At 47.0% G+C, this 71631-nt stretch overlaps 1 protein-coding gene and 1 long non-coding RNA gene across 3 annotated transcripts; one reads left to right on the forward strand and one right to left on the reverse strand.

Annotated features, from left to right (window-relative positions):
* Positions 1-1122: 1122 nt before the first annotated feature.
* Positions 1123-21524, forward strand: LOC146341170 (uncharacterized). The gene is made up of 4 exons (XR_014784110.1): positions 1123-1188; positions 18136-18319; positions 20579-20703; positions 20938-21524. It is a non-coding gene; the product is annotated as an uncharacterized LOC146341170 (long non-coding RNA).
* Positions 21525-42176: 20652 nt separating this feature from the next.
* MEOX1 (mesenchyme homeobox 1) lies at positions 42177-56873 on the reverse strand. Of its 2 annotated transcripts, XM_084808288.1 has the most exons (4): positions 56410-56873; positions 47543-47562; positions 46439-46587; positions 42177-42299 (listed from the first exon to the last, which is right to left on the reverse strand). In XM_084808288.1, exons 1-4 carry the CDS (start codon positions 56871-56873, stop codon positions 42177-42179), a joined length of 756 nt encoding a protein of 251 aa, XP_084664414.1. The 2 variants fall into 2 exon arrangements, with proteins under 2 accessions (XP_084664414.1, XP_084664413.1); XM_084808287.1 differs by lacking the exon at positions 47543-47562 and having other exon boundaries at positions 46439-46638; positions 56414-56873.
* Positions 56874-71631: the final 14758 nt, after the last annotated feature.

Raw genomic sequence — 71631 nt, forward strand, 5'->3', positions numbered from 1 at the left:
CACCCCCATGGTTGTTGTAGTCCAACACATCTGGAGGGCACCAGGTTTGGAAAGGCTGGACTGAATGATCTCTAAAATCCCTTCCAACAGTGTGATTCTGTGCATGGTATCCAACAGTGTCATTCCACCAACTCAAATAGCGCTAGCAGAGCTCCACCGAATCTTTCCTTTGCACAAGCATCTGTGCTTTCCACTTGCAAGACCAGTTGTACAACAGATTATGCAACTGGTTGCACAACGGGTTGTGTGAGTGAAACCTGCAACCGGTTCCACAACAGGTTGCGCAAGCATAATGTGCAATGGGTTGCACAACAGGACTTGTACGAGCGTAATGCGCAACTGGTTGCAGAACTGGACTTGCGCAAGCATAATGCACAACTGGTTGCAGAACTGGACTTGCGCAAGCATAATGCATAACCGGTTGCAGAACTGGACTTATGCGAGCGTAATGCGCAACCGGTTGCAGAACTGGACTTGCACGAGTGTAATGTGCAACCGGTTGCAGAACTGGACAAGTGTAATGCAGGTGTAATGCACAACTGCTTGCAGAACTGTGCACAGGCATAATGCGTGAGCAGTTGCAGAACTGGACTTGTGCAAATGTAATTTTAGCTGGATTCCCCTCTTGCGCATAGTTAGGAACCTCATTGTTGTTTGCACTAGTGGAATGACGCAGTCGTATACTGCCCAGTGTTTCTAGTTGAGCAAAATAGTGAGATTTGGAGTGCACAAAGCAACCCCTGTGGTTGCTGTTAACTTTTCCACACACAGAAATACATATATACATAGAGTTCAGATCATGTCTCCTGCTGTTTCATCTAGTTTGGCCCCAAGTAGGGGTGTACAAAACCTACTTACCCATCCGCTGAAGGGGTCCACGGGGAGGGGGAGGCGATCCATCCGTCCCCCCGGAATCCTCCCTGGCCGACTCCGCTCTGTGGCTGTGATAGGTTACGTAAATATTTACGTAGCCTATCACGGCCAAGAGCAGGGACACAAATGGTGCAGCGGATGCCATTTGCGTCCCTGCTCTTGGCCGTGATAGGCTACGTAAATATTTACGTAGCCTATCACAGCCAAGGGCAGGGAAGCAAATGACGTCCACTATGCTGGATGCCATTTGAGTCCACAGCCCGGCAGCAGATGGCTGCGGAACGAAGATGACAGACTTGGACCAGCTACTGCCAGGTAGGGTCCATCCCGACTGGCCTTTGCAGGGTGGCGGGGGGGGGGGAGCAGTCCGTTCCGTCATTGGAGTCCGTGGTGGATTTCTCCGCCATCCCTATCCCCAAGCACTCCAGGTTTTAGCTGAGCATCACATTGAGAGAAGTGCCTCCCTTCAGAGCAATGTCTTCTATTGATTGCCATGAGGTGGCAGCATTGGAAGCAACAGGGAGCAGGCATGACGAAACCCTTTAAAACAAATGTGTGCCTCCCCAGGCATGCGATGCTTCCCCTCTAGGCCTGTTCACCTGCTCTGTTTGCCATCTTGAGATCCTCGCCATGCAGCAAGAGCAGCAGGGAGGCCTGCCAACAGGTCACTTGACCCAGAAGAGAACTGAGACTGGTGTGCTTTAGTGGACAGAGACATGAACTCGGGGTCCAGGGTCCCTGTTCTGCCTCTCCCCTGAACTCAACACGCTGCCTCAGCCTTAGTTCTCCAGCTGTGATATGGGAATAATTTCTGACCACTTGTTCAGAGACTGGGGGTGGACTGGTTTATTTATTTAAAATAGCTTTGGCCCCTGCCTTTCTAGCATCAGTACGGTGGCCATGTGTCCTACTTTATGGAGGGCAGTCCTGAATTTGAAGGTGTCCTCTATTTGAACCACTGTCCGGTTCAAGTCCAAGTAATCAGAAGGGAGAACAGGGGTCTTGAAGTGTCCCCCGCTCACACACACACACACACACACACAATTTCCTCGGAAAATAACACATTCATCCATGTGAGCTGGGATGAGAGTTCTCCTTTAATGCGAGATCTTGTGCGGTGTATACGAGTTTTTGCACACGTGCAGTATCACAGCACATCTTGGTGGCTGTAGTTTGGAATTGCACAATGGGGCATGAAGTCAAGTGTTGTCAGGTTATGTACCTCCTTCCTGGTTGGTGTGTGTGTGTGTGTGTGTGTGTGTGTGGCCTGCCTGTGTGATGTGATGGTTACTCGCCAACTGCCAGTATACAGAGGAGAGAAGAAGAGCAACCCGCCTCCTCATGGAGCCAGAGGTATGGCAGCAATGAGGAGGAGGGAAGCAGCGGCGGATCATTCAAGGGTTAAACCAACCAACTCAGCGCAAGTTCAGAAATGGCACTGTGTAGAAACAGACTGTGCATGTTCCAAAGTTTGCAGCCAATTCCAGAATTAATAGCGAATTCCTAATGCATCAGTCCAGGCTTGCTACAAAAGTGAGCATAATGAATGGATGGGTTTTCACGAAGGAGCCAACTAATGATGTAATTTGGCAGCATCACTCGTTATAAATACTCCAGACAAACAAGGATCCTTTACCTTAAGGTTTAAAGCAGTGATTGGGAATCTGTGGCCCTCCAGATGTTGTTAGACTCCAACTCCCATCAGCCCCAGCCATGTCCAATGGCCACAGGTTCCCCCACAGTTTAAAGCTTACATAGCTGGGCTTTTTTAGCTTAGAAAAACATATATGACCGAAAGGGAACATGATGGATATATTGAAAAGGATGAGGAAAGCGCTGTATTCTCATCTCTCAAAATACAAACACCCCAGACCATTTACAGAAGAAAACTGTATTATTATTATTATTATTATTTCTATTTCTATATCTCCCCATAGCTGAAGCTCTCTGGGCGGTTTACAAAGGTTAAAAACATTAAATATACAATATGCAAAATTTTAAAAACATTAAAAAAAAAACACAGACAGTATACACAAGACAACATGTATCTAAAAACAACTTTGAGCAATCAGACAAACCATAAAACAAATCCAGGATCAATTAAAACTCATCACATGCTGCCAAATGCCTGGGGAAAAAGAAAAGTCTTGACCTGGCGCCGAAAAGATGATGATGTTGGCACCAGGTGGGCCTCATTGGGGAGATCATTCCATAACTGGGGGGCCACCACTGAGAAAGCCCACTCCCTGGTTGAGACAACCAGGTTTCTTCACCCAGTACATCCTCAGTGTATGGAACTCCCTGCCCCAAGAGATAGTGGCTGTTACTGATATATTGCTTTCAAAGAAGGTTGGAGCTGCAGCCCCATCCACACTCACTTGGGCGCCAGTCCTGTTAGGCTGACGTCAAAGGAAATGTGTATCGCTGTCTCCCCCAGCCTGGTGTCCTCCAGAGTACAACTCTGTACTCAGACTACAACTCCTATCATCCCCAGCCAGCATGGCCACCACATCCGAAGGGTAGCAGGTTGGGGAAAGATGGATGTGTAGGAGTGAGCAGTGCATAAATCCATGGGAAGGGCAGGCCTCATCGGTGGCAGCTGGCCAAGAGAGTCCTGGCTTGGCTAGATGCCTGGGAAAAGGAGCCCAAAACCCAGCCTTCCCAACAGGTGTGTTGGACTACAACTCCCAGCATGCTCATCCCCATGCTCATAACACCCCTATCTTTATAGCTCAAATCCCACCCTGAAACCTTGCTGAAGGTTGGATTGGAAGATACTGTCACCCTGTTTGACCAGGCACATGCAAGGGAGCGGCCACCCAGCACACTGAGATGTTGGAGGGTGCATGAGTGCATGGGCCTTCTCTGCTGTAGCACCCTGGTTGTGGAATGGCTTCCCCTTGGAGGCCTGATTGACACATACATCGGTTTCATTTCGGCGCCAAGTAAAAACATGGCTTTTTACCAAAGCCTTTGAGGGCTAAACACATTCCCTAAAGTAGCAAACTGTCTTAACTGTTTTATTGTTTTAGATTTTAATTGGTATTAGCTTGTTTAATGGTTTAATATGCTTTTAGCTGTTTAAATTATTTATTGTTTTATACTGTTTAAATTTATTTTATCTGTACGCCACCCTGAGATCTTAATGATACAGGGCAGGATACAAATGTTTTAAATAAATGAACAAATGGGTGTGCTGGAGGGAGGTATTTTCCCCCCGAGGTTGGGCCGAAGGTACGAAGTGGGGCTCTGTTAAATATACGTAGGCACCGCCCTTCCCTGCCTGTCCCATCCCCACGACGTCTCTGGTTCCCTGGAGAGCACAACCAACATGATCGATGATCCCAGGGCACTGGAACCACTCGACAGCAGCTGAATAAATAAGGCTCTTGCCTGCTGGGCTGGGCCAGGTGGAATCGAAGGAGTTATGAAAACAGACCAGATGGACTAAGCAGCAGCAGTCCTGCAGGGTGCAGAGGTCTCCATGGTTGCAATCGGAGACTGATTATAGAAAAAGGTACAGTCCTGCCGATGTCGCTTCACTCCAAACTTCTGGACAGCCTAGCCTCCAATTACCATCGCTGAGCATTTATTGATTACTTATTTACTGAGAGCAGGGAAGGGGACCCTCTTTCAGCCCTTGGGCTGAATTCAGTTCCAGAGAAGCTCTCGGGGGCCGCATTCCAGTGGTGGGTGGGGCCAAAGGCAAAGGGCAGGGCATCCCAAAATACCAGCCTCTTGTAGCTTAAAGCTCTCATTGCCAGTAACTAAGCCTTAGGAGAGGCATTGCAACCTTTCAGAATGGCGAAAAACTGCGCAATAGCCAGGAAAGCACCAAACTATTGTGCAGCCAGCAGAACAGGGGTGGCCGTCTGGGGAACCCCTGAGGGCTGGATGGACCCGAGGAGAGTTGGATTGAGGCCCCAGGCCTGAGGTCCCTGACCCCTGAAATAGAGGATGCCTTCAAACAGGGGATTATCCTCTGACAGACCATCAAATAGAGGACTGTTCCCTGTAAAGCAGGACCACCCTTGTATCAATGCCACCACCACCCCGCCCGGCATCTGTGCCAGGATGTTATGTGCTAACTCTGGGCCTGGTCTCAGTAAGCAGAGCGAACAATTATTTATTTATTTATTTATTACATTTATATCCCGCCTTTTTTCCTCCAAGGAACTCAAGGTGGCGTACATAATCCTCCTCCTCCTCCATTTTATCCTCACAACAACAACCCTGTGAGGTGGGTTGGGCTGAGAGTCTGTGACTGGCCCAAAGTCACCCAGTGAGCTTCCATGGCCGAGTGGGGACTAGAACCCAGATCTCCCGACTCCCAGTCCAGCACGCAACCCAGGGGCTTTTCACTTAGGGCAGTGCGTCCTAGGAATGACGTCATCATTTTTAGGTGGGTGCCAACTCCCCCCCCCCTTCCATTAAAAAGGAAAGCCCTGCCTAGAGAGCAAGGTCTGTCTTTAAGTTGCGGGTGTCAGTCAATGAAACCTCAAGCCCTAATTTACAGCGATTCAGAGGAAGAGGGGCTGGCTGCCGTCGCCACGGCTCTGACGGCTGCCAAGAGCAGGCTCCAGCCAGGAAAATGTCAACCATCTGGAATCCGACAGGAAAGATGGGCCGTGGAGATTGGGGGGGGGGGCACGGGAAGCAGTTGGGATCCAGGCTGGGTGAAGGTGAAGGCAGGCCTCCTGTTGCACTTTTGGGAGCCAGCTCGCGTCTGCCGAGGGCCAGCCGAGGAGCGGTGCATGCTTTCTCCATCACATTCGCGTAGTGAAAGGCCTTCGCCTGGACTGCACGGGCTTGTGATGTGCGGTGCCTGATCATCCCAGTCTTGAAGGAGCTGTCAGCATGGCCAGCCGCTGGACACCGTCATGCTCCAGCACCTGAGACAGACCACCAAATTTGGGATCACAGAGGAATCCAGCTCACGCGCACACCACTGAGTTTGCGCCAGGGCGAGGAGTCCACTTCCTCCCTTCCTCCCCGCTTTGCCGCATGCCCTGGCAGCATTTGGCCTTGCTGACTTCCTTCAATCACGTGGGGTTACTGCTGCACATGTTTAAAAACTCTCCAGGGAAGAGCAACATGTTGCACCTTACTTTTCTAGGGAAAAACAGAGCTCGGCCTACCTTTCCATGCCAGGCTTTTGACGACGTGAGCCAAGCTCCTCCGCCCCCCACCACACACACACACCCCGTGATGACTTTGATACGTTTGGCAGTGATGGAGTGCTATGGTCGGCTGTTCCAAGCACCTGGAATGTGAGTCATGCCCACCCAGCCGCCTGGGTCCATGCTGACAGCTGAGACAGCTTGGCCTAGGTCGGAGCTGGTTTAGGATTTCAGGTAATAGGACTGACTTGCAAAAGCCACCTTGGGTCCGCGGGGGTCTGCTGGGGGGGGGAGGCGATCCGTCCCCACCCCACCCCCCGGAATCCTCTCCTGCCCCTGCCGGCTCCACTCTGTGGCGAGTCTGCGGAGCTGCCAGCCCGCTCTGGCTGCTAGCGGACTTCCGGCCGCTGGGACGCAAATGGCGTCTGCATAGCGGACGCCATTTGCATCCATGTTCTTCAAGTAATAGGCTATGTAAATCTTTAAGTAGCCGATTACTGCAAAGAATAGGGACGCAAATGGCGTCCACTATGCGGACGCCATTTGCGTCCCAGCGGCCGGAAGTCCGCCAGCAGAACCCCCCCCCCCCGGTCTGTGGAAAAATTGTCTTCCACGAGACCGGTCCCTGGTGCCAAAATGGTTGGGGACCGCTGCCCTAATGCCCTGAGCTGGCAGCTCGGTTTCTCCAAGGTTTGTTTTGGAAGGGACGGGAGCGACGCTTCAGCCCAACCATCTTGATGTTTCTTGAGCTGCTTGCCTTCGTTCCAAACAGCACCATATAACATGGGCAGGAGAGCTAGCGCCCTCTGGGCGTTGTGGACTACAACCCCCATCAGCCCCAGCTGGCCAGGCCCATTGGTGGGGATGATGGGGGTTGTAGTCCAGGATACCCCTATCTATAAACAGCGACAGGGGGTCCCATTTTACTGGACAAATAATTAAAGACGTTTGCAAAGCATTACGTATTCAACAATACACCTGGAGGGTGTCGGGTGGCCTACACCTGCTGAACAACGAAAGCCCTGCCAAGGCGACACTGCCCAGACCAAAGGCAAAAATAGAACATCAGGTTTCAAAGTGGGAGGGAAGAGCTAGCCAATCTCAGATCAGGGAGTAAGGTGGCTCTTAGGTATCGCCAAAAAAGAGGAATTGCATTTTTTTTAAAAAAAATTAAGGACAAAAAGAGAGCGCCAATTTGCAGTACATTTGCATATGCAAATGTTTCAATGCAAATTAAGGAATAATTCAGAAATGATAACTATCACTTTAATAGAAAGACAATTCATCTCATCACAGGTGCTCACTGTTGATGGGCAACTTCAAGGCCCATGCTGTTCTTCCTTTATTTTTAAGCCAGACTTTTTAAGCCCATCTAACAGAAGACACCTTCAAACAGAGGGCTGTCCTCTGTAAAATAGGACACCTGGCCTCCCTATGAAGGAAGGGACAAGAGCTCAGTGGAGGAGGGTGGGCTTTGCCTGCGGGAGGTTCCAGGTTCGATCCTGGCACCTCCAGCAGAAGAAGGAGCGGGTAGCAGGTCATATGAAAGCCCCTGAATGAGACCCTGGCGGACCACTCCCCATCAGAGCAGATCAGCCTTCCAACCTGGTGCCCCCCAGATGTTTTGAACTACAACCCCCAGGATTCCTGAACATCGGCCTTTCTGGCTGGGGCTGATGGGAGTTGAAGTCCACAATATCTGGAGGGCACCAGGTTGGGGAAGGCTGGAGTAGATAATACTGGGCTGAAGACTCCAAAGTCAGTGGGGCAATTAATCTGCTCCGGGTTTCAGTCAGAACCAGTCAAAACTCTAAAGGAGCTATCCCGCACCTTTAGAGTTCTGATTGGTTCTGACTGAAATCTGGAGCAGATTAACCACCCCACTGACATCAGAGCCACCAGCCCTCCCCTGACTGGGCTACATGGTCAAATAGTCTGACCAGGCCTAAAGTAGCTTCCTATGTTCCTATGAGTTCTGTCATGCTGAACAGACAGATATTCTGGAATGACATCTTCTTTCTTCTGGCCTTATTACCTGAGAAGAAAACAAGCTAATTTTGCTCCCTAGGAGTTTGCCTGATGAACTGACCCAGGCCGAGAAAGCGGTTCTCTCTTGCCAAGGTCCTGGTTTTACTCTGTGTCCAAAGCCAATGTTATAAACTTGGCATTGTTTTCCAAGAGCTGCATTACATCCTTTCTCACCTCCCTGGCATGTGTAAGAGATGGCAAAGCAACAAAAACACCCGTGAACATCTGGAGAAGTAGCCACCTTAGAGTCCAGGGTCTCTATCCAACCGATGTAGTTTCCCAGAGTATCCCCCATACTTCCTCCCTTCCATCTTCTATTTCTTTGTGTGACTAGTAGAGATTAGAACTTCCCATAACCTTATTTTAGTCCCTTTTTAACACAGGCAATTGTGAAGTCTTAATAGAGCGCCTCTGAACTACAGCTGAAGCAAAACATCCACACACATTCAAGACTTGGCAACATTGCAGAATTCGTCTTGTTTTCATTTTGAAATGTTTTACACTTGCTCTTGAAATTCAGAGTTTTGAGGGATGACTTTAAAAAAAAAAACCCTTAACCTTTCACAACTGTTAAGGAAATAACATGCTGTATCCACTTGCAAATCTCACTGGCTTGGATCCAGATTTAGCTATACTTAGAACAGACCCATTGAAACCAGTGGGACTTAAGTAATTCATGTCTAAATTAAATCCCTTCGTTTCTATTCTATGTGTCTATTCTAAGTGTGGCTAAATCTGGGCCCAACCCAATATGTTTACACCTTGTTTTCCTAAGGGCGCAATCCTATGCAGGTTTAGACAGAAAAAAGTCCTACAACTCCCAGCATTCACCAGGTGGCTGGGGACTTTTTTCTGTGTAAACTTGCATAGGATTGCGCCCTAAAGCTTCTAAATCCAAGAGCATACATGATTGAAACAGGAGAGCACACATTTTAATTTAAATCCAAGAGCATCCATAATTGAAATAGGAGCAAATAAATGTTAATTTTGCAAGCAAATTCAATAGGAGGTGGGTTGATGACATCAGTGGGAATGACTATGCCCACTGATGTCATCTGGTGAGGGGCAATTCGCTCCCCTTCTTAAAATAGGGTACCCTTTTATGAATCACCAAAAAAAAAAAAAAAAAAGAAATGCAACACCAAAAATGGGGACAAATAATGACACAGATATGCATATGATTTGCATATACTAATTCATATGTACAGGTGCAAACTGAGTAGGGATTCCCCCCCACCATAAAGCACTTATTTCTACATAAATTGCAGCCATAAAGTACTTACCTTTACATAAATTGTGGCCATAAGTGCTTTATGGCTGCAATTTACATAGAAATAAGGGCTTTATGGCAGCCGACCAGACCTGGGCAGTTTTTCCACAACAACGGAAGGAGAAGCTAATGGAGGAGTACCAGATTTTTTTTAAGGAATCAGCTTTGCTGTGAGCTGGGCTCCACAAGCAGATTCTCTGGACCAGTAAAAATCACTTCACAGAGCATACTTCCTGGTGGGGCTGGGGGTTGGAGTGAACGTCATCTGACTGGCAGGGGCTGCTCAACCAATAAGAGAGGCTTCCCCCCTCTCCCCTTTCCCCTGAAAGTCCAGATGCACCTGCATTTCAGGAGCAAGCCTCATTGAGCTCAGTGGGAGTTACTTCTGAGTAGACACACATATGCTTGTGCTAGGAAAGGGCGAGGAGAACATAAAGATGGAAACCAGCCCACATTTTAACCCGTAGCATCTCTATAACGAAGGGTTGGAGTAGTTTCTTCCTAAGGCAATAAACCAAACAAAGGAGAATTGGAGCCTTGAGATCATGCTGTGCCATGTCAGTTGAGGGGGATCTCTGTAATTTCTGTGGGCATTCAGAGGGCAAGCCTCATTCAGCACAATGGGAGGAAACACCCCGTGTTCGAGGTCACGGTGAAAGGCACACCCCTGGGCAAGGCTGGCATACCTAGGGATGTGCGAAAGTCACTTACCTTTTCGAGGGGGTGATTCGCGGTGGGGGCGAGATGCTCCGCACCTCCCCCTGAAATCCTAACCCAGCCAGCTCCGCTCCACAGGAACTCCGCGGAGCTGCCAGCTGGGTGCATTCGCAGGTGTATGGAGCCTGTGGACGCAAATGGCGGCTATGGTGGCCGCCATTTGCGTTCCTATTTTTTTGCCGTGATAGGCTACATAAATATTTACGTAGCCTATCACAGCAAAAAAACAGGGGCGCAAATGGCGGTGGCTATGGCAGCCGCCATTTGCATTCCCTTTTTTTCCCATGATAGGCTACGTAATATTTATGTAGCCTCTCACGGCCTCCGCAGGGACGCAAATGGCATAGCCTATCACGGCAAATATGGGGAAGCAAATGGCGGCTGCAGACAGAGACGCCATTCACAAAGCAGCGCAAACGACACCAGGTAAGTGCTCCGTTTCGCGTGCTTTTTGCGGGGTGGTGGGGCGGGGGGGCTTCGTTCCACCACGGATTTCAGGGAGCCAAATGCACTGGCATTCGGCCTCACTGAGATCCATGGTGGAATCCTCTGACATCCCTAAGCATACCTGAGGTCAATGCAGGGGTTGGGGCATACCAGAACTATCCCAGGGAGAACCCAACATAAGGAAAACAATCGGACTTTAAGCAGTCTCGGGAAATCCGTTTTTTCCCTGATTAGCTCCAGGGTGGCTGCTGGATGGCCACGACGTCATCTATCCCTAACGACCTCAACATGCATCCAGCTTGGAGTAAATCGCTGGTGGAAACACCCCCCAGCACCCAGACTGGAGTGAACCAAAGTCATCAGTTTCATCCAAGAATGCCTGCAGCTGGATTGCCACCACCCTTTCAATCACCTTGCTCAGAAATGGGGCATTTATTTGTGACCGGACAATAGTTCATATAAATCTCTGGATCCAGGGAAGTTTTTTTCAGGAGTGGCTGCACCACTGCCCCTTCCATAGCTACAGGAACCAGTCCATCACACAATGATGTATTCACCACTCCCAATTCATCTGGCCAATCTCCCATGGCTAGTTTGAAGAAGCCATGATGGTCAAGGGTCGAGAGAGCATGTAACTGGTCATACAGATGCAAGCACCTTCTCCACACCCTCAGGCTTTAAAACTGAAACGGATCCCACAAAACAGGGCAAGACAATGCATTGGAGACCTCAACAGACACTATATCAATAGAAGCATTCAAGTCAGCATGAAGGTGGGCGATTTTGTCTTTGAAGTGTTTTGCAAACTCATCACAGCGAAAGCTCAGCTGGATGGCTACTCGGGATGCGATGGAAGCGGCAAAGTAAGCCCACCACCTTCACAGTCATACAGTAGGCACGATTATGCCTTCCAGCTGAAATCCCAAGGACATGAAACAGAGCTTAATGGCATTTGTCACTTGTGTATAATCAGTATAAATGCATACCAAACAGACCTGTCTGGCTATAAAGACAAAGTAGGCAGCCAGAAATGGCCAGCTGTCCTCTTTTAGGATGGCCAGGTGCCCTACTTCACAGAGGATGCCCGGCAGACACCCTCTGTTGTGGAAAGCTCCGAGAGGACAGTCCTCTACTGGAAGGTGTCCTCTGTTTGATGGGCTGTCCAGTCTAAGCCTGGTTTAAAGATAAAGAACTGTAACAAGGGAGAGACAGGGGCCTTGAAGTTGCCCATCAACACTTAGATGGCAGACTAAGCAGGCACACAGGTCACCTACTCAGTATTTCTATTTAAATCATAGCAATTATTTCTAGATTTGCACTTACACATATTGTCAGGGTTCCCCTTATGACCTGGACCATAAGAGCAACTCCTTAAGCATCTCTTGCCTCCTTAAGGGTCCCACCTTCGTTCTTTTCCCTTCCCTTTCCAGTACCGTGGGGTTTAGGCTGTAGACGTGAGTGACTGACACTCTGGACACAGGGTTTAACCACAACAGTTTACTGATCAATTAAAACAAGCAATCACAACGAAAGGTATTTACACAATCGAGCTCAGTGATACAAAAGGCAGTGAGAAAATAAAATTTGCAAAAACACAAGTCCCTCTACCCTAGGCGCACTTAGACTTCTTCAGGGTGCTTCTTCCTGCTCCCTCTTCAGGTTCTGGTCTCCCCCCCACCCCCAACTCTGCTCTTACTGACTCTCTCACTCTCTTTATATACCCTCCTCCCTCAAAACTGAAAGTACTGCTTTAAACATGAAGAAATGAAACTTAACTGGGGAAATGGAACTACCCCTCTCAGGGATACCCCCTCCCAACACAAACTCCAGGCCTGATGGTTTTTCCCTTTGCCTCTGTAGGCAAAGCGAAAACACACATATACAACTGCATATGCAAATGTTATGCAAATTGGTATCCTCTTTTGTCCTCTTTTTTGGTGATGTGTTTCCTCTTTTTTGGCAATTAAGTGGCCATGCTACAACGTCAGGAGCTTAAATGAGAGGAGTAACTAAATTAGCTAAAGGACACCAAGCAAGGCAAGCCTCCAGTTTTTCAAAAGAAGCCCAGATTATTATGCCTGGACATGGGCTGCTGAGAGAGAGAGAGAGAGAGAGAGAGAGAGAGTTAGCTGGGGGAGGGAGGAGGGAAGAGGCCCCAACCTGACTCAAGGCTGCTTAAAGAAGAAAAAAATTCTTCTTTAGAGAAATTAAGACAGCGTGTCCCTGTGTGGGGAAAAGAAACCATGTGGCTTATCCTGCACCTGCCTGCATTCGGCCTTGCAATGGATACCCTGAACAGCTTCACCGTGCTTCAGACATCCCACCCGCAAACCAGCTGTCCGGCAGCAGGGAAGCGGGAGAGGGGATGCCTTCCCAGAATCCCTGGCAAGTTTGAGTCAGACAGAAGCCCCTCCACTGGTGGGGAACTGTGAAAACCAAGGACGAGAAAGGAATTTCCTGTCTCTTCCACAGGGCTACAGGGATCTCAGCCTGTGCTGCCTGGATCATGAAGGAAAATGTCTAATATTTCTCAGGAGGGTCTTATCTTCCCCCTCCAACCATCAACTGTGGTGCGCACAGCAAAACATTATTCCCAGTATGGTTTAGTGGTTGAGGCAATATCGTATTAGTGCAGGGGCAGGCAGGGGTGAAAGGGACGGAAAGCTCAGAGGGGCTGTCCCTGTGCAGCATATTTTTAAGGGTAGCGGAACATTCCATCACTTGCAAAGATGGGCAAGATCTTCCAGCCGCCTCCCCGCCCCAAGGTATCAGATTTAAAACAGGGGCATTCACAGGTCTCCAATGAGCTCATTCTGCTGAAACCGGGCCGCGCAAAGCATGTGCTACCTGTGCACAAGCAAGGGGATGTTTTGTTTCGTACAAAAACTGGGCCCGCTCACACACAGCAGAGGTGGGCAGTTGAGAGTTTTTCTACATGAAGCTCTTAATCCGCTGTATCTATGAGGCTCTGTATTAGCTGTTTCATTGCAGAATTGAGAACCGAGCTCTGCACAAAGAGCTTTCCTTTCCTGCTACATAACCTCTAGGTGGCGCTGTGATATAGAGAAATATCATAATGACACAATTAGAAACCACCTTTTCTTTCACTTTCAGAAATAATACCCCATTTTCCCTGTTCTAAAAACCCCTGGGAAAGTGCTCTTAAAAAACAGAAGCGAAACTTGAGAATCACGACTTTGTCTAAAAAAGCCATAAACAACCGTGAGTAAGGAATCACGAGCACACAATAAATGCCTCATGTAGAAAAGCTCTGAGTCTGCATGCAGGTGCACACTGGTTCTGTGACAAACACCCCCTCTTTATGGGCAGCCAACCCTTCCCTAACATAGCCATAACAGAGTCCATGTTTTATGGGCAGAGGTCCCAGGTCCAGTCCCCAGCCCATCCCTTTGTATCAGTGTAGGCAACCCAGTGCCCTCCCTCCAGATGTTTTGGGTGGCTCCCATAGTCTCTGTTCATTGGCCATGCTGGCTGAGGTTAATGGGAGTTGTATAGTATACTCTCTTTATCAGAAAAAGTGGTATATAATTAAAGTAGTACTAATATTTTTTCAGCCCTTGGATTTTATTGTAGATATTGAGTTGGATCCAGAAGTTAAGCTGCAATCTTATGCCAATTTACACATGGGGGTAAGCCCCACTGAACTCAATGGATTGAGTAGACACAGATGGATAGGACTGTGTTGTTAGTTCTCAATGAAATCAATGGGATTTGTTAAGTTATGATTAACTTTTCACCTTCATTTCAGTGGGACGCATGTGCAGCTAACAACGCAATTCTATTCATGGCTGCTCAAATGTAAGTCCCACTGAGTTCAGTGGGGCTTACTCCTAGGTAAGTGAGTACAGGATTGTAGCCTCACTTAGTCTGAACTGGATTCAACCCATTGTTTGATAAAGCCAAGTAGCTCGTGGGTGAGGAATTGCCTGTCATTTGGGAGTGTGGTGTCATTGATACCCTAATGGGCAGTAATAGGACTCACAGCCATTAAGGCTCTCAGGGTAGCTCTGCAATCTTGGGGTGCTCCGGGAGTCAGTTTTGTTGTTTAAAACACAGGTGGCAACTCAGCCACATCAGGTGATGAGTTACATCAGATACACCAGCTGTGTTCTTGCCAGGAAACAATGGATCTCACTGTTGTCACCTCCGGGATCAATTACTGTACATTAGAACATAAGAAGAGCCCCGCTGGATGAGGCCGAAGGTCTTTCTAGCCTAGCATCCTGTTTCCGACAGTGGTCAACCAGCTGCCAAGAAGCCCACAAGCAGGACATGATGTTGTAATGCATTCCATGTGGGACCAATCTTGAAGACACATCAGAAAGTTCAGTTGGTGCCAAATACCACAACCTACCCTCTAACAGGTGCGGGGAAGTGGGAACACATACAGCTGGTGTGGTGGCAGCCACATCAGCTTCTGGTTAGTTTCTGGGCCAACCCAAGGTGTTGGTTTGATTCTTTACAGCTCTGCGTATATGGCTAGCATCAAGAGTAGGCACAGCCGGGCCCCTGCCGAAGGCTCGCATAGCACAGGCCACTGACAAGGCCCCCTGGACTTGCTCCTCCTCTTCACATTGCAACCTGCTTGGTCTCGCTCGGGCTCAGACAACGGTGGTGGTGAGAAGGAGGAGCAGTAGGCAGGGCCAGCCCTACTATTAGGCATAGTGAGGCGGTCGCCTCAGGCAGCAAATACTGGGACACGGTAGCAAGGTGACGGAGGAGAGAATTGTGTGCCATGTGGCCTTTCCTATGCCCCCTAAGTTAGTGTGCTGCCTTCAGGTGTGGCGGAGGATGCTGTCCCATCCATCAGTGTTGAACAAAAATGTTCAGTCTTGAAGAAAGGCTTTTCTACGTGGAATGGGAGGGGTCACCATCTCGTTCTTCACCTCAGGCAGCAAAATATCTTGGGCTAGCCCTGGCAGCAGGTGCCACGGCCTCCTTGCTCACTGGCTCTTTGCCTGTCAAGCGAGCAAGTGGTAGCAATGCTGAGGAAGAGGAGAAGGATCAACAGCAGCTGGTGACAATGGTGGTGAGAAAGTAGACTCACCGAGGGAAGGGCCCCATTGAGGGTGTCTTGCCCAAGGGCCCTCAGAAATCTGGAGCCAGCATTGTCTACATAGACTGAAACCTGTGTATCTCTGAGAAACACCTCTCCCAACAGGGCTGGATCAAGGCCGTGATGGGCCATGGGGTTCGCAGTCTGTGGTGGGGCCCCTACTCTGCCCCCAATACTGAACTCACGTTGGCTAACTTTGCATACAATTGAGCTGTTAAAGAGATAAGGCACTGAGAGTAGGAGGAAGGAGGGATACCACAGACAGGCTAACTCCCAAGTTCCTCAAATATTGAATAATCAACATCACTGAATGCGAATCTGCAACAGGTTTTTCAGTTTCCAATCCAATTCTGGAGAACAGTGGGCTGGATGACTATCTGAAATCCCATTGATTTCAATGGGTCTTCTCCAAGTATGACTAAATCAGGATCCAGCCCATTAGTAGTAGGCACTCTGGACAGCTCAGTCCTATGTATGTTAACTCAGAAGCAAATGCCACTGATTTCAGCTGGGGTTATTCCCAGGTAAGTGGTGCATAGGATTGCAGCCTGAATTATACATTCAGAGACAGTGCAATTCCACACATGTTTACTCAGAAGTAAGTCCCACTGTGTTCAATGGGGCTTCTTCCCTAGCATGTCTAGAACTGAAAACTCTATCTTCTTAACCAGCTGCTTATATTTTGATGAAATACATGGGTGGTTTTGTTGAAAAATATATTTCCTTAGTTTAAAAAAAAAAAAAGACTTGCCTCTGCCTCAAATCCTAGACACAGGAATATATATATATGTGTATATATATATATAATGAACTACAAGTGTCAAGAGAGTACAGGTGTCTGACATCAAAATGCGCATAAGCCCACAATTTCACCAAACAAATCAAGCCCATATAACTATGTCGTTTGATACCTCAGTGGAGTGGCACCATCTGAGCAGGACTTCTGGGCCCCACTCAGCAGAAGGACAAGGAGGGCCCCAAACGCAACATGGCTGGCTTACCGCATGTTGAAGCAAGTGAAGCAATAGACATCACCAACTAAAGAGAAGGCTCCCATGAGACCATGAAGTCCAGAGTTTAAAACGACCTAACTGCACCACTACCTCAATTACAGATCAGCAGCACAAATGTGACATAAGTAAATAAAGTGGATTTGTCCATACCACATGCGAAAGTTTATAATGCAGGCAGAATTCAAAAGAACCAAGGCCGTCCCTACCATTAGGCAGAATGGGGCAGCTGCTTCAGGCAGCAGAAGCTGAGGGGCAGGCAGCAGTGGCAAGGTGTTGGAAGACAGAGCCAGGGGTGCCTTGCAGCCTACCTTGGACCCCCTAAGGTAGTCTGTTGCCCTCGCGGGTGGTCGAAGACACTGTCCCTTTGCCAGTGGTAAAGTCAGATTTAGCTACCAGTCTGGTCAGCTTCTGTATCTGGAATGGGGAGAGGCGACATTTTGTCTTTTGCCTCAGGCAGCAAATACCGAAATGTTTTTTTAAAAAACATCTCTCTGAGGAGGGAAGGAAGAGGGCTGATGTCATGATAGATAAGTGTATAATAGATGGGGCACAAATGGTCTTTGTGGTAGTCATCCCTTTTCAATCGTAGCAACCGCTTCCGCTTTTTCAAGTGAAGAACTAATATTTGCCCTGGACTTCGAGCCGCGTGTGCTTTGAGAGGATCAGTTCTCCCCAGAAATATGTGGGCACCTGTTGCACATTAACCTTTGCCCTCCTTAACTAAACATTAGCCTTTGACAGTCATACGACAAGACAGATTCGTATCTAGGGGGAGAGGGGGTGAATGGGCAGTTTCGTCTTTCCAGTGGCATCAAGTGAAACTGTGATTGCTAAAATGAACTCTCACTGGCGAAGTCTAACTTTGCACCTATACATGTAGATCAGCACATGCAATTTTTTTAACGCAAATCTCCCTCCTCTTTTGTCCTCTTGTTTATTTATTTTTGCGATGTCTTGCCTCCTTTTTGGCCATGCATATACGTGAGCATCCAAATTGTTCCTGTTAAGACACTTCCCCTGTTTTGCCCCTATTTTTGCCTTATTAAAATGTTGTTGGTGTATGCACAAGCACACCAAAGTTCTGCAGGCTACACATTATGATACATTTATTTATTTGTTACATTTATATCCCACCTTCTCCTTCAAGGAGCCCAAGGCGACATACAAGATCCTCCCCCTCTCCGTTTTATCCTCACAACAACCCTGTGAGGTAGGCCAGGCTGAGAGTCAGTGAATGGCCCAATATCACCCAGTGAGCTTCATGGCCCAGTGGAGATTTGAACCTGGATCTCCCGAGTCCCAGTCCAACCCTCTAAACCTAACCCCCCCACTGGATCTCTAATACACCTTTAAGGTACATTTACACTAGATGTTTTGTATACTGCAAACAGCCAATTTGGAGGCAAATAGCTGCAGGAGTGGCAGTTTTTGCAGGAAACCAGTGGGGAACCCCAACCGGATTAGAAGCATACTGCAGACCAGGGACCTATGGCTGCTTTTTCTTCAAAATAAGGGCAGCCACCTTAATCGGGCTTTTAAAAAAGCGTGTTTATCATAACCTGTGGTTTTGCTCTCATTTCCTTTCTACAGGTGTTTAGAAGTTGAATTGGTGTCAGGCCTGAACTGTAGGAACTAGGAACCAAGAGCCAGGATTTGTGCCAGGGAGTCAGAGCGATGGGATGAAGGGTGCTTCCTGACAGAGGGCTCCTAGCACTACTGATCAAAAGGCACTGTGCAGCGATTCCATCTTTTCCTCCTTAACAGATTGTTTCTGGTAAGAAAAAGGAGGGAAGAAGTGTCAGGAAAACTCAGGAGAGATACAAATGGAAGTCATTGTCTAGACCCCTGTAAAATCCTAGAAGCATCCAAGCCAGGAGTCACCACAAAAGCCAAACAAGCCAGGATCACCACTGTTGCCCAGTCAACATGCTGGCCCAAACAGGAAGGCTTTTATACCTCTTCCAGTCTAGGGCTGGATCTACACTTACCACCTTTTTTCGCTTCCAATGAGGTTTCACTGCCCGCCTTTCACACTACACAGTAGCCACCTCGGATTGGAACCGGAATTTCCCACTTCTGTGCTCCCGCTTTCAATACCCTAATATCCCAGTATTTCCTCTTAATGTGCTCTGATTTTCTGCCTTTGCTACGATATCCAATCGTAGTTCCCTCCCCCGCCTGTCCATATGCGGCGGTGTCTGTATTTCCCTCCTGTCCAATCACAGCTCCCGACGGCCCCATGTCTTCTTCCGGCTACGGATCGCATAGCTTCCTCAGCAGCCCCCATTTCCTCAGCAACAAGCAAAGGGCTGGATGTGCGTGCGCTTGTCTGATCTCGGAAGCTAAGTGGGGTCGGTCCCAGTCAGTGCTTGGATGGGAGACCGCCTGGGAATCAGACTTCCTACACTGAGCAGGGGGTTGTTCTATCCCTTCAGGTTTCACAACTTCGAAGCTTCGAAGATCATGCCTCAATTAGAAAAAAAAAAACATCACAGAGAAGCCCCGATTCTGCGAGGATAATGCCTTAATTTAAAAAAAACCATCCAGAGCGGGGGATAGGAGGGGGTAAAACTTAGTCTCATTTGAACGGATACAACAACCCCCTGCTCAGTGCAGGAAGCCTGATTCCCAGGCGGTCGCCCATCTAGGGATGGCGGAGAATTTCTCCACGAATCTCCGGGAGGCCGAATGCCAACGCATTCGGACCCCCGAAATTGGTGGTGAAATTCTTCGCAGGCCCCCCGCTCCCCCCCCCGGGATGGGACTTACCTCGTGCGAATGTCCCTCTTGGCGGCGGGTCCCGGCGGCAGTTCAGCGGCAGTTCGGTGGGGGCGGCAGCAGCGGCCGGTCTTCTGACCAGCTGCCGCCACCACCATTGCAAAATAAAAAAGTAAAGTAAAAAAAAAACCACACACCCGTGATAGGCTACGTGGCGATTTACATAGCCTATCACAGCTGACTTTGGAAATCTAGCCGTGATAGGCGACGTAAATCGTTACGTAGCCTATCACGGATGTGTTTTTTTTTTTTACTTTACTTTTTTTTTTTCGCTGCCGGGTAGAATTTGGCGGCAAGGGATGGGGGCCTCCCCCCCGGCATGAATTTCGGCCGGGCGAGGCGGGGCGCCTCCCCCCCTTCGCCTGAACTTCGGGGGGAGAAGCGAAGCGCCTCCCCCCCACCGCGAAGCAAGCTGCGGGACAAGGTAAGTCCCTTTCGTCCATCCCTACGCCCATCCAACTACTGACCGGGGCTGACCCCACTTAGCATCCGTGATCAGACAAGCACACGCAGGAAAACAGCACAGCACTCGAGTGTGAACCAAGTTTGCGCATTCGATGAAGCACTGCAACGGGGAAAATGGGTGAGTGTGAATAATCACGTTTTAACACGAGAGCGTTTAACCCGATGGGACATCGAATTCATTGCAATGGTGGGCGCAATGTAGATCGGCCCTAGGAGGGCCCAATGGGCAGCCTTGGTGGGCGGGGCTACTCAAGAGCCCGAGAACACTTCACTGTCCAGGAAGATGCCCTGAACTGCACTTCTGGTAGCTCACCACATAGGGCAACTGCACAGATTGCTGGCGATTCCTGGTTCTTTTGTCCTGGTAACTCCTAACAGTACCAGAGCTGAGACTGGATGCATCTTGTGTCTAGTGCAGAAGCTCATTCCCCAGGTGTTCACGCCCCCTTTTCCTGGCCCCTGGCCCCTTTCCCCCAGCCACCAATAAGTTTGTTGATGTCCTCGCTTTCGTGCAGTTCTTCACTCCCTCAATTCCAAAAGGCAGAAATACCTCTTCTATGTTTGCAGTAAGAGCTTTAAGCTAAAACACGCTGGCATTTTTGGCTCCACCCAGTTTGCCTTCCGCCCTGTCCACCACTGGAATGTGGCCCCCGAGAGTGTCTCTGTAATGGAATCTGGCCCTCATGTTGAAAGAGGTTTAGTACCCCTAGTCTAGTGCAAAGGCATGAAAACATGACAAAGTTTTCTTTCTACCATCTTCTCCCCACCCCCTTTCTGCCTATTTGGATAGTAAATATTGCTGTGAATGTGTTGGAGTTGCAACTTTTCTATAGTAACCCACTCCACTGCACAATGGAGGACCCTGAGATCATCTTCAAGTGGCCTTCTCCAGGAGTTCCTGCCAAAGGAAGTGAGGTGGGTGGCTATCAGGAAAAGGGCCTTTTCTGCTGTAGCACCCCAGCAGTGCAATGAGCTCCCTAGAGAGGTTTGCCTGGTGCCTATGTTGTGCTCTTTCTGATGCCAGGTAAAGACCTTTTTATTTTCCCAGCATTTTAGTGGGGGGGGGGAGTGGAGGGGAGACTAGAAGGAGAAGCTGCTTTATCTGGGCTACCTTCAGGTGTGTTTTTGCCTTGCCCCGCCCACCTACAGACTGTACATCTGACTGGAGCTCCCCAGAGGTTTCTTGTGGAGAGGACTAGAAGGAGAAGCTGCTTCACCTGGGCTGCCTTGAGGTGTGTGCTTGTCATGCTCCACCCACCTCCAGGCTATATATATGGCTAGAGCGCCTTTCTTAGCTGGAAGATCAAGGCCAGTGAGGGAAGCTGAAGAATTCATTGGACTTGGATATACCACTGGGGGGATTATCTGGTCTAGGTTCAACACTGTTATTGTGCTTTTAGTTTGCAATAGTTTGTATTGCTTTTATCCCCTCTCTTAGCAAAGGGTATTCTATTTTAACTTTAGCTTTTTAAAAACCTGTTTTTAAGTTTTCTGTTGCATTTTAGTGTTCTAGTCTTTTATCTTTGCTGTTTTAAATCTGTTACTGTACTTTAAATTACTGCATTGCTGCTAGTTTTTATTCTGGTTGTATTTTTTATATTGTAGTTTTAAGCTTTTGTATTTTATGTTGTTTTTATGCTGTACTTTGTGGTTTTAATTTCTGTGAACAGCCCAGACAGCTTCGGCTACTGGGAGATATAGAAATGTAATTAATTAATTAAACATTCTGAAGTTTAATAGAAAGGAATCACGGGTTACTAATTCACCCAGTTGCATCTTCAGAAGCCGGTGAAGGACAGGCTATGGCTGAGCAGAAAAGCCTTATATGATGTGTAGGGAGAGGGGTGGCATTGATCCATGGCACCAGAATAGATGTTACAAATATGTCCCTATTTTTTAGTTTCAAAAGAACTCAAAAAACATTTGCAGCCTATGCAGATCTAGTTTGCTGACCAAAGCCATCCAGATTGTGCTTTAGAAAAGAAAGAAAAAAAAACTCAGTGAATGCTGCTTTAATGGACAATCCAGAAGACAAGCACAGAGAAGAGAGCAAGTCAAGAAAATTATCGGATCATACTTCCCCCGTGGCCTCCTGCCTTGAGGTGGAAATGGAGCTGAAATCATTATTTTTCCGAAACAAGAGGTGGCATTGCGTCTCCCCTTCTTTGAATCGCTTGCCAAGTGGAGGTCGTACATTGCTTTTCTCAACCTCAGGATGTTCAACCACTGTTGAACAATTTCGTGAGACGGAGCGGGTTTGAGGTTGCATTGCAAAAACATTGCCTAATTTCCTCCCCCCCCCACCCCCTCCCTTCCTGGAACAGCTTTGAGTACCAGACCCAGATCCACCATTGCTCAAAAGAAGTATTGTCTGCCTCGGCATACTCTGGCATCCATTACTGTTTGGGGGAAAGGAAACCAGGAGGAAGAAGTAATTTAATGTTGTGTCATATGATTGTAGTTCATTCAGACATATTATGCTTGGTGAGTAGGGACTCGTTTCCCTGAGTCCCAAAAGGGCTACAAATTTAGCTGGATAAAGAGCAGCCATTTTGGCAGAGGTGATCTTAAGGATATGTGGCTTCTGGAACGTTCTGTCATGCTTGCTGCATTTTTTAGCACTGTGCTTTCCTCCTCCCTCACAATAGGCCCAGTGGGAGGATGAACAGAAGACATCAGAAGCTTTTTGGGGAGCAGGGAAGGGCAATTTAGCATCGTGAAGCCAAGTCAACCTCATCAAGGGCTTTGCCTCATGTTCCGTCAAGGAAAGGGAGAGGGTGGGTGGGGGCAGGGGGCAGAGAAATCAGCAGGTGGTTTAAACAAACTTTGCCATAGATGTGTCATAGGTTTTGAAAGCGAAACGGAACCCATTGCCTTTAATTTCTTACTGGCCCGACTCCCTGAGGAAATGCAGTCAGATCTACTTAAGTAATACCTCCTGGAAAAGGAAGCACCATGTTTTTATTGGACACCTTTATGAGTCAGAATTGGCCCGAACGGCATTCGCCGGCAGCAGGGATCCATTCCGGAGGCCTTTCACCAGGTTGTAATCCTGACCGCGATGCAAGGGCTGCTCTTTAAATTAGACCAGCAACAGACATTTCAGCAGCGAGAGCTGTGGGAGTGTGGAGATGAAGCCCCACATTTCTGCCTTTAGATTGGCTTAGCAGGAGCTGCTTCACATTCAGGTTTGCAAGCCACCATTCAAGGCCAACATCTCACCTCCCCCCGATCAGTTTCCTGATTGAAAACATCCTGTGCGTTTTGAGTGGGGATGCTGCCAAGCTTGACTGTGGGTGCGTGTGAAATTCTTGCACTAGGAAGCTGTCTTCTGCCAGGTCAGCTGATTTGTTCCCAGTGGAGGCTGGTGTCTCCGATGTCAGTGAGTGGGGTAGTGAATCCGCTCCGGGTTTCAGTCAGAAGCACTCAGAACTCTAAAGGAACTAGCTCCTTTAGAGTTCTGATGCTTCTGACTGAAACCCGGAGCGGATTCACTACCCCACTAACATTGGAGACACCAGCCTCCGCTCTTTGCCCATCTAGCCCTGTATTGTCTATTCTGAATGGCAGCGACTTTGCAGGGTCTCAGATGGAAATCCTGTTACCTGATCTTTTTAAATGGGGATGCCAGGGATCAAACCGGGGTCCTTTGGCATGAAAGTCTAGGCTGCTCTGCCACTGAGCAATGGCCTACCCCCTTGCACCGAAAAAGCCCTAGACTGTGTCTTGTCAATACTCTAAGTTAGTCAGTCTTGGGATTCTGTAGCTCAAGAGGCACATCAGTGTCTTTTTAGGCTCTACTACAGTAGGTAGCATTTCCAAGTTTAGTACTGAAAGTATAGTATCAGTCCATTTGATATTAGCAGTGAGACCTGCAATAAAATGTTGTAGTGTGGAGTTCTCCTGCTTGGTGTTCCAGGGCTTTTCTACATGAGGCTTTTAACCCACCACTTTACCAAGGCTTCTGCTTCTGGATTCTTTGTAGGATTAAGCTTGACCCCTTTACATGTGTTTTTTTCCTGGGGTTTTTCTTTCGCTACCTCTCTATATGTTCCATTACACAAGCTCTAGGTGGTGCTGTGGTATAGTGGAATTGCACAAATACACCAGGGTTTCATGACACCATTCACAAAAATGCCAGACTGTCTTCAATAGGAAAAGCAAATATTTACATAGGCTATTACGGCGGGGGGGGGGGGGAAGGGAACGCAAATGGCGTAGTGGGTGCCATTTCCGTTCCTTTTTTTTGCCGTAATAGCCTACGTAAATATTTACGTAGGCTAAAACGGCGAAAAAAAGGGAATGCAAATGGCGGCCGCCGTAGCTGCTACCATTTGCGTCTGCTGTTGTTGTTTTTTTTGCTTGTCGTGATAGGCTACGTAAATATTTACGTAGCCTATCACGGCAAAATACAGGGATGCAAATGGCAGCGGCTATGGCAGCCGCCATTTACGTCCCTGCAGGCTGCCCAGCGGCCGGATGTCCAGCTGCGGGCGGCCCTGGCCGGTGGCTCCGCAGAATCTCCATGGAATGGAGCTGGCCGGACAGAATTTCAGGGAGAGGGACAGAGCACCTCCCCCCCCACACCGCAAATGTCACCCTTCGAAAAGGTAAGTGACTTTTGTACATCCCTACCCGACTCTGAGGAAATGCAGTCAGATCTCCTTAAGTAATACTTCCTGGAAAAGGAAGCACCATGTTTTTATTGGACACCTTTATGAGTCAGACTGTCTTCAATAGGAAAAGCAAAGACAAAAACGCTATAATGGTTGCAAAGCACAAGAGAAGCCCTGGAGGATGACAACATCATATAAAGCACCCACAAACGTCCATGAGTGAGGAATCACAAGCACACAATAAATGCCTTGTGTAGAAAGGCTCCCAGTTCCCCGCTCCCACAATCAGTCAACATTCTGTGGCCATTGGGTATGCTCACTACACACTGAGCTGTTTTTAGTGTGTGGGGGGGTTGCCCCCCTAATTCCGCCCCCCCCAAAGATTTTTTGTACTTCTGTAAACCTTGGTGTTTCCCTGAGCCTGCTTATAATTTCCTCTTGTATGAAGACGGTATTGTTTTTGCTAAATAAGCAACACTCACCTCTGTACATCGGAAATAGTGGGAATGTTTATGTACAAGAAGGCTGTTGACAAGTTGGAAAAGATTCAGAGGAGAGGAGTGCTAAAGATTTAATTCATTCATTCATTTTCTTGCATTTATGTCCCACTTTTCTTCCATGGAATTCACAGTTGTGTGCATAGGTGGTCTCCCAGTCAGACTGGCTTATCTTCATCAAGGTTGCTGCATCAAGTAGATTAGGGGTAGGCATGCCTGTGCTCCCCAGATGTTTTGGATGAGAACAATTCCCATAAGCCCCAGCCAGCAGGGCCACTGGTCATGCATGATGGGAGTTGTAGTCTAAAACATCTGGAGAGCACCAGCTTGCCTACCTCTGATTAGATCAAGGGTCTCCTTTAGAAACCAAACCCAGCAAGAACAGTATGAAGGAACTGGGTATCTTTACGCCAGAGGACAAGGTAAGGGAGAAGGTTATCTAGGCTGGCCTGAAGCAAAAGAGGTCAGGGCTCCTGCAACTTTAATATTTTATTATTATCTATTTATTTAAAGCATTTTTATCTTGTTCCTCAGCCAAAAAGACTCCTTGGGCGGCTTACATACAATCAATAAAACAAGACAGTCCCTGCCCGTAGGCTTACAATCTAAACAGACATGACACAAAAGGAAAATGGGATGGGGAGGGAAGAGGAAAAATGGAAGCAGTTCCTTTTCAGCAGGACTGGTGGAATGGCCATGCCTCCCATCTCACCTCCCTCTGCCACAGCCTGCTGTTATGGCTGTTGCGGGAGGAGCCATTTATTTTGTAGGAGAGGGAGTTTCAGCCGATGTAGCTTGCATCCCGCTTCCACACAACCTTCTAAGGAGTGGGGCGGGGGGAGCCATCAACAGTGTTCCTATCGGAGGGGGAGATCTGATTTGGCAAGGAGACAGCGGTGGTGAGACAGGAAGAAGTCATGGAAGGTAACTGGTTTCAGAAGAAGTGGAAGTTCCAGAAAGAGGATGAAGAGGGGAGGAAGACAAAACTGTGCGGGGGGGGGGGGGCAAAGGGAGATGGGTTCCATCAAGCTAGAGACCAGTAGAAAAAGGCTGGGGGTATGAAGAGGGGCAAGATAGAACATAGCACTACTGAGCATGGAGAGAAAAAATGGAGAAGGTGAGCAGAGAAGTGGAAGTCTATGGCAGGGTGTTGAACCTCTTTTAGCCTGAGGGCTGAATTCAATTTCAGAGACACGCGGGTGGGAGGGGCATTCCTGTGGTGGGCAGAGCCAAAAGCAAAAGGGGTGGGGCCAAAATACAAAAAACTGCCAGCCTCTTTGAGCTTAAAGCTCTTACTGCCAGTAACCAAGCTTGAGGAGAAGCATTTCAACCTTTTAGAATGAGGGGGGAAAGCCACGCAAAAGTTTGGAAACTACCAAACAATCTGTGGTCAGGGCAAAGGGGTGTGGCCAGGGGAAGGGGGCATGGCCATCTGGGAAACTCGGGTCGGAGGCATTTTATGTTCTGTGTGAAATGGCGAGTTGAGGAGGCCTCAGAATATTATCTGAATGACCTCCCCCTAATAGTGCCTTTTTCACACCATTCCGCTCCTGTTCACATCACCTCATAGCCAGTATGATGACATCAGGGCACCATGTAGCCAGTCAGATTTGACAACCTGATGGCATCAACTAAGCCAAATCTGATGGATGGCAATGTTTCCTGCCCTCACTCTGTATGAGAGAACATTTTTGCCTCATGTGACAGGCCTCTCAAATTATCATCCAATGGGGAGGTATGTTTCGCAAGGGGCAATTCCCACCCCCAACAAAACACACAGCTCCTCTGTTTTGACTAACACAGATTTACAATTCTCTGTATGGACCAAGCTTAGGGGATCTGTCAGTCTGCAGCACCAGTGACATCACAACCTCCCGCCCCCTTCGCCCCATCCCTGGATCAGCTCTTTTAAAATGGGATATCCTTTTCCTTAAAAATAGGATTTTTAAACATAAGAAGAGATTAACACATATTTAAATGAATAAAGTTCATGCTGCATTTTATAAAATAGAATAAAAAGTCAGACGGCCTACCAAAAGACTGGGAAGGTTGGGAATAAATATAAATAAGATTCCCAAAGAACAGCTATAGGAAGAAATGGGCTATACCTGGAGAAAAAGAATGCAAGGGGATATCTGGGGATATGGCTAGCTAATAATTTGAACGATTTATACAAGTATATTTATTGGTTGATAACATTATTTCTACGTCACTTTTTGGCCCCAAAGAGCTCCCCAAGCGATTTACATTTGTGAACATTTAACTTTAAAACAGTAAAAATTTAACAAAACAAAAATGAAGTATTATAAAAGGTGAAATATTTTTAACAGAACAATGGGAAAAGTTAAATTTAGGAGCAATCCTAAAGCTGGTCGAAGAGTGTCTGAGGGGCTGTTAGAAGCAGCATAAGTACCACTCTGCTGGCAGAGAGGCCCAGAGCTAGTGTCAAGAGTAGGCATGGTCGGGCACCTGCCAAGGGCCCAAACCTCAGCAGGGGCCCACTAATAATAGCTCCCTGGAGTTACTCCTCCTCCTCACCATCTCAACCTGCTTGTTCACCTGCCTCTTGCTCTGGCTCAGACAATGGTGATGGTGAAAAGGAGGAGCAGTAGATGCCATGGCCTCCTTGCTCACTGGCTCTCTGCCTGTCAAGCAAGCAAATGGCGGCAATAATGAGAAAGAGGATGAGGAGCAACAGCAGCTGGTGACAGTGGCAGTGAGAAGGTAGACTCATTGAAGGAGGGGCCCACTGAGGGTATCTTGCCCAAGGGCCCTCAGAAACCTGGAAACAGCCCTGGGCGGGACGGCATTTACATGGTATTTCCCCACAAGGTTAGACGGTTCACCGGAGAAGAGGCCAAAATGCGGTCTGTCAGGGTGGCCAAAGATCTGCAACGTCGTAAGCACTCTCATTCCCCTGCCAACATGCCCCCAGAGTAGGACCTGACGTACAACAGGCCTGGAGGTGGTGAGGTTAATTCCCTCCCACTGACCGCAGTGGGAGGGGAAACACCTTCCACCCCTAAAAAGGAAATTTCAGCCATGGAAACAGTATGGATGCCGAAGCAAAACTTTAAGTCCCAGCTTTTTTACCTATTAAATTAAATGCTGATTGGCAGCGGTGATAGATGAAATTTATTTGGCAAGATAAAAAGAAAACCATGAATTAAATCAATTTGGGATGATAAAAGGAGAGGCCGCTTTTCATTTCCCAATATTAAACTATATTACCGTTTTAGTTATATTAATTGGATAATAGATTGGATTAACAATCCACAATTATCTGTGTGTGAAATTCAGTAAGCACGTCTTGGCTTCACTGTACTGGCAATATGGTGGGTAAATAACATTTGGAGTCTAAGAGTAGTAAAAAATTATATTTTTACATCACTGCATGCATGCATTGTATGAATAAAAAGGTAAAGGTGTCCCCAACCAGTCGTGTCCGACTCTAGGGTGCGGTGCTCATCCCCGTTTCTAAGCCGAAGAGCCAGCGCTGTCCGAAGATGCTTCCGTGGTCATGTGGCCGGCATGACTGAACACCGAGGTGCACGGAACGCTGTTACCTTTCCCGCTGAGGCGGTACCTATTTATCTACTTGCAATTTCTTGCTTTCTAACTGCTAGGTTGGCAGAAGCTGGGACTGAAGACGGGAGCGCACTCCGTCACGCAGCACTCGGGTCTCGAACTGCTGTCCTGCTGACCTTCTGGTCTGCAATTCAGCGACTTAACCACTAAGCCACCGCGGCTTATATATTTATATTTATATAGATGAATACATCTATAATAATAAAGGAAGGTGTGTGTGTGTGTGTGTGTGTGTCCATCCATCAGCAGTGTAGCGCCAAGGCTGTGAAATCTGAACACCTGAAACTTGTCATGCATGCTAGCGGGACACTAGGGGTGTGCACCTTGGGGTTATTTCATTTTTTAGATTCATTTATTCATTTTCCTGTGTCAGTGAGGTTGAAGCCTGCACTAATACCTTCAGCCACTAGGGGCAGACTTCCCTAGAAGACAGGGAGATTAGTAGGCCGAGGGACAGAGTTACATGCCTTCCCCCCTCCCCCTGCTGTGGGGAAGAACCCCCTGAGGGGGCCATAGGGGTGCACCATGGCAGGGCTAGGGATGTTAGAGAATTCCGCCACGGATTCCCTCAGAGTCCGTGGCGGAACGGACCACCCACCTCCGCCACCCCGCGAAGTTGCCCTGGAACTACCTGCCACCGGCTGGGTCCGGTCCGTCCGCTGCCATCCTGCGGAAGAAAATGGCATCCAGCATAGCAGATGCCATTTACGTCCCTTCTCTTTACCGTGATAGGCTATGTAAAGATTTACGTAGCCTATCACGGAAAAGAGCAGGGACGCAAATGACGTAGCAGACGCCATTTGCGTCCCTGTTCTTTGCAGTAATAGGCTACGTAAATCTTTATGTAGCCTATTAAGGCAAATATTTACGTAGCCTATTACGTAAAATATTTACGTAGCCTATTACGTAAAATCTTTACGTAGCCTATTACGTCCGCTACTCCATTTGCATCCCTGCTCTTTGCTGTGATAGGCTACGTAAAGATTTACATAGCCTAGCATGGCAAAGAGCAGGGACGCAAATGGTGTCCGCTATGCCGGATGCCATTTGCATCCCAGCGGCTGGACGTCCGCCAGCGGCCAGAGCCAGCCGGCAAGGATTCCGGGGGGGAGGGACGGATCGCCTCCCCCCCCCCGCAGACCCCCCGCGGACTCTAGGTAAGAGGGTTTCGTACATCCCTAGGCAGGGCCCATGCCTAGGGATGCCAGCAGCCCCGTTTGTATTCACATAAATGAAGGTGGCATTGTGTGAACTTCATAACTGCTATGTTGTGTGTATGTTTCTGCATTCCAATCACCTCACGGCCAGTTTGGAGGCAGCAGGAGCATGTATGGAACACCTGCTCCCTTGTCCTAGTGTTATAGGGAGGCTGGCTGTGGTTGCTCAGTGGCCTGGGGTGGAGGAGAAAAGGCACTCTACACATGTTCAGAGGTGCTCTTGACATCACCAATATGTGATCTTGGGTGTTTTCCTGGGAGGCGTGTACCCAAGGAACTTGCAATGAGGTTGCCTAAGGGGGTGGGGAAATCATTGCAGAAAAAGCCAGAATATAAATACAGATAGTCCAATGTGAATATAAATACAGACAGCAAATTGTGGAGTGGGGGGTGTCCAGGGGCCATTTTCACCCCCTTTCCCCCTGCACACCTCAGTCCACCAAGCGACCAGAAAAAAAGAGAAAGTTTACAAATGTAATGGAAAAAATGTTGCCTGGGGCATTATGGAGTGCCAGAAAAGTTAAATCTAGAATGTATGCAAGTTAAATTTGACCCTAACTCCTTTTTTTCCTAAAGAGCAAGAGAGAAAATGTTTAAAAAATTCAGGGTGCAGGGGGCAGTGGGCCACATGTCCCCCACCCCTGCCCTAATCATTGCCAGCTATCCCAGCACCTTTACACTCTTTGGTCAAGATAATGGAAGCTATGAACAACTTGATGCCTTAGGGCAGAGCTTTCCAAACTGTGTGCCGTGACACATTAGCGTGTCGGCAGCAGTGTGTAGGTGTGTCGCGCGAAATGCAGAAAATTGTGCGGAAGGGCATCGCAGAGCTCCCTTACTCGCGTTTGCTTCCCTTGGCCCCTTGCCCGGAACTTCCTGAAGCAGCTAATGTTAAAGCAGCTAAGCCTTAGCTGCTAAGGCTTAGCAGCTAAGGCTTAGCTGCTTTAACATTAGCTGCTTTAGGATCACGTGGCGTCTTGACATAGGACGCATGTGATTGGCGGTGTTGGAGTGGTACGGCGAGGAGTGTGGTAACGCTGGCCGCACGAGGAGTGTGGAGAATTCAAAGTTAGCGGAGCAATTAGTCGAGCAATTTGCAATCAGCTTGGGCGAGAGGATCCCTACATCCTCGGTGCGGCTGCAGGGAGGCGGGGGAGAACAACGGCCCGCTGGACGCCCCCGGAGCAGGGAGGGCTGCGCCGGGCAGGCAAGGAGCTTCGAGCCTGCGCTCCCCAGAAAGGTATAGGCGCGGGGTGAAGAGAGGGGAAGGGAGGCGTTGCCCTGGGAGCAGAGCTCGACTGACACCGGCGCGGAGAAGTGGCAGCGGCCACCAGCCCTGCGTGGTTTCGGGCGTGCCCTTTGCAGACTTCTGCACCACGCTGCCGCGTGGTCAGGCCAGAGTAACACGCGGGTGGAAATGCCGCCTGGGACTGGGACTGCACCGAACGGGCTGTCCGCCATCTTGGCCAGTCGGAACGGAGCTCAGTGGAGGCCAGAAGCCTCGGAATCGGCGTGCTCCCAAGCACCCGGGCGAGCGCAGCTGCAGGCTGTCACCCAGTCAACCCACCTGCTGCTGGCTGAAGGGAGGCCACCCTCCCAAACCCAATGTGGCAAACAGCAAGCCACCCACCACGTGGCACTTATGATTTGATTTCTGCCATTTATTTTTATTTTTACTCTGCTGTAATCGTGGATTAACCACCCACCGGCAGTGTACCACCGGAGAGTGCTGGAACTGGACTCTGGACATAGGCATTGCAAATATTTACAGCAGTATAGCTTTGTAGTGAGACATATATGTTTACACCGTTTTTGTTGGACTTTTGCTTCTCTACTTCATGTGTTTTTGCAGCTGAGCTCCTACCTGGACCTATGTGTCCTAATATGTATTGTAAATACTTTAGTTAATTTTGTTTATTTTTCACATTTTCTCCTGGTCCTAATTCCTATCTTTGTCTCACTTTATCACTGTGGGAGTGGAGCGCAGGTGCTGTTATTTTCATAAGAAAGAACAGAGAAAGATAAGCGCTAAAAACAGTCCTGTTATTTTCATATTTAGTTAATGCTAAAACCTAGAAATAAATTTGCATAGATTTATTCATTAAGTTGCAGTTGAGTTACCCGTAAAATGGATAACGTTTCTAATTAAGAAAAGGAAAGCTGGTGAAGATGACGTTTGCAATGAACAAAATGTAGCCACTATAGAGGAAACTACGCAAGAATCACCTGTTGAATGGTCTGTATTAGTACGTAAGAAGTGTAAAGGAAAAATTTCCAAGCCTCGTTTATACAGTAAAGATATGAAACTGGGGTTCACATTTTCTGGTAATGAAAAAAATCCTTGTCCCCAGTGTTTAGTTTGTGGGGATATACTTGCAAATGAAAATATGGTACCAAATAAATAAAAGAGTCATTTTACCTCAAAACACTCTCATTTGTCAGAAAAACCAGTAGAATACTTTATTGAGCTTTCAAAATCTATAAAGAAGCAGTCTGCATCATTCACAAAGAGAGTGAAGACATCAGAGAAAGCTCAAAAGGCAAGTTACTTGGTTGCTCAAATAATTGCCAAAAACAAGGACCCACATGCTATTGCCAAAACCACCATAAAGGAATCTTGCTGTGCTATTGTTCGAACAATGTTTGGGCCAGAATTTGAGATAGAAGTTAATAAAATCCCTTTGGCAGATAACACGATTGGAAGACGTATTCAAGACATGTCTGATGACATTAAGCAGCAAATGAAGGATATTTTTCAAGACGATAATATGATATTTACATTGCAATTAGATGAAGCAACAGATGTCAGTGGGTTAGCACAATTATTGGTTTTTATCCGTTTCATTCATACTGACAGAATTATTGAGCAATTCTTGTGTTGTCTAGAACTTCCAATGAGAACTAGAGGTGAAGATATATTTAAAACTTTTGATTGCTTCATGAAGGAAAATAATTTGCAATGGTTACATTGTGTAGGAATATGCACAGATGGCGCACCCTCAATGGATGGTTCAACAAAAGCTTTTATAGCTTTAGCAAAGAAAGAGAATGAAAATATTATAATTACTCATTGCTTTTTACATCGTGAAGCACTAGTTGCGCAAACCATTGGAAATAAATTAAGAAAAGTTTTGGACAAAGTGGTTCAAATGGTCAACTACATTAAAAGTAGACCTCTTCAATCAAGACTATTTGCTCATATTTGTGAAGACATGGGGGCAAGGTTTAAAAAGCTTCTACTACACACAGAAGTTCATTGGCTCTCAAGAGGTCCAGTGCTTTGTTGTGTATATGAATTGAGGGAAATGATACTTAAACTTTTTGAGGAAAATCAGCAAAATGAATTATGCGATCTAATTCAGAGCAAACTTTGGTGCACAAAATTGGCATATCTTGCTGACATATTTGAACATTTGAATAAAATAAACACCAGTATGCAAGGAAAAGGAGAAAATATCTTAACAACGGTAGATAAAATTTGTGCTATGAGAGACAAAATAGCAATTTGGAAAAGGAAAGTGAAAGAAGGAAATTTTGAAATGTTTTCCAAAACTGCTGAGTGCCAGCTAAAATGCTATATCAGCTCGCTAATTGTTGACCATTTAACATTGCTTGGAGAGAAAGTTCATCATTACTTCCCAAATGTTGAAATCCAAGACTATGATTGGATCAGAAATCCATTTCTTTCAACTGCAGTGAGGAACTTTTCACTTAATGAAGAAGAATAATTAGCTGACATAAAAAATGATTGAAATCTGTTAATGATGCATGAACAGGGTGACTTAGACAGCTTTTGGATTCGCATTTCAAAAATGCATCCAAACATAGCTAAAAAAGTGTTAAAAATTCTTCTGCAGTTTTCTACTACATACATTTGTGAAGTATCCTTTTCAACGATGGCAAACTTAAAGTCACTGAAATGTGGAAGCTTAAAGATGCTCGATGATGAAATGCGAGTGTCTTTATCTAATATTCCACCAAATATTGAAAGGCTGTGTTCATCCCATCAACCTCATACATCCCATTAAAATGGTAAGTAGTTATTGGTGTTATTCAACTATTAAATTCTTGCACATATTTACATACTGTTACTCATAAATGACAACAATGTATGTTATTATCTTACAAATCATATATTTTTAAAAATATAAATGAAAGGTTTTCATGAGATATGTTGTATCCCCACAGATTTCGTTATGACAATTTATGTATGTGTCTGTATCTCTTATAACGGGTTAGTTTAACCTCCGGTTTGCTAGTAAAACTGAATTACCATGTCACGAAATGATGCATGTCTAAAAAGTGTGTCACCAACATGAAAAGTTTGGAAAGCTCTGCCTTAGGGTTTGTTATGTATTCGGGGGGGGGACGACGACTGAGTTAGTTATTGTTTTGAACCTTGGCAGCTCCTGTAGAGTTGGTAGCAGCAGCCGTGGCTGGAGCTTCTGCTAAGTTCTGCAGTTCTGTGTGTGATAAATAAAGAACAGTTGTGTTTGAGGCCTGCTGAGTCTGACAGTCATTCCCTCTATCTATACAACATGCTTCTTCACACAGAGCTTTTATCCTGCTGTTGTGATTGGTTATTCACGGACATTTACAGGTCCTTTAGATGACGCTGTCAACCTCCAGGGCATCTCCTGCACACATGAACTTTATTCCATTTTTTTTAAAAGATCGGAAATAATGAGCTATAGAACTACTGCACTTCAGTTCCGCTTGAGTTTTCTCCTGAAAAGAAGAAAACACACAATAAGAGGATCTTGACCACAGCGCCATCTAGCAGCTGTATAATGAAACATATTGAAGACTCAGATAAGAGGGGGGAAGGAGGGGGGAAAGGGGTGGGGGAAAAGGAAGTATGTGTCAAGGGAGTCCGTAGTGATCCTGCATTTAAAACAGAAGGAGAAAGACCCATTTTAAATGTAGGATTTTAGGCTGGTGTAGAGATGCTGTTAGTGAACAATGGGGCAGAATAATGCCTGCCTGCTTTTTCCTTGAATCTCCATCCATAAAACTGCTAAGACATCCTTGTTTAACTTGAAGATGAAAATTCAGGGAGGGAACCTGGAATATCCCCAAAGGGGTATGTGTGCAAACACACACAAACACACACACGGCTACAGCCAGACCTCTTGAACTTCATTTGTATTTTAAAAACTAAAATACAGGAGCTCAAGACACAACCAGACTTCTACAAATGCACGGCTCCAGGTCTTGGAGGGCCCTTGGGCAAGACACCCTCAATGGGCCCCCTCCCTCAGTTCGTCTACCTTTTCACCGCCATTGTCATCAGCTGCTAATGCTCCTCATCCTCTTTCTTGTCATTGCCACCACTTGCTTGCTTTCCAGGCAGAGAGCCAGGGAGCAAGGAGGCAGTGACTGTCAGGACCAGAGCAAGAGGCAGGTAAATAAGCAAGTTGCCATGGTGAAGAGGAAGAGCAATTCCATTGGGGCGTTGTCATTGGCCCCTGCTGGGGTGCGGGCCCTCAGCAAGTGCTTGACCATGCCTACCGTTGACGCTGGCCTTGTAGCACAGTGTACATGTTCAGAAGCTAAAATACGAAGAACAAAGAGTAAGGAGGGGGGGGAAGCTTTCTGTGAAACGTTTAGGTCAACTGTCCAAAGAATCAAAGAAACTTGGCAGTCAGTGGTCTGGTGTCGTATTGTCCAATTGGCAATAATTTGACTTAAGGGCGGGCGGGGGGAGTTCCCAGGGCTCAGCCCCAGCCTGAAAATAGAAGATGGGGCTCCAGTCCAGTAAACCCTGCTGGATCAAATAAAGCCCTCTCATTTTCCCACTTCCTCTGGAGCTTCCTCTGTGGCTGTTGCAACTGGAGACGGGTTGGGCAGCATGGAAAGACACCCTGTTACATTTTCCCCCCTTTGGATGACTAGGCTGGCTCATCCTGCTCCAGGACTGCATTCTCTTGTGGTCAGGAGGGGGGTGTCACCCCCCCCCCTGCCCCAGGTTAAACTGCCAAGGATCCTGGGGTTTTATTGGCTTCCTGATCCTGACTTGTTTGCATGAGTCATCTCTCCATTTGCCTAGTTAGCACTTTCCTGTAGACACTACAGTGTGTAGCGCATCAGCTCTCCATTCCACCTGTGGCATGCACCAGCTACATTTGCGGCAATGGCGCACATGTTTGCAGGGGACAGTTCAGGCTTTCTAATCCCATTCAAGCATCAGAACAAGCTATAGATTCCACACCTGGAGTGTTGGCACCTCTTTCAGGCCAAGGGCCCAATTCCAAGGAGAAGCCTTTAGGGGGCGCATTGCAGTGGTGGGCGGAGCCAAAGGCAAAAAGGGCGGAGCAAAATGCCAGCATATATTCGCTTAAAGCACTTACTGCCAGTAACTAAGCTTTAGGGGAGCCATTTCAACCTTTTAGAATGGGGGAGGGGGAGCTGCACAAAAGACAAGAAACCACCAAATGATTGGTGGTTGGGGGAAAGGGGTGGGGCCAGGGGAAGTGGGTGTGGCCATCTGTGGAACTCCAGGATGGCCAGATTTGGCCCGCAGGCCTGAGGTTCTACACCCCCATTCTACACCCTCCAGTGGTTCCTCTCTTGTCGTAACAGCCACCTCACCACCCAGAACAGATTTGTGTTGGGCTGTGATTCTACTGATATGATGGAGTTGACATCATGACATCATGGTGGGGCAGGGCCCCACCCTTGACATCAGCCATGAGCCACCTTGCCAGCTTGGTCTGGGAGGGGTCATCCAACCCCTGGACCAAAGGAAGCCACTTGGCCCTGCTGCACGTAAATCCAAATATTACACATGTCTGCATTGTTCTCCCCACCAAAGGAAACCAACCCCAGGCTATGCCAGCCCAAGAGATTTTTCTGCCTGAGGCAAAGGACAAAATGGCACCTCTCCCCATTCCAGGTACAGAAGCTGACCAGACTGGGGGCTTCTTCACATGGAGCTTTTATCCTGCTATTAAGATTGGTCATTCACGGATGTGTGTGGGTCCTTTAGATGACGCTGTCAACCTCCAGGGTGTCTCCTGTACTAAATGACCTTTATTCCGTTTTTTAAAAGTTTGGAAATAATGAGCTATCAAATTACTGCGCTTGAGTTCCGCTTGAGTTCCCTCCACGAAAAGAGGAAAACTTGTAATAAAAGGAGTTAGACACAGCGCCATCTAGTGGCTGTATAATGAAACATATGGAAGACTCAGATAAGGGGAGAAAAGGGAGGGTGGAAGAAAGCGTGTGTAAAGGAAGGCCATCATGATCTTGCATTTAAAACGGAAGAAGAAAGCCCCGTTTTAAATGCGGGATTTTAGGCTGGTGTAGAGATGCTCTGATAGCTAAATCTAACTTCAACACCAGCAAAGGGACAGTGTCTTTGACCACATTCGATGGTAACAGACTAGCTTAAGGGGTCCAGGGCAGGCTGCATGGCATCCACACCTCTGTCTTCAAACACCTTACCACTGCTGCCTGTCCCTCGGCTTCTCCTGCCTGAAGCAGCTGCCTCATTCTGCCTAGTGGTAGGGCTGGATCTGCCAAGCTAAGTGATGTCCTTGGCATATCATCCTGCTTTGAGGAGTGGGGAGCATGTAACAATATTGTTATAAGTGGGTTATTGTTTTTACTGTAAATGGCCTTTCTGTGAGTCTGTGCTAGAATGGGTCAAACCAGTTGGACATGTTTTGCCTTGCACGTTTCCCCTACTGTTATGGAGATTAGCTGAGTGGTGACTGTCCTCAGAGATGGCCATAGGCAGATCTTTCCCTCCCCAAATCCTAAGGAATGTACTACTACAGAGGTCTGTGAGAACAATAGAAGCAAACTGAGTTTGTAGTTTTGGCAGCCTGCGCTGGAATTGGGCCTGAAAAGGAGGCAGAGAGCTAGAGGAAATCCTATGGTATTACAGGTTCCCCTAGAAATCTGATGTGGAACAGGAATCTGTTGGAGGGTTAATGCTGTGAACTCCCATCTTATGTTCAACCTCAATATGTTGTAAAAAAAAAAAAGTATATCACAGAAATTCCAGTGATCTACATCTAAACCAACTGAACCCTGGGTGTGTGCTGGAATCCCTGAAACATCTCACTGCTAGAGAAGGGGGAGAATTTTATTCAGTTCATAATTTGATAAGAACTTACCAAAAATCCACACATTTTTTCATAAACAGGACAGAAAGAACTTGAGATTTTAAACAATTGAATGTCGGAGAATGTGAAACTGGAAGATTTGTCCATCCAGGCAGAGGACTTTGAATGCACAAAAGGATGGTAGAACATAGTCAATGTTTTCAGCTGCCAACGTATGGAGACAACAACAACAACAACAACAATAATAATAATAATAATGGGTTTACTTTTTAAAAAAACAGTTATAGAATATTCCCCAAAGAGGCCAAATTTATGATAGAAACAGTGAGAACAAATTCTTTCCTTCTGCTTAAACTGTCTGAATGGATTACAAGTTACAGACAAAATTCATTGACATGACAAAGCCTCTAAACAAAACAAAAAGAACTACACTGGCCAACTTGTAGAAGAATCAGAAGTGGGCACAAACATGTAGGGGACCTCCCCGCTTTATAATTTATCAGTACAGTGTTATTCCAGTTCCCATATGTAGACATCTGTTCTACACTAGGAGAAAGAAAGGCTTGGACCACCAAACAGAAAAAGAATTAAAATGTTCAGGCTCAGAAATGTGAAGAATTGTTTTACAGCAGGGGAGAGCAACCTCTGGCCCGTGGGCCTAATCCACCCCATGGAGGTTGCTTGCCTGACCTGCAGAGGCTTGGGCTCCCTCTGTGAGCCGCACCTCCTACTCTCCCAAAGCCCCCCCTCCCCTCCCCAAGCCCTGCCCTGTGGCTTGGAGGCTACTGTGGGTTTTAGGAGGAAGCAGGAAGCAGAATCCTGTTATCTGAGATTGGAGATAACAAAGGGATTCCCTCACATCCAATGGAGGGCAAGTGGCATCCAGGGAATCCCCTTGTTATCTCCAAACACAGATCAGAGATAGCAAGGGGATTTGGAGAGCAGCTTGTCTGCTGCTTGCAGGAGCTCCTGCAAGCAGTGGAAGAGTAAGCTTTGCTCATGCTTTAACCTCCGAGGGATGTGTGAAGCTGGGCTGAGTAGTTTCGCTTGCCCCATGTCGAAGGAAGGGCCATGGCTCAGTGTGACAGAGCACCTGCTTTGTATGCCGAAGGTCCCAGGTTCAATCCCCAGCATCTCCAGGTAGGGCTGGAAAAATTCCTGCCTGAAAATCTGGAGAGCTGCTGCCAGTCAGTGTCAACAATACAGGGCTAGATGGACCAAAGGTCTGACTCAGTATAAGGCAGATTCCTGTGTTCCTGTGCCTGCTGTCCCCATCTGCAGCAAAGCTGGTTCCCGGTGAACGCACCTGGTGGAACATCCACCCAGAGCACCTGCTGGGGATCAAATGGCATCAGGTGGTGTGACCTCACCTCTGATGTCATGCCTCCACCTAATCCTGGTTGCCTGCCCCTGTTTTACAAAATGGTGGCTGCCCCATGCTTACCGAGAGAGCTCTGAGATCTAAAAGTGTTTTGCAATGAAACCTCAGTCCATTCACAACACACTCTTCAAAAAACACCAAAGCAACCCATTATTTATAGGCAGAAGAGTAGCAAATCTTGACATATTGAAGGCATGCAGATTTCATTATTCCAGTTCTTATCCGGAATGCATCGATTTATTACTGTTAATGGTACAAAGGGATCATTTACTTCTAGTGGTGATCTACTTCTTTGCAGTGGTCACTGAAACTGCCTAAGGCTGCAGTCCTGTGTACACTTACCTGGGAGTAAGCCCTACTGAATGCAATGGGACTTAGTTCTGAGAAAACACATATAGGATTGTGGCACACAACATTACCAGCCATTTGGAAAAGCTTTGCACAGCCTAGAGTGCTTAATTAAAGCGGAGCTCCTTGCAAGTATTTGGCTCCTCTGCACATTGTAATGAAGCTAGGGATGTCAGAGAATTTCGCCAGCGCCTCCGCCCCCCCGGGCAGAATTTTTTGGGGGAGGGATGGAGCGCCTCCCCCCCCAGCCAGAATTTCGGGAGGGAGGGACGGAGCACCTCCCCCCCCGGCCAGAATTTCGGGGGGAGGGACGGAGCGCCTCCCCCCACCTCGAATCAAATTTCGTTAAAAGGTAAGTGACTTTCGTACATCCCTAAAAGTGAACTGAGGTTGAAGACAGATATTTTAAAACCTGGTTATGCGAGTTCTCAGTGTGATCCAGTAAGAACTAGGGAAACTTGTCTGTGCCAAATGCCTATTGGCTATTACCTGTGACATCGCCAACAGCCTTCCCCTTCCCAATTTTTTTTTTTGCATTTTTATATAAGGAGAAGGGTGATTGAATTTTATATAGAGAGAATATAGATCTGAACGAAAACTAGGGCTCAGTTGCTTCCTCAAGGGCTTCACCTGAAACTGCCTTGACTACAGGTGGGAAGGTTAAAGTCACAGAGGGAGCAATCCTATGGCCGCTAGACAGCAGCTAGACAGCCATAGGATATCTAGGATATCCATAGGATATCCTTGGAGGCAGTGCAGAACAGCCCTGTGCTCCGCACTCGCAAGAGGACTGCAGAGAGGCCGAAAAGGGGTGTGTCTGGGGGTGTTCCGGGGCAGGGAGGGCAGAAATGCCTGCATGACACATCCAATGTGTTGTACAGCAGCCTCCTCCCCTGCTCCGCCCTCCCGTGGCTAGACAGCCGAAATCAGCTGTCTAGCCGAAAATGCAGGGCAGGAGAAGCACAGAGGGAACGATCCCCCTCCGTGCTTCCCTTGCCCTGCATTGGATAGGCGTCCGCTTCCGGGTTTGGAGGCAGCCGCCTATCTGAACAGGATTGCGCTCTAAGAGGGTTTTTTGTATGTCTGCAAACTCAGGGTCCCTCTGAGCCTACTGATTCCTCCCTCTTGTGCTGTTTTGGCTACCTAAGATTCCACTTGCAGTGAATGAGTGCGCTATTAATATATGTGGCAGTTCTGGGAGGGGAAGGGTTCCATTACTGGTTTTTGATCTGGAATGAAGCCAGATTGAGCCCTTTGTGGAAATGTGCAGGAGGAGGGGTGAAGCAACATTTCTAAGCAGAAAGCTCTTCAGTGTTTATTCCAGGGCTCCCTCCCAGCACTGAGAGTTCCCAGGCAGTTGATTTGCCCCAGAATAATTATGTTTGCCAGGATCTCAAGCCCAGGGGGCAAATTTAGCCCTTAGGGCAAAGACAGACGTAGTACAAAAAGAGTTTGCAGAGAAATCTTCAGTTGCTTACTTCCTGTGCAAGGCTGGGCTGTCCACCTTTCGGTTTTGCCTTTAAAGTGGGGATGGAGAACCTGTGGCTGTCCAGATGTTGTTGGACTCCAGTTCCCATCCACCCCAGCCAGCATGGCCAACAGTCAGGAATAATGAGAGTTGGAGTGAGGCCAACAATATCTGGAGGGCCACAGGTTCCCCTCCCCTTCTGTAAAGCACTGCATGGATCATGCATTTATCATTCAATTCATCACCCAATTATTTTTTTTTAAGAAAGCTTTTGTTTTAAGTGCAAAACTGCTCCAGTGATTGGTCATGTAAAACTTTCTTAGTGACATCACAGGGGGCTAGCCAATCAGCACCGTGGATAGCCGGCATCTGCTTCGGACTTGCAGTACTATTGTTGCTGCTGCTGTTGTTTTCAGAATTTGAGCTTGGAGAGGACACAGCTTCCAAGTGGGAGGCATTGCTCCAAAAAATTGATTGATTGATTGATTGATTGATTGTATTTTTATCTGCTCCTCAGCCAAAAAAGGCTCCCGGAGCAGCTTACAATCAATGAACAAAGGAGACAGTTATGTCTTCTTCACCCTAGAATCCTTGGGAATCCACCTCTGCACATTTTTGTTCCATTTTCCCTTTTGGTCACATGAAAACACACACAAAGTAACTCAGTCCCAGAAAAGAGAGAGTCCAGATGCAAGGCCAGCTCCTGGTTTCTGAGGACCCTTGGGCAAGACACCCTCAATGCACTCCCTCCCTCTGTGAGTCCACCTTCTCACCACATTGCCATCAGCTGCTATTGCTCCTCTTCTTCCTTCTCATTCTTGCCATCACTTGTTTGCTTGACAGGCAGAGAGCCAGTGAGCAAGGAGGCCGTGGCATCTCCTGCTCCTCCTGCTCACCACCGTCGTTGTCAGGGCCAGAGCGAGAGGCAGGTGGACAAACAGATTGCAATAGTGAAGAGGAGGAGCAAATCCAGGGGGCTCTTGCCAAGGACGTGGGACCTTGACAGGTGCCCAACCATGCTTACCCTTGGCGCCAGCCCTATCCAGATGTAAAGCAAAGCCAGGTCTTTTTTGAAACTGCTCTTTCCACCTTCCTCGGTCAAAGTCACATTCTAAAGTCCCAGGGGGAGAAAATATGACCTGGGCTGACAGTGGTACACCAAAAGCTTGGTCCAGACCTTCTGAGTCACCCCAGAAGAGAGCTATTCTGAGCTTGGGGAGGCAGCAGAGTCCACGTCCTCCATGATATGGTCCTGGGGTGACGCTGGCTGTCCACCCTTCACACGCTTCCATTTCATCCTGCGATTCTGAAACCAGACTTTGACCTGCACGAAAAGAGGGAAGAGGCTTACGCTGAGCTTACATACGATCCACAGGAAAGCTGATATTTCTGTGGATAGTTACCCGGAGTCACGCTAGGTATGACCAAACTGAGGGAGCCACAGTGGATGGCTGTGAGGTTTGCTCTGTTCTGCTCTGAGATCAGTGGCCTCAACCTGTGAGAAGGGACCATTTGAATTTGTATTGTGGTTTTAAAGTTGTTTTGTATTGTTTTATTGATGTGTTCGTACCTCGCCCTGGGACTGTCAGGTGAAAGGCATGCTATGAATCGAAAGAATAATTAATTAATTAATTAATTATTAATCTAATTGATTAATTAATCTAAAGAATAATTGGTGAATTGATTAACTGACTGATTGATTGATTGATTGGGCTTCCTTTATGGCTGGAGATATGGCTGGCAGGAGGAGACTCGATGAGAAGCAAAATCTCTTCACTTTGGCAAGGAAAACGGAAAGACCTCATGGATAGATGACAGGATTGGCTCCAGGTTTGAGAGGGACCCTCACCCCTGCCCAGCCCTGACAGTCAGCCCTGTCAGTCTTACCTGTTTATGGTAGCAGCACTCTGAGCACCACCAGGTAGCTCCTCCTTGAAATTCCCAGGATGCCCCCAGATCAACACTAGGTTGGGAGCATTGTGGGAAATGAAAAGGGTGGTTAGATGCTCAGAGTGCCAGGACTGAAAAATGGAGCAGCCAATTCATCGTCGCCAAAAAAGAGGAAATGCACCCACAAAAACAGAGGACAGAGATATGCATATCATTACCATGTGCTAATTTATATACATAGGCACACATTTAGAAAGAATGGCTATAATTTAACTAGAAATACAATTCATCTCTCCCTAGTGGGGAAGACTGTGACCAGGTGACCTGTTTGCCTACTCAGCCTGCTGTCCAGGGGCTAAGTATTGAGGGACAACTTCAGGGCTCTCTCTTCTCATGGTTCTTTATCTTTAAACTGGACTGGGACAGCCTTTCAAATAGAGGATGCCTTCAAAACAGAGGACCGTTCTCTGTGAAGTAGGACAGATGGCTATCTTACCCCAAACACAAAAGTAAGGTGGGGTCAGCAGTGGGCCCAGCGAGGGCACTGGAGCCAGGCGGCTGCCCAAGGATATCAGGCGCTGGCCCTGTTAGATCATTCCAGAACCAGCTTGGCTTTCCCCTGCCAGGCATTAGGCTGCTCAGGGAAGAAGGCTTGAGCTGTGTCCATCCGGTGCACTGAACTCCTGACCAATCATACGGGAAGAAAGGGTTAAACACCCTCTCCCCCAGCACTGCTCTGCCCCCAATCAACCTGTGAGAAGGGACCATTTGAATTTTTATCATGGTTTTAAAGTTGTTTTGTATTGTTTTATTGATATGTCGTACCTCGCCAATCAAAATTGGAGATGCAGCCCCTGCCTGGTTTATACACACACGCGTGCACACATGCGTGTGCGCACACACACATGCACACACATATATCCAGTCACAGATTCCCCACCTCACGTCATGCATTGGTCCTGGGTGAAGGAAGAGGTGGCTGTCTTTGAAAAGATCCAGCTGTTTCTACACAGAAGGCCTGAGCAGTAGCCTCAAGCTGTGCCAGAACCATTTATATGCTGTTTCTTTCTACCGTCCCATGACAGCAGCAGCAGCAGCAGCAGCAGCCGCAGCAAAATGAATATTGCTTTTTCTAGCAGTAATGTAACACCAAAGGCTTAAACTTTAAACCCTGCAGTGGAATGTTACAGCAACAGCCAGCGCTAAACTTCCGGTGTGCTTGCACCTGAGGAAAGGGCAGGCACCTGTTCTGAAGAGTGCTGAAGGTGCGCACTTCCTTGAGCGTAGCTTGAGTGCATCCAGCACACTTTTGTTGCATCTGTTCTGGTGCATTCGTTTCCAGGGCAGAGAATTTCTGTTCACTTCCATCACACTTAGGGTCAAACTACACGTTATGTTAATCACATTGCATGTAGGTGAGGAGCGAGAGCATGGGAGAGAGAGAATGCGGCGGGTGTCTGTACATTAAGGAGAAAAGGCGCACCCTTACCAGGCTTTCTTCTGGAGTCTTTCTGTGTTCACTAAGGGCTTCTTTGATGGCGACCAACGGCAACCCCATGATTTAGGATTGAAAACTTCTCCTCTTGGCAGTGCTCCATAAGGTTCAATGAAACAGCATCATCTAGTGGCTGTATTATAGCGCAACACTGACTTTGCACACTGGGGATATCCCACGATATCCCACGATAATTTAAAATAGTGCATTATCTCTGATCTTTTAAAAAGTGAGATTACAGGGGGAAGGCGCGGGAGACATCCTGGAAGTTGACGTCGTCATGTAAAGGACCCACAAACTTCCATGAGTAGCCAATCACAAGAGTGCAATAAATCCCTTGTGTGGAGAAGCCCATGGATGATAAATAGATCGATATTTTACTCTAGAGTAAGCGGACGTGGCCCTGATTAGGATCAGGACCACCACACCACTGGGAGGGGATGATAAAATCTTCCCCTCATTCCCAGTGCTGGAGTTAAATAAAGAAAAACAGTCTCCATTACCATCAATGGAGGCTTACCCTCCTTTTTTTTAACACTCCCCCCTCAAGAGAGGGGATTTGGGGGGAGGGATGGGGGGACAAGTTTCATCCTCCCCTCCTAGTGCACAGTAGTGGACCAAACACTCTTATTAGACTAGAAAACAAAAAGGTGGTCCTTAGCAACATGCTACACAATTAACGTAATGTGTCGTTTGAGACTTGGAACGTTCTGTGTGCCTTCAGCCCTAGTTTCGCCTAGCTCTCAGGGGCAGGAAAAGCAGGCGGGACTGTATGGCTCAGTGGCAGAGCACAGGCTTTGCAAGCGGAAGGTCACCAGTTCTAACCCTCGCTTCTCCAGCTCAAAGGATCAGTAGCAGAAGATGGGAAAGACCCTGCCTGGGACCAGGGGGAGCGGCTGCCAGTTAGAGTAGACTATGTTGGGCTAGAGGGACAAAGGGTGTGACCTGATATAAATGACTTAGATGTCATACAGGAGCAGTTTTTCCATGTGTTTTTGTGTTTTTACTGAAATGTGTGTGATGGGGGGGAGGGGCTGCCGATTTAATTGGAAAAGCAGCAGAGATGGAAGAGGAGTTGCTTAAGCCTTCCCCCCAACAGACCATTTTTCTGGTCAAATTCACCCTCCCCAACAGTTTTTTCCTTCATACACAAAACCAATGATCCCATCTCATATAGGAACATAAGAAGCTGCCTTACACTTAGGAATGTCGGAGAAATCTGCAATGGATTGAAATGAGTTTGGATTCCTATAAATCCGACCTGCAGAGTCCACAGTAGAGTGGCTTTTCCAGAGTCGTGCGGATTCCTCAGACTTGCGGACTGGCTTTTTGCTTTTGGGGGGGATTTGAGCAATTTCATTCGTTTGCAAATGCATACTTGCACTAATGCGTACTTGCCCTAATGCCCACTTACAGAACTACGCATTAGCACAAGTGTGCATTTGCAAACAAATGAAATTTTAGTAAAAAAAAAAATAAATCCGATTCCATCAATGAGTAGACGACAGACCAACAGACGCTCGACAATCCACAGACTGCAGACGGAACGGATTTAACTAAGTCCGTACATCCCTACTTATACCAGGCCAAACCATTGGTCCATCTGTTTCAGATTGTCCACACCAGGGGTGGGGAACGTGTGGCCCACCAGACATTGTTTGATTCCAAATCCCATCAGCCCCAGCCAGAACAGCCAATAGCCAGGGATGATGGGAGTTGTAGTCTGACAACACCTTCAGAGTGATACATTTCCCCACTCCTGTTCTACACATTGGCTGGCAGTGGCAGCAGCTCTCAGGGCTTCCCAGTCCTACCTGGAGATGCCAGGGATTGAACCTGGGACCTTGTGCATGCAAAGCAAGGGAGATGTGGGACTTTTTTCTGTCTAAACATGCATAGGATTGTGCCCTAAGTAAAGTCATGCACCTGAACATCTAAGGGAGGAGGTGGAGGCCCTATAAGACCGTGAAGTCCAGAGTCTAAAATTACCTAACTGCACCACTGTGTCTAGGCATTGTGGCCCAAGCAGACGGGGGCATGGCACAGCCGGAGGGGCTGCGAGTGGGCAGAAGCTTCACCTGTCTTTCCGTCAAGTCAAGGTTGACCGCAATCTCGTATCTCCGGAGCCGCGTCAGGTAGTTGTGGTGTGCAAATTCTGCCTCCAGCTCCCGCAGCTGGTCCTTGGTGAACGCGGTGCGCTCTTTCCGCGCTTTGGCGCTGTTGGCATCTGCTTTCGTGGCGGCAGAGGTGGAGCTGCTGCCGCCTGCGTCCTGGCTCTCTGCAAGAGGAGGAGAGCACAAACGTTGCTTATGCAAGCAAAGCAAACCCATCAGGAGAAGGGAATAACTGGGCACGGCTCAAAAATGGAAAGATCCAGCAATCCCTCACGTTAGGCATTCAGCAGGGCCTAACATTTTTGTAGTTGGCTGGTTTAGCAACTGACTAGAATTTATTTTAGACCATGACTCCCTGTCCGCACATAATGACAAGACAGGAATCAGGCACAGTGAAAGTGAATGCTGGTTTATTCTTTCTCCCAGCTGCATGGGAGGAAGAGGTGGGAGGGGAGCATGTGAGCTGCTTGGGATCCTTTCTGCTCCTGCACGTAACCTTAAACCATGGTTTAGCATTACATGCAAACCATCCCACTTTTTCCTATATGGAGATTATCTTCATATAGGATAAGCATCTTGTGTGAAATGCCTTTAATAGACGAATCCTTAAATATGACATTTGATACCAGAACAGCACTTGCTGGAATCTCAACAAAAATCCATGATCTGTATCAGGATAATTACCAAAAAAAAAAAGCCAAATGAAATACCATGAGTGGCTGGTAATAACACATTGAGGGTTGAATCCAGATTTAGTCATACTCAGAGTAGACCCACTGAAATCAATGGGACTTCAGTTAGTCATGACTAATTTAAGTCCTATTCATTTTAATGGGACTAATCTGATTATGGCTAAATCTGGATCCAACCCTGAAAGTTTTATGCTAGAGAAACCTTATAGTTCCATGAACTTTAAAACAAATAGACATGGAATGCTGAGAAAGGCATTAACTACCAGCTGACATCAGCTGAGTTTATCTGGGCCTGATGTATTTTTAAAGGTTGATGGTTCTGTTTAAAAAGGGCTTTAAAAAACTCTTCTATTAACTCTTAAAAAAAAATCACTGCCTTTGGCTCGGTTTTTTTGGCTCCAGATTGTATCCAGAAAAGAATCTGAAGACTACTTAATACAGATTAGAGTAATTTCATACATGCCACTTGAAATGCTTTTGAGCCTCTCTCCTGCTGTTGGATGGCCATGATGTATGAAAGACAGAAATGCCATTTTAAAGGCATGTATAAGGGTTTTTTAATCAGTCAATGGCCATGTAAAAAGGTCAATTTCAAACTGCTTTCAATATTCCTGTGTTTTTTGTGTCACCTGTGAATAGATGCCTTCGGCCTGGAGTGCATTTCAAGTCCTCCAAAAGTTATACACATTTGGGAAAGGCTCTTTTCACATTTTAACTTCTCTCTCTATGTGAAGCGTCCCTTTCGTCATTATTAACATCCTTTACCCAATTTCTCTTCCTTTTCTGTTATCATGGGCATCTAGGGCATGGGGGAGGGGAGGAAACTGCATTATTTATTTATTTACTTTATATCCTACCTTCCAAAAATGGCACTCAGGGTGGCTAACCATAAAATCCTTATCGAAAACAAAATCTTAATTAAAGCATAACAAACAAAGAAATGAAAAACACAATTAAAAACATAACAATAAAATAAATAAACGCCATCAACCAATTAAAAACCGCTACAGTAACAGACCAGCTTATATGCAAAAGGCCAGCCTGAATAAAAATGTCTTTGCCTGACAACGAAAGGACAACAGAGAGGGAATCAACCCAACCTCACTCTACAGGGAGTTTCAGAGCCTGGGAGCAGCCACCAAGAAGGCCCTGAGCTCTTTGCAGAAAGGGTGAGATAAAAATGTAATAAATCATAGGGCATGCAAATGCATGTCCCTTTGTAGGTACCCCCTTCCCTAAAATAAACCAGCCTTTATCTCTTCAATCTTGTCAGTTTCACTTGAGATCAAAGATGATGATTGGTGAAGGAACCTTTCTCAGGCTGGTGTCCTCCAGATGATTTGAAGTACAATTCCCAGCATCCCTGGCCATTGGCCACTCTGGATGGCCAGATGGGAGGCACCACTCTGTTCATCATCAGTACAGTATCTCACATATTCCAGGATTGAGGCCCAGCATCCAGAAAAACAGGATCTGACTCATATTAAGCCCTGATCGTGGGAGAGGTTGCTCCTGCCTCCGCAGAACGCAACTCTAACATAAGACAGGGCCTGGATGCGAGCCGGGATTCCTGCCTAAAGGAAATTGTCGACTCAGCCTCAAATGTTTTAGGCCTCACACGGGGGCTCGTTGGCTGCAGTTTCCTGGCCTGGGATACAAGTCTGGATTAAATGATCCAACTGTTCCTGCTATCTAGCCTTCAAACACCCCGAAAATGACTGCATGCATTTCAGTCCAGGAAAAAGAATGGAACTTTGGAAGAAACAAAAGAAGCTGCTGTACACCATGTCTAACCCAAGGACAGCACATGAGGAGAGGGAGGTTCCATCAGAGTGCTCTCCAGGGGCGGGGCAGGGGGCACATTCCATTGCTGGGCAGGGCCAATGTCAAAAAGGGGTGGAGCCAAGACACCAATGCTACCAGCATATTGTAGCTTAAAGCTCTGACTTCCAATAAGGAAGCCTCAGTAGGGTCAGTGTGGTGTAGTGGTTAGAGTGTTGGACTGGGACTCAGGAGACCCGGGTTCTCGTCCCCACTCGGCCATGAACCTCACTAGGTAATTCTGGGCCAGACACTGCCTCTCAGCCTAGCGGGGTTGTTGTGAGGGTAAAATGGAGAGGAAGAGGACTATGTGAGCTGCTTGGGCTTCCTCAGAAGAGGAAAAAAAGGCAGGACAAAAATGTAATAAGTAAATAAAAGTGTCATCTTTTAAAATGTGGAAAACCTGTGCCAAAGCCAAGAAGTCACCAGATGGTTGGATTTGGCCCCTGGGACTGAGCTTCTGCACTCCTGTGCTATCCAAACTGTTTGTTTATTTATTTATTTACAAGACTGACATCCGGTAAAATTCCTGAGCAGCAAACCATAAAAAGGAAGAAAAAAGAACCAAAGTACAGAACTAAAACCTTGAAAATCAAATTATGCCAAGAAAACCATGGCTGGTTAGTCAGAAAAGGCTTGTTAAATCAAACTGTCTTACGCAGGTGTTGACCGCAAAACGAGGTCGGTGCCTGCCTGGCATCAGGAGGGAGGGACTTCCACAGAGCGGGAGCAAATTTACTGAAGGCTTTGCAAGGCCAGCCCAAGATATTTTGTTGCCTGAGGCAAAGAACAAGATGGTGCCGCCGCCCATTCCATGTACAAAAGCTGACTGGACTTTATATTAAAGCTTTCTTCATCACTGGTGATGGAACAGCATCCTCTGCCACACCTGAAGGCAGCAGGCTAGCTTGGGGGGGCACAGGGCAGGCTGTGTGGCACACACAACTCTCTCCTCCGACACCTTGCTGCCATCTCTCAGCATCTGCCACCAGAAGCAATGACCTCACTCTGCCTAATGGTAGGGCCGGCCCTGAGGCTTTGCTAAAAGCGGACTCCAAACAGACCGCGGGTCAATGCGGAAACACCAGGAGTGCCTCTTCTGATGACGTCAGTGACCGGGCAGCCTGGTAAGGGAGAAGGCGCTTTCTCAGAAATACTGGTCCCAAATTGTTGAAGGCTTTATACACCAATAACAAAACCTGAAACTGCCACTTCCGGACCAGCCTTAAGGGCAGCCCCACATACAGCATGTTGCGGTAATCCGGAGGTTCCACACCGCTGCGCTGCCCAAACCATTGAACTGGACAAGCCACAGACTGAACCTGGGACCTTCTTTATGCCAAGCAGATGCCCTCCCACTGAACAGGGGCTCCCCCACTAACGTCGGCTGTGCCCTGCCCTAGCGCAGAAGAGCTCTTAAGGCACCCAGAGCGGAAAACCAAAGCCACATGGTAAAGGGCCTTCCCTGGATGCCAGCAGAGGAGCTGATGGTTTTCGACTCTGAAAAGAATGAGGTGCTTTGCTTATTTATGATGAACATCTATTTTTTTATTTTTTTATTTATTTACAATATTTATATAGCACTCCATATCCAGAACAGATTTCAGAGCGGTGAACACAAAAAAATAAAACAGTGAGGGTGCAATCCTGTGCGTGTTTAGGCAGAAAAAAGTTCTACAACTCCCAGAATTTCCCAGCCAGCATAGCTGGGAGTTGTGGGACTTTTTTCTGCCTAAACACACATAGGATTGCACCTTAAAAGAATACAAAGATTAAGATACCACATTACAATTGTGCTTGTTTAAAAACACGATGCCAATAAAAACCGTGACTGGTCAATTAAGGAACGCCTCCTGGAACAGTGCTGTTTTCAGGAGGCGCTGGAAGCAATGCAGTGTTGGTGCCTACCCGACCTCTAGGGGCAGGGAGTTCCAAAGAAAGGGGGCCACCACGCTGAAGGCTCTTCTCCGGGTGGACTCCAGTCATAGAATCATAGAATCATAGAGTTGGAAGGGCCTATAAGACCATCGAGTCCAACCCGCTGCTCAGTGCAGGAAGCCTGATTGCCAGGCGGTCTCCCATCCAAGTACTAACCAGGACTGACCTGGCTTAGCTTACGAGATCAGACAAGATCAGGCACATCCAGCCCTTTGCTCGCTTCTTTGGGCCATAGGTCCACGTGGAACGACCAGGAGCATTTATATGCCACTTTGTCAAAGTGGAAAGGTGGGGTACAAATCCAGACGACACCCACACTCACAAAAGCAAACAAACAAAGCTGCAAGGCAAAATGCAGACTGGACTTCCCCAAATGGCATGGAAGGAACAGATGTTTTCCAAGGGCACCTCCCTGGCACGCTGTTGTTTAATTGCTGGAGAAGCTGCACGGCGTGCACGCATTCACATTTCTGTGCCAATTTGAAACTCAGGTATGGCAATTTTGCCATCTGCATCTAGGAACTGTGTTAGTTTGTTGCAGCAAAAACAACAAAGAGGGTTAGATCCAGATTTAGTGATGCTTAGAGAAGCATTGATTTCAGTGGGTCTACTCTGAGCATGATTAAGTCTGGATCCAACCCAGAGTCTTGTGGCTCCTTAAAAACTAACACATTTATTGTGGCGTGAACTTTCATAAAGTCATAGATCCACTTCATCAGATCCATGACGTGTTATCCTGAGTTTCAGGTATCTATGCACATAGTTGGTATGGGGACAGCAGAGGCTGGTGGCTCTGATGTCAGTGGGGCAGTGAAACCACTCTGGGTTTCAGTCAGAACTCTAAAGGAGCTATCCAAAGTGCCGAACCCCATCCTCAAGATGGGTCCAGCACCTCGGATGGCTCCTTTAGAGTTCTGGCTGGTTCTGACTGAAACCCAGAATGGATTTACTGCCCCACCGAAATCGGAGCCACCAGCCTCCACTGCTCTAGTCCTCAAAAGCTGATGCCGTAATAAATTTGGTAGTCTCTAATGTGCCACAAGACTAACCTTTGGAGGCAAGATGTTATTGCTCGGATATAATTGTACCAGTTTGGAGAGGGTCATATACCCCCAGATTTTATTTATTTATTATAAATATTTATAGGCTGCCTATCAAGGTGGTTTACATGATAAAATCATCACCAAACAAATACAAAGTCCGTATAAATAATCACAAGTTCAGATTGTCTAAAACCAATGATAAGATAATAAAAATGCAGCTATAATTTAAAATATTTCATTTGAAAACCTGGGCCGACTTCAAATGGATTGTGTCAAGCAGGTGCAAACAGCCAGGTCATTAAAGCCTGTTTCAAAGCACACAGTAAGGGGGCTAAATTAATTTCCTGTGAGACGGAGTTCCATAATAATGGGGCCAGCCTTGAAAAGGCTCTGTCTTTTGTTCCTGTCAGCCTGACGGACCTCACTGATGGACCCATGAGCAGGGCCTCAGAGGCTGATCTTAATGGCGGGGCAACGTGGGGGGGCCATGTGTCCTCTTTTACAGAGGATGGTCCTCTATTGAAGGGTGACCAGAGAACCATCCTCTATTGGAAGGCATCCTCTGTTTGAATGGCAGTTTAAAGATAAAGAACCATAAGGACTGTTGCCCCTCAACAGTTAGCACCTGAACAGCAGTCTGAACAGGCAGGAACAAGGGTCACGTGGCCACAGTCGTCCACACTGTGGTGAAGAGTTTTAACATTATTTCTTTATTACATTTCTATGCTGCCCCAAAGCCGAAGTTCTCTGGGCGGTTCACAAAAAATACACATCACAATACAAGATAATAAAAAGCATAATATAAAATTCTCTGACATACAAAATTTAAAACAATTTAAACAGGTAAAACATTTACAATAAAATACTGGACCTGATAGGAACAACTGACATAAATGCCCCATCATATGCTAAGACCTGGTGGGAACAGAGGACAGTCTTAACCTGGTGCCGAAAAGATGACTGTGTTGGTGCCAGGCAGATCTCAGTGGGCAGAGCATTCTACAATCAGGGGGCTACCACTGAGAAGGCTGTCTCCCTTGCTGCCACCTTCTGAGCATCCCATGGAGGAGGAACTCAGAGGAAGGCCTCTGATGTTGATCATAATGTCTGGGTAGGAGATATGTCCGGGTAGGAGATATCTCCGGGTAGGAGATATCATGGCTCCTGAGCCATGTAAGGCTATGTGCTGCTTTTCTATTAAACTATAATACTCATTTCTAAATTTGCATCTATTTGTATAATTAGCATATGCAAATTTTATGCAAATCACCATCCCTTTTGTCCTCTTTTTTGTGATCCATAAATGGCCATCCTACTGGGCAGGCTCATATGGGTGCAGGCAGTCCTTCAAAGAACCAGCTCCCAAGCTGGGCTTTAAAGTTAACGACCAGCATGCTGAACTGGGCCAGGAAGCCAGAACTGGTGTTATACATTCCTATTGCTTGGCCCCCACAAGCACCCAAGCAGCTGCTTTCTGACCCTGCTGAAGCTTCCAAACCGTCTTCAGGGGCAGCCCCACATACAGCGTATTACAGTAGTCCAGCCTGGATGTAACTAGGGCACGCCACGGAGAACTGTGGCAAGGCCCACTTTCTCCTGGTAGGAGATGCAGCGGGCGAAGCAACTGAAGCTTGTAAACGGCACTTCTAGACCACCGTGCCACCAGCTCATCTATTGATGGCATCAAGCCTGCTGTGGCAAGTGGGATTCCGATTCCATCCCATAGGGGGCACTGGAGGTGAGCAAGGAAGGGGACCAATGGAGAAATAGGGCCCTTCCCTTGAAGGGAAGCCATACAACACCTCCGGGTTGCAACCTGGCAACCTTACCTGGAATTGCTATGGGCTGGAGATGGTCACACTTCTACCTGGAGTCAGAGGTGTTCTTATTTTAGATAGTTCAGACATCAGCCTTCCTTTCTTCCTGGCTCAAAAGACAAGGTTTGTGTGTGTGTGGGGGGGGGGGGTAATTTAGACCTTGTGAAAATAGGGAGCCCCAGTTATCTCCGTGATGGGGCATGCTGAAGATGCTTATTTTAAAGCAGGAGTGGCAACTGTTATCAGGAGGAGGAAAACTCCCATTTCTAGAGCACTGCTTTCCAGGGATCTCTAACAGGGATACCTCAGCACCTTCCCAGGACTACAACTCCCAAGATTCTTTGGGGAAAGGCATGACATTTCCATGAGTTTCAAAGCAGCGCCTGTTTGTAGTGTATAAGATGTGCCCAGTTCCTTCGACACCGTATCAGCACCAGCCCAAAGCAGTGCAGGGTCATCTTCTCCCAGACAAACCATCTTGTTCTGAAATCAGAGGCCTTGCTGTGCTTCCCATTGCCATCAGAGGTCTGAATGGCTGGGATGTGGGACAGGGCCTTCTCTGTGGTGGGGCCCAGGTTGTGGAATTCCCTCCTGCCAAAAGACCCAATCTCCCCCGCCCTTTTTGGCATTTAGATGGACTGTTAAAAACCCTTTTTATTCCATGATGCATTCAGTTAATTTCCCTTCACCAGTGTTGCTTTAGCTCTGCCCTATACTGTGATGTTTAGTTTCTGTTCTTCATTATCCTATAAAAGCATTAAAAATGCTATTTTGGGCTGCATTAATAGAAGTATAGCTTTCAAATCACGTGAAGTACTAGTTCCCCTCTACTCAGCACTGGTTAGGCCTCATCTTTAGTAGTGTGTCCAGTTCTGGGCACCACACTTTGAGAAGGATGCAGACAAGCTGGAGAGGGTTCAGAGGAGGGCAATGAAGATGATCAGGGGACTGGAAACAAAGCCCTATGAAGAGAGACTGGAAGAACTGGGCATGTTTAGCCTTGAGAAGACTGAGGGGAGATATGATAGCGCTCTTCAAGTACTTGAAAGGTTGTCACAGAGAGGAAGGCCAGGATCTCTTCTTGATCATCCCAGAGTGCAGGTCATGGAGTAATGGGCTCAAGTGACAGGAAGCCAGATTCCGGCTGAACATCAGGAAAAACCTCCTGACTGCTAGAGCAATATGACAATGGAACCAATTCCCTAGGGAGATGGTGGGCTCTCCAACACTGGAGGCATTCAAGAGGAGGCTGGACAGCCATCTGTCAGGGATGCTTTGACTTGGATTCCTGCACCGAGCTGGGGGTTGGACTCGACGGTCTTGTAGGCCCCTTCCAACCCTACTGTTCATGATTCTATGATCCTTATGAATAATATTAGTAGTACTAGTAGTAGTGTGTGTGTGGGGGGTGCGCGCACGAGTGTATATATATAATAGATCAGCCTTCCCAAAACAAATGATGTCCAGATGTGTTCAACTACAACTCCCATTATCCCCTAGCCAGGCTGTCATAGACTGTTTTAGTTTACGTTGTGAACTGCTTTGATAACCTCTGGACCAAAAGGTGGGATAAAAATGAGCAATAAATAGGCAAACTAACTAACTCTGAAAGAGCAGGTCCGCAGTTTGTGGGTGCTCCTGGATCCATCTTTGTCACTGGAGGCCCAGGTGGCCTCGGTGGCCCGGAGCACCCATTACCAACTCCGGTTGCTGCACCAACTACGGCCATTTCTGGATAGGGATACCCTAGCCACGGTGATCCCTGCACTGGTAACCTCACGACTAGACTACTGCAATGCGCTCTGTGTGGGGCTGCCCTTGTGCATGGTTCAGAAGCTGCGGCTAGTGCAGAATGCAGTAGCGAGGGTGCTCACTGGGACACCCAGCTATGCTCACATAACATCTCTGTTAAAAGAACTGCACTGGCTGCCTATTCGCTACTAAGCCATGTATAAGGTTACGTTATTATTGTATAAGGCCCTAAACCACTTGGGAACAGAAAACCTAGCAGGCCGCCTTCCCTTATAAATACCCAGGTGACATCTAAGGTCATCAGAGGAGGCCTTGCTGGTCATTCCAAAACGAAAGGAATGTCGCCATGAAGAACCCTGATGGTGGGCCTTCTCCGTAGTGGCACCCACCCTCTGAAAAACCCTCCCATGTGCAGTTCAGGAGGCAAAAAATGTAGCATCTTTCAACTTGCCTCCTAAAAACACACCTTTTCACTCAGGCTTAACGATATGAATCATATCATAGAATCATAGAACAGTAGGGTTGGAAGGGGCCTACAAGCCCATCGAGTCCAACCCCCTGCTCAGTGCAGGAATCCAAGTCAGAGCATCCCTGACAGATGGCTGCCCAGCCTCGTCTTGAATGCCTCCAGCGTGGGAGAGCCCACCACCTCCCTGGGTAACTTTCCCTGGATTGTAACTGCTGTTGGGTTTTACTCTGGTTTTACGTGCTGCTTCTAAACTTTTACAGTCTTATATTAGGTTTTATCGTGTTGTATTTTATGGTTTTAATTGTTGTGAGCTGCCCAGAGAGCCCCGGCTGCTGGACAGCATAGAAATGTAATAAATAAATAAATAAATAAATGCCTTTGAGAGCAGCTATTTAAACTCCACCTACCTGCATTTCCGCGCTTCCTTCTGGATGTCTTTTTCTCCGCTTCGCTCGCCACGTTCCCTGCCCGGATGTAATCTGCGCTCGTGTCCATTGCACTGTCCACCGCGTTTGGGCTGCCGCTCTCGGACTCTCCTAATCCCAAAGCTAACTCGGTGGGCAGCTGCCTTCGTCCCTCCGATGTGGTAAAAGGCCAGGCAGGGAGCTGGCGCTGGAAGGAGGGGTGATGCTCTTCAAAAGCGTGTTCGTCCCGGGGCAGGCTTTGGGGGGCCGCAGCGAGGCAGGAGGTCGAGAAGTCCGAATAAGTGCCAAAGTCTGGCTTGTGGTGGAACGAAAAGGGGGCTTGTGGGTAATGGTGCGGCCCAGCGGTACCCCCAGCCTCAGCATGGGGGTTGCGCAGGCACCCCCAGAGTGCAGCAGTTGGGTGAGGATTTCTCATGCAGCTACCAGCAGCAGGTGAATCCATCTAGCAGCTTTCTATCATAGGATGCTCTTGAAGAAAATTGGGGCGGGGGGCGGGGAAGGAGCAAATAAAATAATCAATTTTTGGCAGGGGGTGAAAAACCCAGTCCCCTCCAGCTAAAAGACTCTCTAGCTTGCTGCTTTTGCTCTGTCATGGGTTTGTTGGTTTGGGAGGTCCGGCGAAACTCTCCTCAGCGTCGGCAGGGAAACTTCACATCTGTTGATCCTGACGCCGGGAGCTTTCTTGCTGTGAAGGTCCAGAAAACACTTTTTAAATACTTTGCCGGGGTGTGAGTGACAAGTTTAGGAAGGGAAATGTGAGAGAGAGGGGGACGGGAGGGAGGGTTTAACCTGCATGCACAACCCCTCCATCCAAAGCCAAGCATGCGACTATTAATCACCCGAAACCTTAGAGGCGCATCTAATGGGAACTGCAGATGGAGACTTTTAAAGAAACATTGTACTTTTTTTTTTTTTTAAGGGTGGGGAGAATGTACACACACACACACAACCACAAGGAGGGTTTAATGTTTCCTTCTCACACTCTGAAGTTATTTTTATTGCACAGTAAAGAAAGAAAACCCACGTTTTGGATTTGGGACAATAAAATTCTGCGCCAGATCCAGGAGCCAGCCCAAGGAGCATGAAAGGGACGAGATAAGAGAGGGAGAGAACCATGGTAAAGAGGTAGAGATATTTAAAATCTGACTCAAAAGTTGGAAGCTTGTGCGGACAGTGAAAGGGAACCAGCGCAAAAGACTTCAGGCAAGGGGTGACCTGATCAAAGCAGTGGGACAGAAATCCAAGTTGCTCCATAAACCAGTTTAGTCTCTAATGTGCTACAGAACTTTTGGTCTTTTGGCCGGAGGGGTATGTTTTGTGACCAATGGGATTTGCTGCTATATGTGTGTATTTCTTAATTACTTTCCCAGGGAGTCTTCCAAATAGCGATGGGCGAAATTACTGTTGTTATTTGTAATTTTCTCATCAAGCTTAGAATCCAGCATTAGAAATGTGGACTAAAGTTCTCTGTTATTCTGGGTTTTCAAATTATCTTCACATTTTTGGCACATGCGCATCACTGAAGCATATCATAAGACTGCAGCCTGTGTGATACGGTGTTCTTCGATGGAATACATCATGCTGCAACCTTCTGTGGTTGGCTGACATCACTGGTGCTTTGTTGACAGCAATCGACATCCAAGCATGCAGAAAGATGGCAGCGTTTGGCTGCTTAGGGCACAGTCCTATCAACTGCCCCCTCGGTGATTGGAAGCCCCCAAACCCAGAGTCATCCAATCATCCAATGCAGGGCAGGAGGAGCAGCGGAGGTGATCTTTGCTTTTCAGCCTGCCTAGCAAGAGCGCTTCAGAGGGGAGGGAAGGCGGCTGGAGGAGGCTCAGGATAAATTGTATCCTGACCTCTCTGGTCTCCCCCCCCCCCGCCACTCATTGTAATGCCCCTTTTCCTTCTCCTTCGAATTCGCTTTTCTGACCACAGAGGGCAGCCAGCACGGTTCTTTCCACGCTGGCTGTGTGGGGGCAGGGGAGGAGGGTCAGATCACCAACCGCCCTTCCGAGGTCAGAGCACTGTCTCTGACCTCAGAAGCGGGGAGCCAGAAACAATCCTATTGTCACATTTCTTCATCCTCTCCCTTCGCAATCAACACACTCCAAGATACCAGGCTTCAGGCTCACGACTTTATTAGTTAACAACCAGGTTCCTTACAAATGCAAATTCTAGGAAACTCTCAGGCTACAGAGGAAACAGCTGCTCCACACAATGACGAATAACAATAGAGGAGCCGAAGTGGAAGTTAGAGAAGTTGACGACAGTTTGAACAAGAACTTCCTGGCCAGACTAGCTTAGGGGGGATGCCCCTCCCATACAGTTGCTCCCTTCTGCATAGGCTATCACGCGTAGCCAACCTGGAGGAGTGTCTGAGCTCCGCCTCTGACTTTTCCCACTTCGCTCTGCGACAGATCCTAGCATCCCTCAAGGCACGCCCCTCACTCTCCTCCTCCTTCCCCGACACTTGGGTTCTCGTGGAGGAGGAAAGGGGGGCCCTCCAGGCCATGCCATCTGTGTGCCAAGGTCTTGAGAAGAAAGCCTTGCCATATCTGAGCTCACTAGGGAGGGAGCCTCCCCCTGTTCTGGCTGTTCCCATTCTGAGTCTGAGCTGAACTATCTCCACATGCTCAGATTCATTCCTGACACCTATTAGATCTGGGACACCCATCCAGCGATCATTTATTTATTTATTTATTATTGCATTTATATCCCGCCTTTTTTCCTCTTGCAAGCAACTCAAGGCGGCTTATATTATCCTCCTCCTCTCCATTTTATCCTCACAACAACAACCCTGTGAGGTAGGTTGGGCTGAGAGTGTGTGACTGGCCCAAAGTCACCCAGTGAGCTTCCATAGCCGAGTGGGGACTAGAACCCGGATTGCCTTCTTAGTCACTGAGAACATGCACGCTCAGTAAATATAAATTAACTTGTGTAATCAATCTTGCTTGGCTTGGAGTAAGAAAATTTTACAATTCACTGGATTGCCTTCAGGGCTCATTACACATTTAAGGATCATGAGATTGTTGGATCCAGCTTAGGCGCCAACTCATTCCAAGTTTTGTTGGCATCACCACTTCTAAACCCTTCTTCTGGCACAAAAGCATTCTGTTTCCTTTATAGTGGGATGAACGTTCTACAGGATTCAAATACTGTATTCGCAGACCGCAGACAGGGACACACACCACCCCCCAGACTTCCCCATGTTGATGGGGAAACTCTGACCGAGAAATGTAACCACGTTTGGCTGCATCCAGTTGTACTGCATGGAGGACCGTAACTATATTCTGCCAAATGCAGTTACACTCCCTTATCAGACCTTCCTCATCAATACAGGAAGATCTGGGTGGAAGGGGTAGAGTGCTCCTATGGGTGGAGTGCTCCTATGCACACTCCACAATTACAGTATTTGAACACCTGAAACGGGCCATGGTTTTCACTAGGGATGGCCGAATGCCAATGCATTCGGCCCCCCGAAATTGTTGGTGAAATTCTCCCCCCCCCCCCGGGATGGGACTTACCTCATGCGAATGTCCCTCTTGGCGACGGGTCCTGGCAGCGTTTCGGCGGCGTTTCGGCGGGGGCAGGGGTGGCAGCCGGTCTTCCGACCAGCTGCCGCCGCCGCCATTACAAAATAAAGTTTAAAAAAAACAAACACCCGTGATAGGCTACGTAACGATTAACATAGCCTATCACGGCTAGATTTCCAAAGTCAGCCGTGATAGGCTACGTTAATCGTTACGTAGCCTATCACGGGTGACTTTGGGAAAAAAAAAAGCGCGTACGCAAATGGCGGCGCCCATGGGCGCCGCCATTTGCATATGTGCTTTTTTTTTTTTCAAAGTCACCCGTGATAGGCTACGTAACGATTAACATAGCCTATCACGGCTAGATTTCCAAAGTCAGCCGTGATAGGCTACGTTAATCGTTACGTAGCCTATCACGGGTGTTTTTTTTGTGTTTTTTCCCATTCACTTTTTCTTTCACGGCTGGGGAGAGGGGGCGCTTCTCCCCGGCCTGAATTTCAGCCGGGCGAGGCGAGGCAGGGCGCCTCCCCCCCGGCCTGAACTTCGGGGGGAGAACCGAAGCGCCTCCCCCCCACCGCAAAGCAAGCTGCAGGACCAGGTAAGTGCCTTTCGTACATCACTAGTTTTCACTGTTTCTCAAAAGCATTTCAGATTTCTCGGCCTGAATCCCCAGATCAGTTAAGGACGAGTGCTCTACTTTGAAGTGAAAGGACCAGGAGCAACGAGTATTTTGCCAATCAGGGTAGGGCAAATAGCAGTGATGGTGCTGCTCCCCGAGAGGGAAGAGGTCTCAAGTGCCAGTGCTATTGGGTTGGATTTCCTTTGGAGACGGGAGTACTGGGGACTTAGGGCCAGTGTGGTGTAGCGGCTAAAGTGTTGGACTGGGACTCAGGAGATCTGAGTTCTAGTCCCCAATCAGCCATGAAGCTTGCTGGGTGACTTTGGGCCAGTCACTGACTCTCAGCCTAACCTACTTCACAGGGTTGTTTGTCAGGATAAAATGGAGAGGAGAAAGACCATGTAAGCTGCCTTGGGTTCCTTGCAAGAGGAAAACAGGCAGGATATAAATATAATAATAATAATAATAACAACAACAACAACAACAGACAAACCAGTAGAACATAAGTGGAGGCAGACTGCAAGCACTCCTGTAAGGTCGCAGGTCTGCTTAAGGTGGACGTATGTCCTACTTTACAGAGGACAGCCCTCTATGTGAAGGCCTGACCAGTCCAAACCCAGTTAAAAACCAAAGAACCCTTACAAGGGAAGCCCAGCAGGGGCCTTGAAGTTGCCTATGAACATTTATCTACTGGGCAGCAGACTGAGCAAGCCCCCAGACCAGTATGGTGAGCTGTCTTATTAAATTATAGTCTTTATTTCTACATATGCATCTACACATATGTGAATTTGATGCAAATCTGTGCCCTCTTTTGCCCTCCCTTTTGGTGATGTGCAGGTGCCCACCCTAGTTCTGCTTTCTAAGATTAGTTCTCCAGGAAGAGGCCCCCAAGTTGCCTTCAGCCATCTTAATGTTCTCTCTCTCTCTGCCTCTTCCAAACTTCAGACTGCTGTTACTTCACACACACAAAGACGCACACATTTCCTTCCCTTCCTGTCAGCTGTGAGGGAGGCTCTCGTCTTCTCCAGGCCCTAACACAGGGGTACAGAACCTCTGTCAGGCTGAGGGCTGAATGCAGTTTTGGAGAAGCTCTCAGGGGCAGCATCCCACTGGTGGGTGGGCCAAAGCCAAAGGGGGCAGGGCCAGAGACCCCTGCCCTAATGCCTCTCTTCCTCCAGACACTCAAGAATAATCTTCGGATATCAGGAGACCGTCTCCAAACAATTAGCTCCCATAGAAAAATATCAACCAACCATGCAGGGTTGCCAACCAACAATCTAAGGAATGGAAGCCATTAATCCATTACAGTTTTAAAACACAGGGGCACAGATTAGGTTAATCATTAGAAAGAACTGCCTAATGAAGCCGAAATGTAGAATGCATCCAAATATAATGTATTGTGTGTGGTGGAGCTGCTGTGCAAGCATGGTCACAGAGCTTTGCAGCTATGTAAAAAAAGCACAATTGCAGAGCTTTGCACCTGTGTAAAAAACGCAGTTGCAGAGCTTTGCACCTACAGAGCTCAGGGAAAATTGGTTCCAGGTGTATTTCTGGCTGAAGCTGGCTGTGCACAGCACAGGCTTGCTGCAGGCTTGTGATGTCATTAGTCCACCTCTCCCACCCCACCCATTCCCAAGACCAGTTATTCAACTCTTCCAAACTGGTGAGGTACTTTTTGAGAGGGGCCAAATAAATGTTAAATCAGATGATGTTTCAAAATAAGGAAAAGGTAGACACCCCCTCCCCTGAAATATGCAGTGGAGGGGCGGTGCAAAATAGACCACCTGTCAGCATTTGATTAGATGATAAGTATGTCAAAAGCACTGCAAAGCCCCAAGGAGGTGGGCGGGGGGCTTGCCTTGTAGAAAAAAAATACCCAGGACCTCTTTTTATGGTAAGTTTGTACATACGCATTTAAAAAAAAAAATGCAAGCGAATTCCTCTGTGGGGATTCATTAGGCTGTCGTGATGAAACTCACCTCCCCACCACCACCACCCACCACCTTCCAGGGAATAGCATCACACCATTTGCAGCTGGCACAGAGCCAGGAAAAGCCAGCATCCCACATCCCACACAGACCCGCAGAAGTGCATTTCTAGATTGACCCATTTTGGGCTATGTGTGGTGCCATTTTCTCCTCCCCATGGGAGAAGATGCTGTTGGACCAGGGACCCCGGCAGACAAAGGACGGACCCACAAGAAATAACGGCTCACTTCCAAGTTGGTGAGGTACCTGGAAGTATACAAGTATGAGAAGGCATGCTGGGACACACTGTGGCGGAAGACTCCTCTGCTGTGAATATGAAGTACAGAATTGGTTAGAGCCAGCGTGGTGTAGTGGTTAGAGCAGACTTCTCTGGCATGATGCCTTCCAGATATTTTTGATGACAGCTGACATCATCCATGACTGTTGGCCGTGATGGTGGGGGCAGACAGGAGCCGTAGTCCAAAACATCTGGAGGGCACCACATTGGGGAGAACTGGGTTAGAGTGTCAGACTAACATGGGGAAGATTCAGGTTCAAATCTCCACTCAGCCAGGAAGCTCACTCGGTGACCTTGGGCCAGATGCTGTCTCTCAGCCTGACCTGCCTCACAAGGTTGTTGTGAGGATGAAATCGGGGGCAGGGGGAGAACCATATACCCCAACTTGAGCTCCTTATATACAGGCTATACAATCTAACAAATAAACCACTGAGAGATTGTATTAGATTCAGTGGTATATAAATGCCACAAATTAAAAAACTCCCATCACCCCTGACCATTGGCCATGCTTGCTGGGGCTTTTGGAAGCTGGAATTGGCTGGAGGTTTCCCATCCCTGCCATAAACAATAGCCAGAATCATCTCCCAAGCAGTCTAGTTATGCCTTCTTCCTGGCTGCTTGTTTTTTAAAAAAACTGCATTTTACATTCAGTGAATGTTTCTGTATTGGACACCTATTTTATTGAACCTTTGATCATACCATTACCCAAACCAAAAATGTTCATTAATGCATGCATAAACCCTTGAACTCATATTCTTGAAATAAAAGCCTGGAGTTGCATTCATAAATCTGAAAGTAAAATTCTAGACACACCGTTGTGCTGCTTCATTTCAATCAACTTTGATTGAAGGCTCAGTCCCAAGATCTGCCGGCAGTGCTACAGCTCAGCTTTGCAAAATGTGATTTAAAAGAAAAAGAAAAAAAGAAACAGATTCTGAGCATGGACAGAGTGCAAGGATTCATATGACCTTCTGGACCCTGCCTCTCTTTCCAGAAATAAACCACCATAGAACAATTACTTGGCATCAGGATTGACCACAAGCCGGTATTTTACCAGCCCGAACAGTAAAAATGTTGGGGAAAAGAAGGGGATGAAGATAGATGTAATATTTTAAGTGCAAGTGGTTTGAACACATGGCTACTTGCTCCAAAAACCTTGGAACAAAACTAGAAATCAGTTTCTTCTTGACTGGGGAGGATGCTTGCATGAAGAACAGCCTAGCTTTATCTGCTGTATTAATTCTATTCAGCCGCCGCCCCTGCCCCAAATATTATTTATTTATTTATTTATTTATTTATTTAATTTACAGTATTTGTTTACCACTCCACATCCAAAGACCTCGGAGCAGTGAACAGCAGACAGGGTAAAGAATAAAAACACAATGTTAATTTAAAAAAGAAAAAGAAAAAAAGAAACAGAGTTCTGATAAAACCAAATTTAATAAACTGTAGCCAGTCACTCGAGGAAGGCTATCTGAAATAACAAGGTTTTTCAGGAGGCGCCAAAAGCAACACAACATTGGTGCCTGCCTGACCTCCAAAGGCAGGGAATTCCACAGGAAGGGGGCCACCACACTGAAGGCTCTTTTGCTGATGTACTCCAATCGGGCCATGGGTCCACGTGGAACCACCAGGAACACTAGAAACTAAATAGACACTAGAACTCCATCTTAAATTAGCAATGCCCTGTGGTCTTCTGTCCCTCAGTTTCTCATTTTCTGTTTTGTTCAGTTTCTCATTTTTCTCAATCTTAAATTCGGTTCATCCCAAAGGTTGAGTTGTTGTTGTTTTTAAAGTTTGCGTGAAAATTTCAATGCATTTCTCCTAATGTATGAAACACAGAACCCAATTTGGCACTTTGGAAAATGGGCCAGTTCTGCTTGGATCACTTCAGAGGGACTCAGCTTCAACTGGGGTATGGAACCCAAGGTTAGACTCAGAAATCTGAGGCTTCTTGCCCCCCATTGACTATAATGGGAAATTTAAAAATGGCTATAACATTTTTTTCTATTTGTCAGAAGTGAAAGAATGGCCATTTCAGGATCCCATCTTTGCCCTTTCCTAAAGCCTTGTGATTGGAGAGCCCCTAAAAATGTGCCCTATGATTAGTAGATAGACCTGTCAGTCACTCAACAACCACACTCCCTCCCCCTCATCAGCATTAAGAGAAATAAAAGCAAAAGACACTATTTATGGAGACACACTGTCTGCCTTTCCTATGCTAATTCATGAACAAAAGCTCATGCAGGGTCCAGCTTTGGTTCTGGTCACTTCAGAAGGAAGCCCTTTCATCTCAGAAGTACCAGAAATGGTCCAAATTTGGCTCAGGCTTTGGTCACATCTGATGCACATCCCTATATGTATTTTTCTGTGCAGCTTTCCCTAATATACACATTTTATACACATGTTTTTATTGTAAAATTCATAGAAGTGCAAATTTTAAAAGAGAATAGGGTTTGGGTATTGGCTCAAAAGTGCGAAATTAGGTGAGTTCACATTAAAATGCGAACTGAACAAATTTATTTCACTGAAAGACTCATACCTATGAGTAAACATTATGCCTGCCTTCAGCTTTTTAAGGAAAGGCCAGATACAAATGTTTTAAATAAGTATTAGGAGAGTCTTGACCATGTAGAAGACCATGGCTGGATAATATATTAAATAATGAAAGCTACAGTCTTATACACTCTTACCTGGAAGTAGGGAATCGGGATGTATAGATTTTGTAAAATCCATTCTGTCTGCGATTCGCAAATTGTCAGGTGCCTTTCATTCCATCGTCTGCTCATTGACAGAATCAGATTTTTTCCAATTTCCTGAATTTGCACAAATTAGCACTTGAAAAAATGCACAAATCCCCCCCTCCATGTGCAAATCTCCCCCCATGTTCATTTTCATGCTTTAGCCTATGGGGGAAATGTGTATTTTCAGCTGTTTTTTTTTTACTTTACATATTTCTCTACAACTAAATTTCTGTAAAATTCTGGAAAGTAAAAAAAAACCTGGTCCACAAGTCCAAGGATTCCGTGCAACACGGGAAAAGCTGGTCCAATGTGGAACTCGCAGGTTGGATTCATAGAAATCCAAACTCATTTGATTCCAGGAATGAATTTCTCCAACACCCTACCTGGAAGTAAGCTCCATTGAACAGCTGGTGGTGTAAGTGTCTGTTGGAATTTCCATTTAAATTCCATCTCCACCTAACTGGAGAAAAGCAATGCCTCAGCAGGGCTACAGGGCCTAGGGTAGAACCAACCGATGATATGGAAACTTTCAACTGTTATCTCTGAGAAAAGCCAAATCGACAACCTCTAAATGAATAAACGCCATGAGTATGATTTCAACCGTTTTCAAAGGTTTGCCTGTCTTCACCCTAGGACAGCCTTCCCCAGCCTGCTGAGCTCCAGATGTGCTGAACTACAATGCCCATCATTGGTCATGCTGGCTGAGGATGGTGGGTGTTGTAGTCCAACATATTCGAGAGGTGCCAGGTTGGGGAAAACTGCCCTAAAGTAAATACATGATCCTGCACTGTCTCTGGCCTTAGTTCCCGTCTCTGTTCAGAGAGCCAGTTATTTCTGAAATCAAAAGCTAGCAACCCTGCCTTCAAGTGTTAAGTTACTGATCTTTTTTCACATCTATTTGGAAATAAAATTCAATACTCAGGGGAGCATGCATGCAGGAGCAATAAAACTACACCCCTATTCCCGCTCCTCACCACCCAGCAATAGTTTTCGTAGCGAGCTCCGAAAGGTTGCAAAGAAACCTCTTGTCTGATTTGCTGGTGACCTCTGACCTCTACAGTCTTCAATCTGTAACCTACGAGTTGTCAGCTTGAGAAGAAGAGCCATCTTCGGCTGAACCCGAAAACAAAAATAAATAAACCTCACAGAACCTGTTTTCCTTCTCTGCTGGGATGCTCAAACCAAATGGCTCCTGTTCATGAGAGACATCGATAGCTGATTTATGAGGCTGTGTCTGTTATGTCAACACAGGCTAGAAGAGGAGGCCGGGGGGGACCTGGGGCAGTGCAGGGGGCAAAGGCGCGAACAAGGAAAAAGAAGGTGGCCTGGACAACCCGCTCTCTTGCTCGTCAGTCGCCGCCCAAATGAGATTCATCAGACTTAAAGGAACCCGAAAATCTTGCCTAACCTCTGTCCCTGTGCAGGCTCTTCCACAGGAGTGACCACCACCAAGCAACACAGGCCAAAGCTTAAGGTGGTTTGCCAACTGACCAGCAAAACAAACTCAAAGCTCTTAGTGCTACTAAGCCTTAGGAGAGTCATTCCAACCTTTAAGAATGGGGGGAAATTGCATCATAGACAGGAAACCAGCAAATAATTGGTGGCTGGAGGAAAGGATGTGGGGCCAGGGGAAAGGGTGTGGTTATTTGGGGAACCCTGTAGGGCCAGATCAGGACTTCTGGAAGGCCAGTTTTGGCCCCTGAGCAGCAGTGCTTAATTTCTAAAGAGATTGGTGCCGGTGGAGGCTGGTGGTTCCTATGTCAGTGGGGCAGTGAATCCCCTCTGGGTTTCAGTCAGAACTCTAAAGGAGCTATCCAAGGTAGCCTTGCCCTTACCCCCTAATCCTTGATATGTCTGAGGGCTACATGTCATTATCAGTGAAGGGAAAAGGCCTATTAAACATGCCTAAACGCACTCTCTCCTTCACATGTTTTGTCTTAGGGATAGAGGAGAAATTTGTTCCATTCTAGTTTTCATGCGAATTTATCTAATTTTGCACTTTTGAACCACGACGCAACTCAGAACTCAGTTATCCTTGGAAATGCGCTCATCTCCAAATTTTGCAAGGGAGTTCTCCAAGCAACAAGAAAACGCTTAGAAAAATGCATATATTAGGGGTAAAGCACACACAGGAAATTGCACATATTCCTGAAAATAACATTAAAATGCATGCTGTGAGGAAAAGGGCTTGCCAAAATGTGTATGCGATGCAAAAATGCATGCAAAAAAGCATGTATTGGCAGCAATGTGGACAAAAATGCTGATGAATTTTCATGCAAATTTTTAAAAAATCTTAAAATTCAGGGTGAACTGAACTTAAGAATAGAGAAATACTCAAAAGTTTGAGAAGAATTAAACTTACGAGGGGGGAAAACAAGAAACTGTAATTAATGGTTTCATTGCTCCCCCCCCCCAGTTTGTTTCCAAGTGGCTGAGCTTGGGTTCAAATGAAAGTTGAGAGAATCCATCCTTCATGTGCCCCTTTTCCCAGCTCTTTATACTTCTTTTTAGGGCAGCCCATGTTCTTTAGTAATGGGAATTGGTGACCCATTCCCAGACCTTGCTCCTTCTACAGCTGCTGTTGTCATGCACTCGCTCTGCAGGAGGGCTGCTATTTCCCTCTGCACTGCCCTGAATGGGGTGGTGGTGGAAGCCGGGGAGTGGACAACCTCCACCCCCTCCCTCTTAGACATGTAAGGCCATTTGTCATGAAGAGATAGACACCTTTAACCTCCTAAAAGTCACCGTCTCCCCCACCCAGGGCAGGGCAGCTGGAAATCATTATTTTGGTCAAGCGTGAAAGCCACAACCTGGCAGTGCGTTCCCATAGCACGGCCGCGCCTGCCTGTGTGTTTGCAACATGTGTGTGACAAGCTTCGCCCTTTGAGGTTTATTTTGCCTTTCTTGTCGGCTGGGCACAGAACACTTTCTCGTGACGACTGGGGTGGAGGGAGGGAAATGTTCCTCTGCAGCCTCTTTCTGGTTACCAGTTGTGAACGTTGCTCAGTAATAATCACACTTCAGCATTTACAGAGCACTTTCAGATATTCAAAGTGCTCCCCAGAACATTCATCTTGTTACATCCTTTCAACAACCTTGCAAGGTAGTTCAGTGTTATTATCCCCATATTGTAGATGGGGGGAAGGGGGACTGAGGATGAGAGAGAAAGTGGCTTGCCCAAGGCTTTCTAGTGAATACATGCAAACCCCTTTTATGACTCTGAGAGGCCTGAATATTCATTTGAGGCCCATTTTCCCTCTCACTATACTCGGGGTCAATGCCATTTTTTTCTCAGCTGGAAAATAAAAAAAAACAACTAGAGATGCATATAACCATTTCTATATTTGACATCAGAATTTAATAAAGCAGTGTGTTAAGATCTTAGGTCGTGGGGTTGGTGAGATTCACTTGCAAAATAGTGCACAGCTTCTGAACATGGGATCTTCTTCCAATGTCATCAACTAATATAAACATAAAACACACGAAATTAAGGTCTGTGGCAGTGGTGCAGCTAGGTAATTTTAGACTCCAGACTTCATGGTCTTCTGGGAACCTGCCTCTTTAGCTGATAATGTGTATTATTTCACTGACTTCAAAATGTAAGCCAGTCCTGCTGCTTTGGGGGGTCCCTCTTGCTCATTTGGCTAAGTGGGGCCCCAGACATCTGCCCCAAAGTCCTACCCTGATGGCACCACTGATTTGTGGCTGAGCCAGGGAATCTTCCATGCTGCTCATGGTTGTGATGGCCCCATTGCACCACCTTCTAGTAGGCTGTCATTCAAACTATTGGTCTACCTGGGGGTATGAGGAAGAAACAGAAGGAAAGAATTAATGGGATGTATATTGATTACATTGACAGGTCAAGCAGTAAGACACTAAGAGCAGTCCCTCAATATACAGAACTCAGGGCAAACCAAAAGGGCTTGAATTACTTCTGTCTTGGGGTTACATTTTCACCGGCCACAGCCAGTGTTTTTGTCACGGAAGGAAGGAAAAGAGCCTGAACATCTAGGGAGGGGGACTTTCAGCGGGGCCACCTAAGTTACAGAATGCCCTCTGAGCGATGCTTGCATGGAGGCAAGCAGCATTGCACTCCTATCAGGCAGCAGAATGACCGCCTCAGCTCATATCTCTTCAGAGAGAAGCACCTCAAGATCCTGACAGGCCCAAGAATTTTTGCTTCCTGAGGCAGAGCAGCAAATGCCACTACCCTGTGCAAGGGCATAGTAGAAGTTATTTTTGTTACAAATATTAATATAGATATGAACATTATATTCAGGGGAGGTTTATGACTTAAGTAAGCCAAATATTACTAAAGGCTTTTGGGACTGAACTCCTACTTATGTTTTCGTGAATATGTTTTGTATTAAGATTTCATATGCAGTTTGAATTATTGTGGGGTGGGGGGACTTTTTTCCTCTTCTTTTTTTTCTTTCCCCTCTTTTTTCTGTTTATTAGCTTTATCTTATATGATGGATATTGTTGATTATTGTTCATGGTGTTTTAAGTATATTGTCAAAGTTAAATAAAGCATTTAAAAAGAAGAAGTTATTTTTGTACCTGAGGCCCCAAATCCCACGAGCGCCTCCCTCCCTCCCTGGCAGTACAAATATGACAATCATAAATTAAATACCTAAAATTTTGCTGCCATTTCACAACACCCAAAATGCAGCAGCCTGAGGCAACCACCTCATCCTGCCTAACAGTAGGACCGGCCCTGCCCCAAATCCCTTCAGCCTTCAGCTCACCCTCTCATCTTCTGTCACTGTCTCTCTTCTCTCTGTGTCCCACAAAATTGCAGTCCCTCCCCTCACACATGCATGCACACACACACACACACACACACACACTTTTCTTACAGCCACCCCTCCCCTCAGTGGCGGGGTCTGTGTGTCACTTTCTCAAGCTCCCTAATGGATTTTTCTTTCAAGCATTCCAGGGAGATCTCTGTATATCTTCCAAACCATTAAGGAAACGTCTGCCAGCCATTCTGGCCCATTAACTAAGAGCCTTCTGCTCATGCTTGTCGCACTAATGCTTGATGTGCAGGCACATCAAGGGACGTGTCTAGTGAGTGCAATGTCTAGCATAGCCACTTACGCATCGCCACATCAGAGGAAATGCATCGCCCCCGCTCCAAAAGTAGAGGAGACAGATTTGCATATGCTAATTTATATGAATAAATGCAAATATGGAAACAATTACTGGAATTTAAGTAAAAACACAAGGGGTTGGATCCAGGCTTTGCCTTCCTCAAAACAAAGCACTCCACTTGTGGTGGAAGCTCCCTCTGCCTGACTTTGGGGAATTCCCCCACCCCCCAAACACACATCACAGCTCACCCCATTCAGCAGGGCTTCCTCAAGGAGTACGGGGAGAAAAAGGCTACAGGGGCAGGGAAAGAGAAAAAGAATGAATATGACACAAAAACAGATCCATTCACAATAATAATTCACAATACCATTAATTAAAAACAGAAAGAAGAGAAGAAAAAAGATTAGACCCTTCTATTTAAAATATATACATTAATATAAGCAGTCCATTTATCTACAGAAGCATCCAGATGACTTGACAACTGTATAATATATGGTCAAATGTAGCAAGAGTAGTGAGATCTTCAGGCCATTGAATGAAAGGTGGTGGGTGTTTCCTTTTCCAAGTTGGAAGTATGAGTTTCTTTGCAACTGTAAGGGCTCTCAAAGTCCACTTTTGCTGTCCATCTGTTAATCCCCACACCACAGGAGTATAATTTAAAAGCACATGATCGTCCAGTGCGAGACATACACTATGGTGGGATGTGGGAGAGGGCCTTCTCTGGTGTGGCACCCCAGTTGTGGAATGCTCGCCCCTTAGAGGCCCGATTAGCGCAGATGTTGGTCTCATTTCGGCGCCAAGTAAAAACATGGCTTTTTACCAAAGCCTTTGTGGGCTAAATGCATTCCCTAAAGTAGTACACTGTTTTAACTGTTTTATTGTTTTAGTTTTAATTGGTATTCGCTTGTCCATGGTTTAATATCTTTTTAGCTGTTGGAGGGAGCA

The sequence above is a fragment of the Heloderma suspectum genome, chromosome 6 (assembly GCF_057233095.1).
Source record: "Heloderma suspectum isolate Gila_16-S chromosome 6, 16-S_ref, whole genome shotgun sequence".
Lineage (NCBI taxonomy): Eukaryota > Metazoa > Chordata > Lepidosauria > Squamata > Helodermatidae > Heloderma > Heloderma suspectum.

What these genes read in the sequence shown, in the direction of transcription:
- MEOX1 (XM_084808287.1), bottom strand. Translation starts at nt 56,873, where the DNA reads ATGGATTCACCTGCTGCTGGTAGCTGCATGAGAAATCCTCACCCAACT. An exon ending in AAGGAAGCGCGGAAATGCAG is followed by an intron (nt 46,639 to 56,413) that starts GTAGGTGGAGTT and finishes CTCCTCTTGCAG; the next exon opens with AGAGCCAGGACGCAGGCGGC. An exon ending in TTGACTTGACGGAAAGACAG is followed by an intron (nt 42,300 to 46,438) that starts GTGAAGCTTCTG and finishes CTTTTCGTGCAG; the next exon opens with GTCAAAGTCTGGTTTCAGAA.